Source organism: Mesocricetus auratus, unplaced genomic scaffold, assembly GCF_017639785.1.
Source record: "Mesocricetus auratus isolate SY011 unplaced genomic scaffold, BCM_Maur_2.0 Super-Scaffold_100008, whole genome shotgun sequence".
Lineage (NCBI taxonomy): Eukaryota > Metazoa > Chordata > Mammalia > Rodentia > Cricetidae > Mesocricetus > Mesocricetus auratus.
The window spans coordinates 72,274,379-72,326,151 of record NW_024429192.1 but is presented as its reverse complement, the minus strand read 5'-3'; the positions used below and the strand labels follow the sequence as shown (position 1 = coordinate 72,326,151).

Sequence of the window (51,773 nt, the reverse complement as noted above, 5' to 3'; positions counted from 1 at the left end):
AGGCTCCCTGACCTGTTGTGCTCAGCAGGGCTGTCTGGTCGCTGAGGGTGACATACGTGTCCTGGGACTACCAAACAGGAAATGAAAACTCCCTTACTACACTGGACAGTAGAGGCAGCCTTAAATGCAAGTTAGGTGGTTGCGCACATCTTTAATCCCAGCTCTTGGGAGGCAGAGGCAGGTGGATCTCTGTGAGTTCAAGACCAGCCTGGTCTGCAGAAAAGACATTGTGTTGACAGCAACTTCAGGACAGCCAGAGCTGTTACACAGAGAAACCTTGTCTCAAAAGACAAACAACAAAACAAGGTTGGCTTTAGGTGACACCATGAAAGAAACCCTGCAAATTAGTCTGCCGTGGGAGCTTTTTGGTTTTACAACAATTGTTTGTTTACCCCTAGAACTGTGCTGACAAGTATACACCATCAGACCACAGCTCCTCAGGGAACCCTCCCTGATTGGCAGGTTTCAGGGAAAGGAAACCACCCTGGGTTGTGGGTACTGGTGGGGTGGGCATGGCGGGGAGAGTGTCTGAATGCAAGAAGCAGGGTCCTGGTTCAATCAATCTGAGCAAGGTCTGAGGCCATTTATAACCAGGCAAGGTAACAGCAACTCAAGTTCAGGACGATGGCTCAAAGATGACAACAAAGGTAGGCACTCGCCCTTGTTAGGCTCTGGGCCAACGACATATCTGCAACATTTCTTTTGTCCTGAAGCTCCTGTCAACACAATTAATGTCTTTTCTGCAGACCATTATACCAAAGCTTTTAGCTTTTATTTTTGTCAAAGGAGTCTCGGTGTTAGCTATACCAACCAGTTTAGCTCAAACCTGTGCTTCTCCAGCAAGGAACATGTAGGGATGTATTATTTATGATTTATTAAAGCTTGACTAAAGATTCAGCAAGCAAAGTCAGTCACAAGTCATAGAAGGCAGGCACATACCTTTAATCCCAGCAGCCACAAGTTAGGAGGTGGCAGTACACACCTTTAATCCTAGGACTCAGGATTAAGAGATAGACAGATCTCTGTGAGTCCAAGGCCAACCAGATCTACACAAGAGGGAATCAAGTCTAAAAGAGAATTATAGCTCACACCTTTAATCCCAGCATTAGGGAAGTACATAAGACAGAAGCAAGGTCTCAGAGAGGCATTCATTCTCCAGCCACGCTGAGGAGAGGCAGTGGTTTCAGGCTTGGCGAGAGCTCCTGCGTGGATCAACACTTTCAGCCTGAGGTAGAGGTGAGAGCTAGTGACCAGCTTTTTTTGCTTTTCTGATATTCAGCTTGAAGTTTGAAACCCGAAATCTCAGTCTCTGGGTCCTTTCATTTATTTGTGTTATAGGAACATTCAAGCTGTGGGGGTAGAGCCAGGAGGTCCCAGATCTCCCATCCACGTCCTCTCTCCCAGTCCTCCTAAGGTCTTTTCCAGAAGCCTGTTCTGAGCAGTCTGCAGGTGGATGCAAACAGCCTCATCACATCAGCCTGTATCACCCTTTTCAGAGACAAGACATCACTAGTGGGCTTTAGCAATCTCAGTGATGGGTTGCTGGCTCCCTCTTGGATACTGACTGTTCTCAAAGGGATAAGAAGTAATGATGTATAGTTGTAGGTCCATGGTACCTTCTACAGCGCTGGGAGGGTGCTGCACTTGATGAAACAGAATTTCTTGTGTCAATGGGCACTGTAGTCGCAAGGTAACAAAAATGGGATCTGAACACCGGGGGAGAAACCACTGGCCCTGACACCATGACTCACAAGGAGGGGTAGCCTGAGATTTTTGTTTGCCTCACCTACCACAGGCTGCCCTGCACCTTATAGCTTCCAGAGCAGAAGAGGTGATGCCAGGAACACAGCTGCTCCAAAGACAGTTTAGACTTAGAACATGTCTCACCGCTTACCCTAATTGTTCCCAGTTGACAGGTTAGCAAGGATAATGAGATTGGACACTACTGATGATGAAAGGTGAGGCGGCCAGGAGTTTAGAGTGCAGTTCCACACAAAAGGGACAATTTCATGGAAAAACAAAGGGACATATTAAAGGCCCATGTGGTTGAAACCTCAGTGTAGAATTTTAAAGATGGAATTGATAGTATGGGTTTAAAGCCCAAGTCCAAACTAAATACACAACTGAGCTGCCTTCCTGTAGTCTATTCAAGATGCAATTGGGCCAAATAGCAAAGCCACAGCCTTGTGCTAGGTATCCAACTCAACAAGACATGAGGCCTTATTAAGGTCCAAGATTTTGACTGGAGAGGATAGGTTCTGAGTGTCCTTTTTGTCCTATAGCATGCATATACTACTGGGACACATTCCAGCAATTTCTATGCAGCTTCCTGGTCCACTACCTCTGGGTGGCTTTCCCAAGGTATCACCTCTCCCTGTGCTGGATGATCTTTTCTGGTCATCAGGGCTGGGGGAGGGAGGAAGTCCTGGTGGGGCCATGTGGAGAGACTGCTCCATGAACTAGTTGTCTTACGGCTTCCTCGTGAGTCTACCGGCCCTGTGTGACTGTGACTCTACTGCAGAGGGAGGGAGGGATCCTGTGAGGAATGCTGTTGGCTGCCTCTCAACCAAGCACTCTACAGGGCTGTCTTGGGCAGTTGTCTTGCTAAGCTCCTGCAACCACATGGCAAGGCATGGCCCTCAGAGGGCAGTCAGTTTCTATCACAACTAAAACAGGAACCTATGCCGGGTGGGTGGAGAAGGGAACATAGGAAGGGGTTGCAGCCAGAAAAGTGGCTTACAGTTCCATCCAGCTACCAGAGTGGTCTGGCTTACAGAATATTTTCTAGACTTGGCATTTGACCAGCTTCAGTGGGGTACTGGCTGCCTGTCTGAGGCAGTACAAACTGGTAATGAGAACAGGAGTCAAAACAGACCCATTTTACCACAGTCACATACAGGCTCTTGGAGTTTCTGAGTGGCAGCCCTAAAGCCATGGGTTAAGGATCAGGAAACTGGGCTTCAGGCAGCGAGCAAGGGATTGAGAGCCAGGCTGAGCACTTCACCTTGCTCTGTCTGCACCACCTGGCTCTTCAAGACTCCTTTGGGCTGCTGCTGTCCATCTTCCTGCTAACCTTAGACTGCCTACAGCTGGTGTTGTACCCAGCTACACCACTGTACATGTACACACTTGGTATGAGCCACAGACTGTCCCCATGGTCCCGGATGTGGTGGTTTTATTGCTGGCACTGCCATGGTGCAGGCAGAGCAGGCAGGCTACATGTAAACATGCACAGGATGGAAGGGTAAAGGGGAATCCTCACAGGTTCCCACAGATACAGAGCTCCCCCACCCAACCAATCTTCACCAGCAAAAGGCCCCAGGCTTTCTGCTCAAGAGAATACAAAATAAAAAGTGTTTTAATGGTTTCAGTGGCTCAAAGACAACCACCATGATGTGTTTACAGCAAACTGGAGCTGGAGTGGGGAAGACGGGTTGTCATACAAAGTAAGCAGCCAGGGCTGACATCTTGTCTTTTGGGCGCCTGGAGTTGGGCTTTCCAGGAGGCCTCCGGCCCCGGGCACGCCCACGACCCTGCCTCCTTCCAGGACCACCTCTGTGCATGGGGTGGCAGGAGGCTGCATGTTTCAGCTCCACCAGCTCCTGGAAGACGGGATCACAGAAGATGCAGCCTGTGTGCTGTGTCTCGTTGCCAGGAAGGGGAGACTTGGCTTTGTTGAAGTCTACATCAAGCAAGGCAGCCTCACAGGTGTTGCAGGTGTCGGCAGACACCCGTACTCGGTGGGCATTTTCAAAGCAGTGTGCCACCACGTTGCATGTATTGCAGGCCACCTTCCACTTGGGACCCGAGGTGGGGTCCAGAACCAGGACTCCGTTCTCGCACTCCACGCACTGGCCAATGCCCAGCATGCTCAGTGAGTGCTGGCAGGTAGGGTGTGTGCACTCATTACAGCCCATGCCTGAAGGGAGAGGAGGCCAGTGACTTAACCCTGCCCTGATCCCTTAGCTCTGGTGCTTTCAGTGCCAGACTGCGGGGTACTCGCTCTTAACCTGCTTTTGGGGCATCTTGCTCATACTGGCCTGGATTCTAACTGTTACCAGTCCAGCCTCTGCTTATCTAAACATGCTCAGTCCTCAGTGCTCTAAGGGTTCCAGCTGACCCTCATTTTGCTTCTGAAGCTTATTAACGGCTACTCTAGGTTGCCCTCAGATCACCTGGTACTGAGTGTTGCTCTGTAAGCCACTCTGAGGCAGGAAGAGAGCTTCATTATCTTGGCAGTATGAATGCAGACCAAGCCCCTGAGGATTCCGTATAAATGCATGGGTAACAAAGGTGCTGGCTGCCAGTCTGAGATAGGGGATGGTACCACCCGAGAGTGGCTAAGTGTGCTGGGCACTGAGTCCCTCTGGTGGCATGCTCTCCTTAGTCTGGACACACATTCTTTTTTTTCCAGCAAAGAGCACAAAGGAAGACAACAGTAGTGTCTGAGAGTCTAGGGGGCTTTGTTTGTCAGGTTTCATTGTCCCCTGCCCAGATCCTAAGTGAATAAACCTCTTGTTCAATTGTGACCCAGGCATACCCAGACCCCAGCAGTGGCCCAAGTATTTCCGGGGGTTCCTGACTCAGTACTAGTAGGTATAGGTAGGGAAGGACAGGTAAGGGACTCTATTGGAGTCTGGTATGATGCTGGGAACAGTCATGTGACACACTTACCTTTCTTCATGTCTCGGAAGGGTGGGTGGTTATAGCAGTAGGGACATAGTGGGTAGCTCTTGCCCCGGGAGCCTGAGGACCACAGGACCAGTTCAAAGTCATCCAATGGGCACCGCAGCTCTTTGTAGAGCTTGATGGTGCCATTCTGGGGGAGGGTGTAGGTCTCGTCACAGTGGGAGCAGTGTAGGCGGCTTGGCTTGGCCTGTGGGATGGGAACAATGAGAAGGGGTACGAGGGCTGCTTGGTGTGCCTTTTGCCCAAAGTCCTCCCCTTCACAACACGAACAGGTAATGCAGAATACCTAACAAATACACAGAATGTACAATTCAGCAGCAGGCAAGGACCTCTCAACCATTGGTATGAGGCCCAGTTACCCCACCTCCCCTTTCCTCCCTCCCTCTCAAAGGCAGGGATTCTAAAGCCCCAGCAAGGGGCTGGTGGATGGTTCATCAGGTAAAGGTACTTGATGTGAAGCTGAATTTAATCCCTAGAACATTTGATGGAAGGAGAGAACTGACTCCTACAAGTTTTTCTCTGACTTTCACGTGTTGTGGAAAGTGCGCGTGTGTACGCACGCACACACCCACACCCACACACAGAGTAAATGCAAAGACCCGAACTCTTAACAATATTCACGAGAGCAAGAGTAATGATGGCGGGAGGTGGTGGTGCACACCTTTAGTCCCAGCACTTGGAAGACATAGGCAGGTGGATCTCTGTGAGTCTGAGGCCAGCCTGATCTACAGATTGAGTTCCAGGGTGGCCAACATCACACAAAGAAACCCTGTCTCAGGAAAAAAAGAGAGAATTGGTGGCAAGAGTGAATGGATGGGCACCGTGTGTGTAGCCTGGTGGTTTGTTTATGTTGTTACCAGTGCGGATTCAGATCTTTTAATCATTCTGTGTGACAACTATGACAACGAACATAATTTTTTGCAGGACTAATGACAAAGCAAAGGCTTAAGGTGACGTCTGTGCAGGAATACTGTGGCCAGAAGTGGCTACAGTCCTTGGGCTCCACATACCTGGATATACTTCATAAATCGATGGCACTTCCCACAACGTGAGAGAGGCTTGCCCGTGGCAGCCAGGGGTGAAAAGGATACCTCCATCAACTCGTCCATGCCTGAGAACAAGCAGAGCCCAGGAGTCATGTCTCTCCTGTCTTTGGTGGCTTGGAGGGACTGTGTGAGCTGGGTGGGGCTGGGTGGAACAGAGAGGCCAGCATACATGTCAAGCCCAATTGTGGCTGTCAATGATAGACCACGGAGCTGTAGCCCTGTTCATTAGCTTTGTATGTCCCCAATGTGGATGCTGATCAACCTGGACAATAGCTGATGAGGAGGCATCACTGCAGTGACCTGTAGAAGCTCAGAGCCTGGATCTGGGAGTGGGCCTCAGGTGGCTCTGACCTATTGGAATGGCTGCTGATGAGGGGCAGGGAAGAGGCAGGTCTTACCAGCAATAGAATCAACAAAGTAGTGGAATTTTCTCTTGAAGATATCCAGGGTGTGACCCAGGACCTGGTGGTAGTCAGCTTTGCCCTGAGCAATCAGGTTCAACTGCTTTTCTACTGCGCTGCGGATGGTAGGGAGTACCAGCTCTGCATCTATAAACCAGTGGGTAGATGCAGTTGTGAGCATTGGCACCCAGGACCCTGCCACCCCACTGGGCAGGCAAGAACTGCTGTCTTGCTTGACCTAGTCTCCCTAGGTTCCCCCTGGATGCTTGTCTACAGAGTTGGAAGCATCAAGGGCAGCTCCTATCGCCATCAAACTTTCCCTGATTTCCCATCAGAAAAGTTGTGCAGAATGGCCAGATGTGTGTTGTATTCCTCCATCTTCCAAAGAACTGGGGGCACGCTTTAGTGAGCAACTGGTGGGTATCTTAGTGAAGACTCAGGACCCAGGTCTGCTTTGTGGAAGAACCCTCTGTTGGACCCATCATAATCTGTTCATTCATCAAATTCCTGAGTCCCCACAGCATCTTTGTAGTGGGGACTGGGAAAAAGCATTGAGGAGCACAGGGCTGCTGTAGGAGGTGGCAGAGCTACTGCATGGGAAGGAGCCGGGAAGCCCAGCAGGTCACAGGTGATGGGTAGATAGACTCACCAATCTTGTAGTAACCATGCACCAGGACGATGCCAAGGTTGGTGGGTTTGAGCCTGCGGCCACTCTCCACAGTAACATAGTTGCGCTGGCAGATGTTGTTGATGTGCACAGGGATGCTGGCATCAGTCCCTGGAAGGCACAGTATGGCTCTGGGTATCCCCCGGCCACCCAGAAGATGCTCTGGGCGATGCACTCTAGTCTCATCCACCTGTCGGAGGAACCCTGTTTTCTGGCCCTCCCAGACACCCATGGAAGGAGTATCATGTCATAAACTGAAGCTTATTTTGCTCACTGGGTCCAGACTGCTGTTTCCTGTATGACTTCCAGAAGCTATGATGCAGAAAGGTTCCCAAGACAGAGAAAGGGCTGTCTCTGCACTGTGTGGGCACACCTGTGAACCCAAGGACAGTCTTCATTGGTGTTTATTTTAGTTTTATAATTCGAAGACAGAGGCCCAGAGAGTATAAAGGACTATGTTAAGGTCAGAGAGCATTTCCTGAAACTATTACATGCAACTTGACCTTTTCTACCTGGACTGTGACACATACGTTCTCCAGATGTCAGGGCCCAGCTTCTCCCAGACAGAGCTCATGAAGCTACTGCTGAACCAGGTGGCTTTATCCATCTCCTCTCTCCTCTTCTCCCCTTCCTTAGGGCCCTTCACAACACCCAAGGCATGTTTCCCACTCCAGGGGTGCAGCTTCTTTCACCTTGCCCAAGCTTCTTGGCAGAGAAGTGGAAGATAAGGTATTCTGCTGTTCTGCTGCTCAGAGGATGTGAAAAGGGAACTGAACACTGACTGCACACTTGCTAGTGCTGGCAGAGGAGCGTGTATCTTTCCAAGGGTACTCTGAGCAAGTTTACAGGGAACATATTGGCATTGGGGTCGAGGAGCTTTCAGAGGTTCCACGGCTCATGGCCAAGGGTAGGAATTGGCCCTGATCAAGGCAGTTCGCACATGCAAGAGTTCCTGAATGGCTGCTATAGTCAGAGCTTTTTTTTTTTTTTTTAAAGACAGAGTCTCACTCCACAGCCCAGGCTGGCCTTGAACTTGTGGCAATCTTTCTTCCTCAGCTTCCTAAATACTAGGATTACAGATATGAGTCATTACGTCCAGGTAGGTAAGCCTTTTTATACTGCCCATGGACCTTGTTCAACAGCACTGCCTTCACTCACTTTCCTGTTCAGAAGGTCACATAAGAACGCTGTTCACTGTCCCGAACTGAAGTGTATGTTGGTCTCTGGGTCCGTAGCAGTCTCACGTGTGCTACTAATAAGTCATGACTGTGAGAAAGGCTCTGAGCACTTGGCTAGCCCATCATTGGGAACTCGCTGCAGGCTGAGGTTACTGTCAGGACTCACTTTAGGCACCCTGGCCCTGGGGAGAAGCAGAGCAGACCAGAATGCTAAGGTAAGCCTGTCCAGTTAGCTGTGTGTTTTGGGGAGGCTGCTAATCTGTCCCAGGAATCCTTCAGAATTCTGGGCTAACCTTGAGTCTGGTGGGCACTTGTCAGTGTATACTGACCAGTGTATACTGGTCCCTTGGCGCACAAGGCTGTATCACAGTCTTCATATGGAAGGCCAGGTGGAGATGTAGGACCTTGTAAACAGCTTTACAGTGAGTTAGCCTGGAGCCATGGGTCATATACTGGGCTATCTGTTACCACATGCTGAGCCAGGTAGGCGCACAGGGATCACGGGCAGGCTTGCTAGCATCACCTCTTGGCTCAGGCCCTGGGAATGGAAACCCTAGATCTGGGTACCTACCGATGCCGTGCTTCTCCATGAGTGTGATGAGCTCAGCCTCAGTCAGATAGTCTGGTGGACTCGTCTGCTTCTCTAGCATCTTCACCTCGCCCACAGCGAAGGTGTCACCCTTCTGGCATGTGGGTAGACTCTCTTCCAGGGGCACGCTCTGCCAAGGCATGATCTCTGTGAAGCCTAGAGAGATACCACTGCCATTTGAGGTCCCCACCTGGGCCTCCCACCCAGGGATCTCATGCGTCTGTGGAGATGAGAAGAAAGGGACCCCACGGCCTGCCATTTTACCTGGGGAGATGACTGTCTTTCCTGAGCATGTAAAGTGTTCAGGCCCGATCCTGAAGGAGATAGTGCTCTGGAGATACTTGCAGTCATGGCTCACTGTGGCAATGAAGTGTCTGGTAATGTACTCATATAGTCGCCATGCATCACCCCCTGTAAAGAAAGGCTCAGCGTTACCAGGTGCCCTGGACTAACAACAGGGCCTTGGCAAGGGTACCAAGGATGTGCGTATGTTTATGATGCCCGGGATTGAGTAGAGGGCCAGAAGCACATGCCAGGCAAATGCCATACCATTAAACCCCATCCTTAGTCTCAAAGCCTGAGAGGAGGAAAACACAGCAAGGGAAGCTGCCTGGTGACCCTGCCAGTGTCTCCAGTAGACTGCTCTTTCGGCATAGCTGTATGTGGTACTCTTGCTTCTCGCTCAGATCTGCAGCAGCTCCTGGTTCCATTGGCCCTGTTCTCCCTTCTCTACAGGCATTCTTCTGGAACATGGTCATCAGAAGAGCCTTACAGCCTTAGTCTAGGTAGGAGGTACAGTTCACCTTTGAGCTCTGCTACTTTGCCTCATTCCCCAACACCAAGGCTGTCTGTATACTGGCCTCTCCCCAACCAGCTGTGATCACTTCACTTCTGTCTTAGGTGCTTGGTGATTGAGTGCTTCACTAAGCCAGCGACAGGCTGAAAGCAGCCATACTGATAAAAGGCCTGGCCCTGCCCATTGGTGCCATGTAGCAGCTTGCCCTCCACACCCTGGAAGCTTGCAGAGTGTGAACATGTGGGGAAGAGGAGTATCCAATACCTAATTCAGCCTCTGTAGCTGACTTCATAGGTGTGATGGGAGGATGGTCACCAGCATCATGGCCTTTCCGTGGGCGGTTGATGCCTTCTGCTAACAACTGCTTTACCTGAGGGAGGGGAGGCAAAGCAGAGACAAGTCAGGCTGGTCTTGGGTTTGGCCAAAGCATGTCCAGGAGGCCATAGCTGATAGGCTGTGCAAGGTAAGACAAACTCCACTCACCGAGTCTGCCCAGTAAGGGTGGTTGGCCTGCTGTCGCAGAGAACCCTTCAGGTCAAAGTTCTCAGGATAGTGGGTGGTTTCTGTCCGTGGGTAGCTGATGTAGCCCTGTGTGTATAACCTCTCAGCTATCTGCATGGCATGCTGTGGTCCCATACCTGTCAAAAAACAGGGAGGCTCAGGGCTCTGGAAGGTGGCCAGGAGCTCACCCACGGGCTTGGGCGTTTTCCTTCCCCCCAGAAATAGGCCAGCACCTCCTAAGAGGGCAAAAGATGGCTCTCAGTGGGTATCACCAGGGCTCAGAGGTAAAGGCTGGGTGGGCACTGGGCCAGCCTGTCCAAAACTGAGGTCCTGAATCTGGAAAGGTGGATGCAATGGTACCACTTTACAGTGCTCATAGTGGTACTGATGGCAGTCTGAACTCTGGCCTCAGAGCTGGAACTAGGCCTTTGAGTAGCTGATCTTGCTAACTACTCAGTTCTATGGCCCTAGGCTTCTGCATTCTAAGAGGGCTTGTCCTGTTGCTTTCTAACCTGGAAGCTGGCACTTGGCTATTGATCATTTGATGGCATTGTACCAAGGACCAGCTCTGTGAGGATAGACCACCAGTTTCTCAGCCTAACCCTTGTTATAGCTACAGAAGCAGTGCTTAGAGGAGTCCTATTCTAGGACTTACAGAGAATGGACACTCATATGAAACTCAAGATCCCCACCCCCACAGCTTCAAACATCACAGCACGAGAGGTTTTTGGTGTGGGTTAAGATACTGGCTTTGCCCTATGCTGGTCTAAAGATGTCTTTGGGAGGCCTTAGAGAAATGCTTCTACATACCCAGGGCTGAGCTGGCCACACGCAGCATCTCCACAGTGTTCAGAGCAAGTGGTCTCTGCTTGGCCTTTTCTTTCCTGCTTGTAGCCTCCACCTGAGGTTAGGACAGATGGAGGGACATTTGGCAACATGAAGAGGCCAGAACAACTGAAACGTGTGGACAAAGTCTGAACTAGTTCATCTGGTCTTCGGGCTTCTGGGATTCACTTTCCCCAACAGCCTGATAATTGAACTGAGTATTTAGGTAAGGAAAGCAAGGAGGAATAGAAGGGGGAAGAAACAGACATCCTGTTTTTCTTAAGGAAGAAGAAAATGTGGAGGGATGGGGAAGGACTATAGATGTAAATCCCATAGTAGTCAACACAGGCCAAGCCTCAGGGTAGCCTGTGGGCTGTGTTAGGGAAATGGCTGCTGCTGTTTGTGAGTGCTGCCAAGTGGGCCACTTGCAAAACCGTCCTGTTTTTTGAAACAGGGTTTCTCTGTATTGTTTTGGAGGCTGTCCTGGAACACGCTCTGTAGATTAGGCTGGCTTTGAACTCACAGAGATCCGCCTGCCTCTACCTCCCGAGTGCTGGGATTAAAGGCGTGTGCCACCAACGCCAGCTATCTTCCTGTTTTTTTAAGGGAAGCTACAAATCATAATTTCTATGTCAAATCTCACACTTGCTCAACAGTAATCATTCTGAAATTATCTATGGGCCATACTTGTCTGGTGAGCTACCACTTCCCACTCTGGGTAGCATACTCAGAAAAGCAGACTCTTTGTTTTGCCTACTGCAAAAATAATCCAAACAAACCAGCTATTCTCCTGCCTTTACCAACCTCCCATAGACTGGATTCCAGACAACAGACATGGGTGCTGACACTGAGGGTATCTGTGTATGTGGTACTGGAGGTTAGAGTTCCTGGGGGTGGGTTGTGACAGCATTACAATATGAAACAGCTTCCTTCACATGTGATTCAGCAGAGCCTGAGTAAAATGGTATCAGGGCGAGGCTTGGAAAAAAGCAACTAGAATGTGAGTAAAAGAGGCCTGGAAGAGGCTGAGCGATGGTTAGCTGTGACAGCTGTAGGGCCTGGTTCTATACTGTGCCATCAGCCTTCACTGAGCCTCACCATCTTCCTAAGTACCAAGAAGCAGAGCCCTCGCCCCAAGTAAGAAACACCACCATGGAAGTGTGCAAGTTGACTGAATATGAGCTCTTAAACCTATATCCTTCTAGCTGTGTAACCTCAGGCAAGTTCACCAATGTATACAAAGGTCTGTCTGTATCTGGTAGCTTTGGCTACTGTGGAAAAGAAACATCTGTGTGAAATGGAGTTCCGCCAGAGGAGACCTTGCACCTGAGAATGTTGGAGGAGAGGGGAAATTGCCTGGTGGTGGGTGTCTCAGACGTGGACAGCACCTGAGGCAGTGTTTCACAGCTGCGGCACTAGCAGAAGTATGTCAAGAATGGATGTGTGAGTAACCATGCATCTGTCCAAGAAGCATCTGCATTTCACAAAAGAACAGATGTGACAGATGTGGACAGAGAAAGAATACCTGAGCTTCTTTCTCTAGCTTTGTCATGTTTAAAAACATCTGCGCAATCTCCCGGTCAAAAACTCTGACACGGTCCCAGTCCAAAAGGAGAGACTCCTCTTTATTGGTGTGAACCTGTAGGAAGACAAAAGGAAGGCTGGTTTGTCTACAGACATAACTGTTGCGCTGTGGATCCAAAGCTGATGCCCACTCTCCTCACCCACTGAGCATCAGACAGTCCTGCGGAACTAAGCTGTGCTTCTCACTCTATCCCTGCCTCCCTGAAGTACCGTCCCATCCCCACACAGACCCCAGCCCTGGAGACAACCCGAGGAGCACTGCACTACTCTGTTGAAAGCCCTGTCCTCATCCTGTGCTTGGACACTGACTGAATGGCTGACCTATCTTATACCTCCAGAGGGAAATTACTCCTACTTGTCCAAATTTCATGTGTTCAGGTTCAGCCCGGCCCACTGCCCCCTGAAAGCTGGTGCCTCTTCTTCCAGGGCACCAGGAATGATAATTGTTTGGTACCGTAACCCAACCCACGCGTGTGCTCTGAGCCTAGGACCAATGAAGCGCTGATGCTGACTGGTAAAACGCTCAGAGTCTGCACCCCAAACCTACAACAACACAACAGGAATACAAAAGGGACGAGAACCTTGGCCTGGAGAACCCAGTAGGTCTCTGGCTTGAAGGACTGGATTTTATCGTGTCTTTCCACACAGAATCCCAGGGTAGGAGTCTGACATGGTCCAAAGGAGATGAGAGAACTGTCTAAATCTCCATATTTTCCCTGGAAATACTTTGTTTGGAACCTAGAGGGTTGGGGAAGAGAGAAAAATGGCGATCAATAATTCATTCCAGACAAATCTCATGCAAATCTAACTTGAGGGGTACGTGTAGAAAGGGCACGTAAGGAAGACCCTCCTCACTCAGAAGACAGCAAAAGTGACAGAGCCGGAAGTCATCAAACACCAACAGGATGTTCATGCTGTACACACAGGATCGAGTGGGGTAGAGTACACACCAATCATCTGCTTATGAAGCTGTGGCCTCTGTGATATGCATCTGATAAACATGTAATTTTCTTGAGGTTTTAAAAAAAGGCATCTGGCAGCTTATGCGGGCTCTGAGGGCTGCAGGAAAGGCAGTATCCTGGCTAAAGGCACAGTATGTGCACGTGGCAGGAACCAGCACCTGGTGAACGCGCAGCCGATGCGCAGGTCTAGCTCCTGGCGGGCATCCACTGAGAGTGCCTCATTGTGGTCTGGCTCACTCAGGCGGGTCATGGCATTGCAGATGTCCGTGTCAGTGATGGAACTGAACCTGGCCCGGAACACAATCTTCTCACCACTGTGGGCATTATTCATGACAGGCAGAACGGCATCAAGGACCTGGAGGAAGAACACTGGCTGTGGTTAATTCCCACATCCCTGCCTCTCACTCTTTCCCCCCACTGTTGGGCTGGCCCCCTTCCAGGGTTAACTTTCCCCCATCCATATTAGGCCCTCCTATATCCCTTCGTCCTTCTAGACATTTCGGCCTCCGCACAAATCCCTTGCCACCTGGCTGTCTCTCTGGTTGTACACATTTCCAGATAAGACATCTCCCCTCAGCCCAGTTCCTTTCTTAGTGTTGCCTCACAGCTGCTACCCTTTCACTTCTCGTGCTTTTAACCAGACCAACTAGTGAGTGCCAGTGCCAAGCACACTCAGGACCTCGTGGCCCCAAATCCCTTCCCTTTCCTGGGAGTAGAGAGTGCTTGGATGGATAGGCAGACTTTTTACATGACTGGAGAAAAGACAGAGAAGGAAAAGAAGGCCACTTCAGGCTGTGTGTGTGTGTGTGTGTGTGTGTGTGTGTGTGTGTGTAAGGGGGGGGAGGGAAGGAGGAAGGGAGGAAGAGAGACAGACCGAGAGACAGAGAGAGAGAGCACTACGTACTTGGGTTTACAACCATGTGTAACTCCAGTTCTGGGGAATCAGATACTCTTTTCGTACAGCAACTGAAGGTCTGCAACAGGCATGGAGCTAGCCAAACACTGAAAAATCTGAAACTTGTAACCACCCAGAATGGGGCTTAAAAAAAATAAAGATAATGATGATGAAATTAATAATGAATTATTATTGGTGTGTGCATATGCTGTAGTCTAAGTGTAGAGGTCAGAGGACAACTTTCATGTGTTGGCTTTCTCCCACTATGTGGGGTTCTGGGAATTGAACTCAGGTTGTCAGAGTTGGTGGCAAGCACCTTCACCTGATGAGCCATCTTGTTGGCCTTAGTTAATACGTTAAAACAATTTTAAGAAGACTTATTCCACTTTATGAGTGCTTTGCCTATGCGTATGTGCCCCACATGTATGCTTGGTGCCCTGAGAGGTCAAAAAGGGCATCAGATGCCCTGGAACTGGGAGTTACAGATGGTTGTAAACCTGGGTCCTTTGTAAGAGCAACAAATGCTCTTAAGCGCTGAGCCATCTCTCCAGCCCTAGGACTATGCATTTTAAAGTAGCTATGGGTTTTCTGAAATAGAGGGAGTGGGAGAAGACTTTGAAGAGCCACTCTATTCCTACGGTAGCCTCAGGAAGAGTGTAACAAACTCAAGTTAGGAAAGGTGGGAAAAGGTCTAAAGGGGACCAGAGCGGGCCCCACACTCACTCACCTCAAAGCAAATATTCTCGCCTTCCTTGTCACAGTCCAGCCACAGCACAATGTAGTCACAGCCTTTGCCCTCCACCTGCCACAAAGCACATTGTCAATCAGGTCTGTGACAGTCCCCTCTGGGGACAGGAGATGGAACCAGGTACTCTGCTTCCAGTCAGAGGACTGAACCTGGGCTGAGCAAGAGGCTGTCTTAGAACCCAGAAAAGATTTTGGTTAAGAACTATCATATCATTAGATCAAAAAATTATAATTACAATATGATCTGTCCTTCTGCATGTGGTGTGGTGTGTGTACACGGTTGTGCAGGTGTGTAAGCCTGCTGGCAGAAGCCAGAGGACATTGTGGGGTTCTTTGCTCTATCATTCTGTCTTATCCCCTTATGTCAAGGTTTCCCACTGGCCCTGGAGGTGTGTGGCTGGCTAGCAAGCCCCAGCGATCCTCCTGTCTCTGCCCTCCAAGCATTCACCATGGGTGCTGGGATTCAAACTCAGGTCCTCATGTTTGAGAAGCAGGTGCTCTTACCTACTGAGCCATCTCTCCAGCCCCCATGACAGGTACTTAAAAATAGTTTTACTTTTATTATGTGGTCACAAAATACCCTATGTGCTCCATAATTTTCAGAGGGAAATAAAAGATTAAAGTGGTTTTACTGAAGGCTTTATTTTTAATATTTTTCAAGCACATATATAATAAACTTCAATTATACTCAACCCCATTATTTTTTCTTGTCCTCATCCTTTTTCATTACCCCCTTTCTCTCCTACAATATGACCTGAAGGCCCCGACCTAAACAAAGAGCTGAAATGAAACACTTAAACATTAGCAGTGGTTATTTTGGGTCATGTGGCCATATTTTTTTCCTTTTTTAAACTTATCTTTATTTTCCAGTTTTTTAATATGTACACGTTTATTTACTTATTTTTAAAAGATTTATTTATTATGTGTACAGTGTTCTGCTGGTGTGTATTCCTGCACACCAGAAGAGGGCACCAGATCTCATTGTAGATGGTTGTGAACCACCAACCGGGTATTGAACTCGAGACCTCTGGAAGAGCAGCTAGCGTTCTTCTGAGCCATCTCTCCAGCCTGTACATATTTATTTTAAAATTGGGAAAGCCCCTTAATTGAGCCACTATAAAAGCAGATGTCTGATGACTGGGACAGGGAACCAGGCATGGAAGTGCCAGGTGGGCCAGCAGAGAGTACTCATAGAAAGGGTAAAGATGGGCCCAGGGCTGCCAGCAAGAGCCTCAGTATCCAAGATGTGGATGAGGGCACACATACGGTGCAACAGGAACAATGGTACAACAAGACAGCTGCTGCCACCTATGACATGGGAATCTGGGAGGGGTGACTTGGTGAGCTCACACCCCTCACATACCTGCAGGAACTTGACCATGTTCAGCTTGGGGTTAGCTTCCTTTTTCTCTGTTGGAGCTTGGCTGAATAGCTCTGCAGGATCCACCTTATCCCATTTGTTGTACTTTCCTGTAAACCATACCCATGAAGACACTGAATCACACTTCACAGTTCACGAAGGCTCAGCTTCTGCAGTTGTCACAACCCTATGAATACGGCAGGGCGCATCATGCAGAGACGGGTATGGGTAGCTTACCCAGTTGCTAACCACTTCATGACCTGTTGGAAACAGGCTCTAACTGGACCCTGGTCATGCTGTACAGTGCTCCTTTCAATAGGACGGGCAGGAGGAGAGTGGTTATCTTACCCAGAAAATCCAGGGTCATCACATGACCACAGACAGATGTCATCTTGAAGTGGACAGGTTGGCCAGCAAAGGTTCCTGTGTACTTGTGCACTGAACATGCCCCATTCAGCCCTTTGTGTGAGGACATGTTCCCTGGGGAGGCAGAGCACACAGAAAACCGTGAGGCTGAGCTGTAGATGCTGTGGGTCCCTGAGCCAACAATCTGACTCTCAGAGGACAAGAGTCAGCCCACTTCAGTTAACTAGGTACTAGGTGACTTACGCTGCTCAAGGACAAAGGCATCTATGAAAATCTAACAGTGGCTCACACCAGAGTCACATATTGGCTGGGAACTCGAGGCAGAGACTCTTGGATTCTCACTGCATTTCTGTTTTCTCTTTTCAATTTGAATTCTACCTTCATTTATTTAGATCTTAAGGTTATCAGAAACCTCCTAATTATCATATCCTACAATATGTTCCCTCAGCTGAACATTCCTGGTACTTGGAGATAAGATGATGCCTTCTGTACCCCTCTGGAACTTTGGATGTATTCTCAGCTTAACTAGGGGCTCTTCCTTTTCCAACTGTTGGCAAAAAGGAGGTCAAGGTGCATATCTGCCATTGCTGGGTACTCACCCAGCACCCCAGTGCTCTTCCTATTTAGAGGGAAACACCCCCTATGTGATGCCTCAGCGGCAGAGAGGATCCTGGTGGGCAAATCTTTCTCTGCTTTCCTGGCTCTTAGGTTCCTGGCCACTTGTGAGCGATATGAGATATAGAGGATGTAACCATAACTACATCAAGGGTCCAGTAGGCAGCAGTGAGTATCTAGTGGTGCAAAAGCCAAGACTTAGCCTCACTACCTCCTTCCAGGATTGTTTCTTGTGCTTATGCCCAATGCCCCTCACTGGTCTAGCATGCTGACAAACACTGACCTTCTACTTTATTGTTTTTTCTGGAGGTGTCAGCCCTGGTACTCCCTCCACAAGTGGACACAGCATGTCATAGCAGATTTGCTACTGAGGTGTTTCTTAAAAACCTGTCGCTCCTGCCTGAACCTACCATGTGGTGGAGGCACACTTTTGGGAAAAGAAATGCCTTAAAAAGCACGAGTGATTGTGCTTGCAGATTAAAGCAGTCAAGCATCCTAGCATTTTTTTCTCTTACCTCGGGAGAGGATTTTGGCGATGGACTGTGCCAGAGACGGCTTTTCTGCTACCATGAGCACGGTCTTCATTCCTGCTCCAGGCTCTCAGGGCCCACAGACTGTGAAAAAGCTTAGAGACGACTCCTCTGCAGCTCCACACAACTGTCAGAGCTGACTCCTGAAGGAAGAAAAGACAGTGCATTTATCTCAACTCCTCCAGTGCTCAGGGCAGGGAGAGGGTGTGAGCTAGAGGAAGGGTCAAGTGTTGTGGGATGCTTTCTTCCAGGCAGGGTCTAAATGCAGCCAGTAGCTGCTGAGGGAAGCAAAACACTTTCTTCAATGGTGTAGCCACTGGTGATGTGTGCAGGACCCTGTAAATAACCTAGTGAAACTCACTGGGTCATCCACAAGGGGAACATGAAAGTAGAGGGCATCAAGTTGGGAAGAAGGGAATCACAGAGAACGGGGCAGAAAGGGCCATCAGTCATGAATGTAATGAAAATAATTCATGATGAAAATGTCATGATGAAATCCATTAGAAGGTATCATTCACATCTGGTAATGACTGGATTGGCAAGATGGCTAAGTGGATAGAACTTTTCTTTCTTACGTTGGTGCTGGAGATGATACCCAATATGCTAAGGAAGTACTTCACCACTTAGCTGTACTCCAGTCCTAATGAAATCAAATAAATGAAAGCTGGGGACAAGAAAAAGAAAACCCGGGAATACTGGAGAACATCTGGCCTACAACCAACTGCTTAGGCTAAAAAAAGCTGGAGTATGAGTTTGCTGCTAAACTCATACCTAGAAAGATGCTGGAACTATGGACATAGATTCATAGGTTAGGGCAGGGTATGGATGCCAAGCTGTGAACTCCTATCTTAAATGGCAGAGGAATTACTGGTTTCTAGGTCAAGGGAGGCACTTCATCTACCTAGGGATACATGTTGCCCAATGCAGACGGCTAGGCCAGGTCAGGCCCTATGTAGCCTATCATATGGCCTGAGACCCACTAATTGCAGAGTGCAGTCCCCATCAGAACACAGCAAGCTCTTCATATCCAGCCTTACATCTACCTTATTACCCACATCATTTTGCAAGCCACACTCAACAATCAAATTGTAATTTTACCCAATTAAAAAAAACATATTTGGACTAGCAGAGAGGACAGGATTTCCCAAGGAAAGGGAAATAGAGTACATTGTTAGCGAGAGATGAAGAGGAAACTAGAATAGAAGGATTAAATAGGGAAGGGGACAGAAAGATAAAGGAAGGAAAATGAGGAAGGACAACTAATACTAAAAGCCATTTGGGAAACCATATGTAAACTTACTCCTGTTGAATCTTCCTAAAACATAATCATATATGAAAGGAATCTAAATGGTGGAGACAATACTCCAACTAGACATCTTATGCCACCAAGTAAAACCTCCAGTGCCAGGAAATGAGTTACATCTTCTGAGTGGGCCAAAGGGGCTCCCTGGAAGCCCCCAAACTTATCAGGCTGTTGTCAAGGCTATTAAGAGAACACTTAAATATGCCACCAAACATAGAGAAGTTGAGCTGAAGCCCCTACTGACTAGCATTCACGGTATTGCAAAGTACTCTGCATGCTACCAGAGGAAAAAGGTAATTATCAATATCGCTCAGCTACAATCTCTGTGACCTACAACAGAAACTTGCAAGTTATATTGGTACAATAGTGGCGCAAATGTTATGGCTGTAACCAACAACTTCCTGATTGGATTTAAGGCCCATTCCATGAGATGGAACCCATAACCCGACTGTGCTAAAATAGTCAAGAACCTGCTATCAGATAGTTCAGGGGCCCAGGGCAAAATCAAATACTATTGTTCTGCTATAGGACATTCTTCTATATCCAGATTCGGTGCCTTGCTCAGTAGATGAGAACCAACATAGAGACTCACAGTAGGACAATGTGCAGAGAGTGAGACACTTAGATCTAAATGGGATGTCTTTATGAAACCCCTCTCCTCAGGGCTCAGGGAGTCATGTGGAAGAGGCAGAAAGATTTTAAGAGTCAGAGGATTGAAGGGTCCAAGTAAAGTGCTTCTCAGACACAACAGGACTGATGCACACATGGACTCACAGGGACTGTGGCAGCATGCACAAAGTTTAAACCCTAACCCTGACCTCTGCCTACAAGGGCGGCACACTTGCAAACATAAAAACGTTTCTTTTTTTCTGTTTTCTTATAGCTGCTCATATATTTTGCTCACAGTTGCGGTCAAGTGCACTGTTTTCTTATTTTTCGGAACAGTTAAAGAAAATTAGAATTTTGCTGGAGAGATGATTCAACAGTGCGTACTACTCCTGCAAAGGACTAGAGTGTGGCTCCCAGCACCCACTGGGTGGCTCCAGTTTCAGGGGATCTGGTGCTGCCTTTTGGCCTCTATGGGCACTATACTTACATGCACTACCCCCCCCATGTGTACACATTTGCTGCACAATTAATAAGAGACCCAGAAACAGATACTGGGGTTCAAGCTTCAAGCTGAAGACCAGAGAAGCAAAGCAGCCAAGCCAGTAGATCTTACCTCTACCCAGCTGAAATGGCAATCCTGTCTTCACAACTCCTCAGAAGCAAAAGACTCTCAGTTCCTGTCTCTTCCTCCTTATAGTCCGTTCTCCACCCAGCCATATCACTCCAGTTTCCACTTTGTTAGGGCTGGGATTAAAGGTGTGTGATCCCAAGTGCTGGGATCAAAAGCATGAGCTCTGTTTCTCTTTTAGTGTAGCGCTAGGTGGCCTTGAACTCAAGAGAGATCCATCTGCCTTTGTCTCCTGAGTCCTGGGATTAAAGGTGTGTATCATCACTGCCTGGCTTCTATGACCAACTAGCATGACTGCTATCTTGATCGACAGTGGCTTTAATAAATCATAAACAACGTATCACCACACACATACTCGTTTACAAAAGGAAGATGCATCTACATACAGCTCAGAAGCAGTTGCTGGGGAGGGTGTAAGCGTCTGGGAGTGGAGTGGCTCCAACTTGTCACATCCCTTCTGTATTGAAAAATTTTGTGCCATGGATGGATATGACTGATCAAAGAGAACGACGACAACAGACTTTAGAATACCGAGGGCTACAGAGAGCACTGTTCAGAAACAATGAAGATGCCAATGAAAACATCACTAAAGCAGTTTCTGTTTCTACTAATGAGGTTTCTGTTACTCCTTATGATTCATGGAAGTAGCTGAAGTCAAAGTTAGCATGGGCCGTCATAGTCATTGCGGTAGGGCCATAAAGACATAAAACTTACCCCAAATAAAAATTTGCATGTTTTCACCAAATAAACAATCTCAGAGGAAAAAGAGCCAAGCTCTTCAAAAATGTACTTGCTCTGACTCCCTGACCCATTTCCCCATGAAAACCATACTCGCACACCACAGGTCCGTCTCTTCATGGATCATGTCAAGGTTACTATCTTTGGCACTGAAAACACAATGACTGTTTGTTGGAGCAATGAACAAATGTGTGGAACAGCCATGCCTCTGATACCCATTCCGGGCAAGTTTTGGCTTAACCACAGCCAAGGCCCAAAGTGAAATTTAAAGAGACATAAGGACTTCCTCTCTCTCATACAGAAATGCCAGAGGCCAGAAAGGAAAAGTGGAAGCAGGAAGAGGCTGTTCTATGTAGGATTTTGAGTTTCCTGTCTCTTCCAAAGAAAGCACCAGGTACTGGAAGTCCTGCCATTGTTGCTGGGATGGGACATTGCATTATATTGCTGTATAGTGGGAATGTGGGTCATACTGGAGCTGCAGTGGCAGGATGTGGATTTGCCCTGGCCATTTGCTCCAGAGCCTGTACTCTAAGATTTTAAACCTGCTGCCTCTGAGAAAGTCTCTGCTGTACTGCCCTGCAGCACTTACTACCAAGCCTGATGTGGGTTCTACCAGGCTCTTGTATTACAGCTCCTAGAGCATAAGCTACGGGAGAGCAGAGGCTTTCCTTTGCTCACTCTAATGGGAAGTAGTGGTCAGTGAGCAAACACCACTGATGATGTTTGAATACATGAGAAAACTTTACCTGTAACACAAATAAAATGCTTACAGATTCTTAAAATAATAATAAACAAAAATACCCTCCCAAAAAAACCCAAAATAAAAACCAAAGCCAAAACTACTTTAGGCAGGTCATGGTAGGAAGCAGAGGCAGACATATCTCTTAGTGAGTTTGAGGCCAGCCTAGACTATATATTGAGTTCCAGGACAGCTAGGGCTGCAAAGTGAGGCCTCATCACATAAAACAGCACAGGAGCACCTGACTTTAACTATAGAGTACTGCAAACACTTCTGCTCCTACATGCACTTCTCCCATGGTTTCCAGGCTCTGGGAACTCTGTATCTCTACCTCTCATCTGCAATCAGAGATTCTAGGTTACCGAACAGACTGCCAAGTCCCTTCAGACACAAACATTCTGCCTCAGCAGGGATTATGTCATTTATACAGGGAAAGGAATATAACTGGAATTATCCCATCCATCCATCCATCCATCCATCCATCCATCCATCCATCCATCCATCCAGGAAAGGAATTTAAGTTTTCTTACTTTTAGTCCAGAACACTTTCCTTTCCCCAGACCAAATTCTACCTTTTAAAAAAGATCTCTGCAGATGTAATTATGATGAATCTCAAGTCCTCCTTATTCTCTATTAAGGCACATCTTCCATTTTAAAATGAAATCAATGAGAAAACCTGAATTTGATGGCTTATAAGCATCTCTATATACCACAGTCACACCCTGGAATTAGTATTCACTTAAGTTTTTGCTGTGTGTGTGTGTGTGTGTGTGTGTGTGTGTGTGTGTATGTGCAAAGAGTTTGGGCATTGAGACAGAGCCCTGTGTAGCCAAAGCTGGCCTCAAATTCACTATGTAGCCAAGGATGGCTTTGAATTATTGACCTTCTTGCCTTTAACTCCCAAGAGCTGGAGTTGAGCGTATACCAAAATGTCTAGCTAAGATTTTTCTACAGGATCACGTAAATATATAAAGTAGACTCTGTAACATAAACCTGCATGATACACCACGTTTGATCTTGCTTGCCAAGGCTCTGAGACTACAGTTTGCCCTCTTCTGGAGTAAGTAAGTGCTATTTAATTTAGGTGTTGACTGCAAAGAGAGAATAGCAAGACAGTCTGTTTATACCTTGCTAAATCTCACTGGCAATGCCACCATCACTGTGTCCTTTGGGAGACATTGTAGATATGGGCATTTCCTTCTGGGTGTCTTTACGTAGTAGATTTAACTTGAAGAGGAAGCCCGAAAGGGGTCAGCAAAGCATCCAAAGTCTCCAGTGATTCTTAAGCACCTACAGCCCCAGGAAAAGAGGCATACCTCTTAAACCCCTTCTCTGTATCGAGCATGCCACAGCTCTATCTACCAACATCTGTGTAAAATAGGAGTTAAATAAAAAAATTAAAACATTTATTTTATGTGTGTGTACATGTATGGGTGCACACATGCCGCAGGTCACAAGTAGAGGTCAGAGGACAACTTGTGGGACTCAAAGCTTTTTTTTTTTTTTTCACCACGTGGGTTGCAGGGGATTGAAATCCGGCTGTCAAGTTTGGTGGCAAGGGTGCTGAGCCATCTCACTAGCAGAAGTTTTGCAAGCCAGAGTAAATTGTAGTTGGTAACAATTCAGACTAGTGACAAGGAACCTTGGCAAACTTTTTTTTTTGGCTTCTCCAGCTATCAAACCCTGACTGTTCAGGTTTCTCACGTCCGACAAACAAACATGTGAAGAGGAGTCACCGTCTTCCCTTTCACCCATGCATAAGTTGCTGGCCCTCGATTCTAGTTCACGGGTTCACCCAAATTTCCTCCAAGTCAGAGAACGGCCGCGGTCTCAAGAAGGAGCAAGCTCCGGGAGGCAAGCGAGTGGAACCCTCGGCTGCGAACGCCGAGTGCGGGCCTCGGCGGCAGCACGGCTTTCCGGAGCCTGTTTCCCTCCCGTGAATCGGGGAAACACCTCACCTCGGGGCCGCGGGGAGCTCGGTGGGGAAGCCACAGTCGCCCGCTAAGTGCCCGGAACCCCACCGCGGGGGCGGGGCGGGGCGGCGCGGGGAGAAAGCGGCGCGGGGCAGGAACCCTCCCCCGCTCTCCCACCCCGGTCTGCGCTCCCCTTTTATTCCGGAAATGCAAGAGGAAAGCCAGCGTCTTCCGCTTCCTCGGGCAGCCAGCAGCCCACCGCTCACCCGCTGTGTCGCTGCCACTCTCGCTCCGGCCGGGCTCTCCCGGTGGCCACTCGCGAATCCACTTCCGGCTCTGTCCGCTTGTGGCGTCTCCTCTTCTGCTCTCCGATGTCGACATTTCGGTGTCTGCGAGTTCCGAGGCTGCTGAGTTCCGGGTGCCCAGCCGTCTGCGTCCGGTTTGGTGCAGCTGGAGTTCCCCAAGCCTCCACTGTGTCCCTTCTCCCTGCATCCTGCATCCTGGAGGGGGAGTCTCGCAAAAATCATCCAGAGAAAACGATGATGATTGTCATTATGATTATGAAAACAGATGCTATTAATACTTAAAATTACAGACAGCAGGCTTCTTTCAGAGTTAGAAACATTTGAGAGTCAAGGATGGTGACTCACAGCAGGATTCCAGCAATCAGGAGGCTGAAGGGGAGAGTCAGAGGCCAATCACAGCTACACAGTGAGTTTCATTCCAGCCTGGACTACAGGGTATACAAACCAAACCAAGCCAAACCTCATTTAAAATTTTGTAGACAGTACCATTTGTGTTAATATATCTGGAAGACGATGCACAAAAATGTTTTTTAGAGTGTTAGGATCACAAAAGTTTTAAAATAGTTTTCATGACTTTATTAACATTTTGTTTTTAATAGACCAGTGTAGTGACACATAACCTTTAATCCCATAATTTGAGAGGCAGAGGCAGGCAGGTTTGTGTGAGTTCAAGGCCAGCCTGGGCAATACAGGGAAACCCTGTCAAAAAACAAAAACAAAACAAACAAGAACAACAATCCTCCCGGTTTTAAAACATCACTCTATTACTATGACTGGGCCCTGACAGTTCCAAAAAGCTAGCTCGGGTTGGGTACTCATCCTCAATATATCAGTTAAAGAGACAACTAAGATGACTGCAAGATGGCTCAGCTGTAAAGACACTGACTGCCATGCTGGCCATGTGCACATGAAATAAAAATAAAGATGTAAGTAATAATAAAAATCATAGAAAGGAGGTGTATTCAATGTGCCCACATGTGGTAAGGAACCACTAAAGAGATCTGGTGATTCTCCCCACAAGTTTCTGGGGTCCTGACATGAGGCTTAGGCTTAAGTAGAGAGCAAAAGGTACACTTAATACACAACCATTGTAAGTGTTTGGGGGGATTGGATAGGACAGATATTCTGGCACTTGGAAGTCACAGAATACTGTTACGGCTTCGATGGAAAGATATCTGGAGTTTGGGAGCTAAGGAATACCACAGGTCACAGTAATCATGGCAGCTTACAGCCCAGTTTCAGTGAAGGCTTCCCCAGTGTGTCAGCTCTGCTCCAGCTGGAGAGGGTTTCCCTGCCGAAGTTGTTACAGACTTCAGTGCCCCGAGAGTGGAGAGCAGAGTTTAACAACTGCACTCTGCCAGGGGAAGGTTTCCCCAGCAAAAATGTATGAGCTCTGCTCCGCTGTATGAGTTCTTGAATAAGGTCTCACCTAAACCTCATTGAAGAGATTTATTGGTAGGGAAGAATCCAGGAGAGGGGCTGCCTCTGCCAGGGTGGAGGTAGGACAGCCAGTAAGCCGGAACAGCCGGAAGCTGAACAGGCACAGGGCTTATATAGGGATTCTTAGGGGGTGCAGTTTTTCCAGGGAGATTTCCAGGGTGGGGACTGGTCAGATTTCAATCGCTGAGTTTAGGATGGTTAGATCTCCTGCTCAGGGATTGGTTAGTTTTCTGCACAAGGGTCAGATTTGGCTCTGCTTTCAGGGACAAAGTGTGTTTCTTTGACACTGGTTTCAGGGCCAGGGTGCATTTCTTTGGTTCTGGTTGCAGGGCCAAAGTGTGTTTCTTTGCCTTTGCTCAGGGTGTGGCCCTTTGACTGGCCCTTTTTCCCTACAGTCATGGTCAAGGTTGTTAAGTTCAAACCCAGAACAAATGGCTGAGGTGCCTATTTAACATATCAAAGCAGCCCTGGCCCCGGGGCTCTCTCAGCATCCCTACCTACTGGCATACTCCTGCCCTCTATTCTGAACTCTGTAGGCCAGGCTGCTCTTCCCACAGAGGCTCTTCCCTATATAATCTAGACATTTTGGTTACTTGCCCCCTTGTACTTTTGGCCTCCTGGCTGCTGTACCTGGTTCCTCTCTTCCCTCTCCCTTCCCTCCTCCTCATGGCCCAGCTCAGTCTGGTCATGTCCACTCTGGACTTTACTAGATGTCCCTGCCTCTGGCTATGCTCTCCCTTTTTTCTAAGATAGACATTTTCCTCCACCATACCTAGGAGCAAACATGTCCTTTCTCTTCCTTTTTATTTATTATTTATTTAATTCGAAGGCGTGGTCTTGCCCAAAATCTACCCATCATTGTCCCATAGTGATCTGATAAGTTGTCAGTATTGAATGAAATCTCTTCCTCAGAGACAAGTGCCTTCAGTGGCTGGCTCCAAGTCTTCAGCCTTTCCCCTCTTCCATAATGAGATTCCTGGGAGAATTTTAATTCTTGGGGACAATAGTTTAATAGCACAGGTGTCTGTCTTTAAATTATCATTGTAACATCCTGGCAGGAGTGAAGATATTCAAAAGAACAGCCCCTCCCTTTATCGATGCCATTATGATCTCTGTTGCTTCTTTTTTGAAGTCTCATTACCTGACTTTGTTTAAGGAGGGAAAGAAAGACCCAGTTGGAGGCTCTTCAGAGCTTAGAAGGGGTCAGAGCACCCCACTCCTGAGGTCCCCCGTTTCTTGCTGTGTGAAGAGATGCTTTTACAGGCCTGAGGATGCATCCTCTCTCTCTCGCCCCAGTTCACCAGGCATTTAAACGTGAACAAGAAATTTGTTTCCGCAGGGCTCAGCTTCTCAGGGGAGAGTTGAGGTCACTCCCCCTCAGGGAGATGAGCCCACCAGCCAGCTCCTGGCTCTGGTCCACGACTTTCTAGCAGGTGCTTCCTCCTTGCACGCTTCCACGGACAAAGACCAAAGGCTACCATCAGACCATTCTGGTAAGTGACGCTGCAGAGCCCAGAAAGCCTGGTAGGGTGGTGAACGGGAACCAGGGGTACAATGACCCTCTTCTCAAAGCAGGGAGGAGAGTGTTTCCCAGCTGGCAAGGGCCTCAGGAGCTGCAGCAGGTCTCAAGCCATGGCCTGGACTTCTGTCCTGCTCATGCTGCTGGCCCACCTCACAGGTAAGGAAACTCTTGGGGCCCAGAGCCTCCTTGCCCCTCCTCTTGCCTTGCTCTGCCCTGATGATGGGCTCGCTTCTGTCTTCTTCCCAGGTTGTGGCCCCCAGCCCATCCTGCATCAGCCACCATCTGCGTCTTCCTGGCTTGGAACCACCATCCGCCTCTCCTGCGCCCTGGGCAGCAACCATAACATCAACATTTACAGCATTTACTGGTACCAGCAGAGGCCAGGCCACCCTCCCAGATTCCTGCTGAGACATTTCTCACGTTCAGACAAGCACCAGGGGCCCAACATACCCCCTCGCTTCTCCGGATCCAAAGACACGGCCCGGAACCTGGGGTACCTGAGCATCTCTGAACTGCAGCCCGAGGACGAGGCTGTGTATTTCTGCGCCATGGGGCCCCGGAGCCAGGAAAAGGAGAACTGGATGGAGAGGGAGAGAGGGGGAGAAAAGTAGCTTACAGATTTGGGATCCCGGGCTCTGGAGACATTCAGACCCTGAACTCAAGGGCAGTTTGCTTTGCTCGGCTAGGCTGGCTCAGGAAGGAGGGTGGAGCACTGGGGCTTTGCAGAGCCAAGAAGATGGAGCCGTTCCGCTTTTCCTTGTCTTGCAGTGGTGCCGTGAGCCCCACAGGAGGCTGGATTATAGAATTAAAGCTGTTTTTCTGGGTTTGGCTTGGCTGGCTTGTGATCTCAGAACCAATGTAAGAACTGGCTAGTCCCTAGAACCTGACTAGACAGCCTTAGCTTGGCCCGGTACCACGAACAGCATACTCATGATCACAGGCAAGTGGATGACAGAAACGTCTTGGGGGTGGGGTGAAGACCTCCTTGCAAGGACAAGGTCTTCTATTGTCACCTTCATAGTCTAGAGTAAAGAAGCTTAGGAAACTATCATGGACCTCACTTTGGGGGAGAGCAGGTGCCAAGTGACGGGTCCAGAACAGGTTCCCCTCCTTGGTACTAGTGATGTTTTGGGATGGGGTTGCTTTGTCATGGGGCTGCCTGTGTGTTGTGGGTATCGAAACCTTCTCTGGCCTCTGCTACCAGATGGAGTACACAACACCCTTTCCCCCCACTGTAACTGATGACAACCCAGATGGATCCAGATAGCAGCAAAAGTCCCTGGGGTGAGAGATGCATTTCCCTTCTATGCAGGGGAGTGATAGGCCAGCAAGCATTTAAAAAACATATACACACAAGAAATAATTATTTTTATTATTTATTTATTTAGTAGTGTTTCTGAGAGAGGGTTACTCTGTGTACCCCTGGCTGTCCTGAAACTCACATGTAGAACAGGCTGGTTTTGAACTCACAGAGATCCGACTGCCTCTGCCTCCCAAGTGTTGGGATTAAATGTCCGGTGAAACAATTCTTTATTACTGGAGCTGGTTAGTAAGTTAATTGTCATCCCATAAAAATCAAAGGACAAAAGTATTAAAAATTGTGGTTACATAATGTTAATGAACACATTACCAGAGTAGTTGTAAATTGTGACTTCAGTTGTGAAGTGGGAGAGGTAAAATGCAGAGCATTCTTGCAAATGTTTTACAATAGACTGCTAAAACGGTGAGTTATCATGTGTGAGTCTGTCTGTAACCAAAGATGAACTGGTATAGAAGTTACACACCTACACACACACACACACACACAGGGTGGGATGTCCAGACAGTGCAAGACAATGATATTTATTAGTGACATGATTATTGTTGGGTCTGGGGGTACAAATAATGGGGGAACAGACAACCTGAAACAGAAGCAAACTTTGTTACAAACAAACAAACAAGCAAAAAATCACACTGTAGGGCCCAAAAGCTTTTCAGCTCTAGCTGAGATCAGTCAGAGATCAGCTTCTCACACTGTGGCAATGGGGGCTGATTTTGGGCCTCTTACAGTAAAATCAAGCACCAGATGTGGGTTAAAGAGCTTTTATAGCCTTGAGTTCTGGCATAAAGTCACAGTTTTTAGTTTTACAACTTTGGTTATAGCATGTTGACTTAGAATGTTTGTGAAAGCCTGTGGCTGACACAGCTGCTTTTCCCTGTCCCTGAAAGAATGCAAGGTAAAGAGAAGAGTCACTTAGGAGGACAGTTAAAATTAAGGGAGTACAACACAGAGGGTCCCATAGAGGCAATACTTAGAAAATAATCTTTGCCTACCTGCCTAGCTGGGAAGCTGGGAGGCGGGAGACCATTGTTAAAAGTTTACCTCTGTACAGTGGCTGCCAGGCTGTCTTCTCTTAAGGTTGTTAAAGGTTAACAGGGGCTGCCAGCTTCTTTTTTTTTTTTCAAAATGTGTTTGGGCTTACAATTTTATATTTCTATATTCCTGGATCCTTCATTTCTGTATTCCTATTTCTGGACCCTTCATTATCTTTTTTCTTTTAATGAAAATAGATTTTTTCATATAATATATTGTGATTACAGTGTCCCTTTCCCCAATTCTTCCCACCTCCCCTCCCATTGGATCCACACCTTTTCTGTTTCTTTTTAGAATACAAAAAGGTATCTGATGAATAATAATAAAAAATAAAAGATAAAAATGAACAAATTGGAATAGGACAAACCAACCAAACAAACAAAAGCCAAAGAGAGAGCATAAGGAACACACTGATGCAGAGACACACATGTTGGAACAGTCAGGAATCCCATAAAAACCCAAAGCTGGAAGCCAAAATGTACACACAAAGGACCTGAAGGACACACACACACACACACACACACACACACACACACACACACACACTCTGCACTTACACACAGGCACACACACATGCTCTGATTTTAAGAGACAACCCTCGCCCCCAAAGATGCTATTGGGTTTGTTTTGTGCTGACATCTGCCGCTGGGTATGGGGCTTCTTTTTAAAAGTGGTTTGTTTCCCCAGTGAGCCTCCCTTGAAGAAAACAAATACTTCATTTGAAATGGCTATCAATTGGAGATAGCTTCTGGGTTAGGGAAGGAATGTGTCCTTTCTCCTTTCTGGTCTAGGACCCATGCAGGGTATGCATGCTGTTACAGTCTCTGTGAGTTCATATGTGCACCAGCTCTGCTGTGTCTAGCAGGCCTTGATTCCCTGGTATCCTCCAACTCCTCTGGTTCTTTCATTCTTTTTTTTTTTTTTTTTTTTTGCCTCCTTTTCTGAAGGGTTCCCTGAGCCCTGCAGGGAAGGATTTGATGGAGACATCCCATTAGGGCTGAGTGTTCCAAAGTATCCTTACTCTCTGCATGTTGTCTGGCTGTGGGTGTCTAGTTGTTCCCGCCTGCTGCAGAAGGAAGCTTCTCTGATGATGGCTATGGGTATGGAAGAACGTCATTAGGAGTCATTTTCTTGCTACATTCCTTTGGCCGGACAGTAGCATTTGGTTTTCTCCTAGGTTGATGGCCTGCCTAGTCTGATATTCTTGACCACCCGAGCAATGTTGGGTGTGTGTTCCACCTGCAAATGGGCCTTACATCAGATATTGGTTGGTGCTCCCACAGCTTTGTGTCCCCAGTGCACCAGCGTATCTTGCAGGCAGGTGACTTTTGTAGATTGAAAGGTTCGCAGTTAGGTTGGGGTTTAACTCTCACCTTTGGTGGCATGCAGAGTACCTTCCAGTACACTATTCAGTAGGGGTGAAGGCTCCAGGTAGACACCATATCACCTTCTCTGTGTTTAATGAGTAGTGTAGGTGTTGCCTCTGTCAGTAGGGCCTTGCCATCATCTATTTGTGGGAATAATTTCTCTCTTTGCATTATATGTATGCCTAAGAGATCAGATTCAGGTCCCAAGACTTGGCAGCAAACGCCTTTACCCACTGAGCTGAACTGTCTTGACTGCCTAGCACCGACTGACTTGTAAGAAAAGCATAGTTTAGGCTTGTCTGTCGTGGGTGTGTGTGGGGACACCAGACCTTGTTCAGAAACCCACCCCTGCATCAGCCTGGGAGCAGGCAGATGCGTGAGACAATGTTTACTGAAAACATGTTTACTGAAAACAATTCAGTGCCATAAAGCTCCTGATAAGGGCTCTGATAGGGCTTGCTCACTGAAACACCATGACTTTGATCCCCCCCCATGGCTAGCTGCTTCTTCCTGCTCCCTGCTGTCCCCCCCCCCCATTCTGGTGCCAGAGATTTAACCACCAGCCAGGAGGTGAGAGGTCGGTGAGAGCTGTGAGAGGTGTGGGAGAGTTCGATTGGAGATTTATGCATGTATGGATGGCAGAAGTTTTTTTCTAAAGGGAAAGTTTCTTGGGAAATTCTCCTAAGCCGATTTGGGGAACATAAAGTTTTCTTAATGCAAACCGACTGGTCCCTGTGTCATCAATCCTCGCCACATTCTCGGATACAGGCTGCTCAGCAGGTGCGGCAGGTGTGGCCTACTCTTCCTGTGTGTGCGGTGTCAGCTCTTTCCTTTCATCCGAGTTGTTTCTCACCCAACCGCCACTGGGCTTCCAAATCTCCGTCTGCTGTCGCCTTGGCTTTCCCTGTGTCCTTGCTGTCCTCCGTCCACATTTGCCTTTGCTCTATCTGACTGCTTCCTGTGTGCTAAGGCTCGGGGGCAAGACACATCCACAGTCCCGGACTTTCCAGTGGCCACACTCAAATAAAGTGGCTGTGCCTGCTGGCATGAATCTGTGGACCCTGCTGCTTGGTAGCTTGAGGCAGAAGATGCCCTGAGTTTTTAGCCCAGGGGGATTTTTAGCCTGGGAAACAAAGTGAGACTTCCCATCTCTAAAAATAGTTTTCAAAAAATAATAAAAAGCAAGAATAGGTGAAATGATTTCTAATGATATTTTTTATTTAACACATGTCCTAAATACAATCATTTAATGAGCTACCAATGTAACGGGCACGCATGAGCACTGTTTTTCCTTCGGTACTCCATCTTTGAAACCCAATGTGTACTTTACAGCTGTGTTTTATCTCAGCTCACACCCACAACAGCTGCACGGGGTATGGAAAGAGCACAGCTTGAAGGGACCCTGTTCAGACCCCTCATCACGCAGCCTTTGGATGCTGGTCAGGTCCTGTGCTGAAAGCCCCGTGCCCCGTCCTTTCCCCCTGCACTGTCATTTCTGCTGTGTTCCGCTAACTGCCACTCATCACGTGCCTGGTTTGCTTGGTCGCCTCCAAACCTCACTCGAGCTGTTAACACTGGGAGGATTTCCTGCTCCTGGACTGCGTCTTCCTCTGCACTGATGCAAGGCTCCACAGACATCTCACCTCCCCCAGGGCTACCGTTTCCTGGTCGCTCTGCAGTTGCTACCTCCCTCCAGTGGGCAGACAGACTGTTTTCCTAATTACGGTTAGCACCTGCCTCGCAGCTCTGGTTTTACTTAGCAAGACTCTGTGAATTCCCAGCTGGCTGGAACCTCTCTGTGTGTGACAAACACTCTAGGTGATAAGACAGGCGGGTGAGTGATGAATGTACGAGCCAGTGAATTCTTGGCTACTTTCCTTAGGATCTCACTGGGACTCCACAGTGGCTGAGGTCACTGTGATCCTCTGAGCTGGGGAGAAGCAGCCCAGATTCGTATTTACATTCGTGATGGCCACGCTCCCTGTCTGTACATCTGTCTCTCTGCTGTTTCCCTCTGACACATTACCGTCCTCTGACGACTGAGTACTGTAACCAAGAGGGGCCTGGAAAAGGAAAGGTTGAAGGAGGCGAATGTACATCAGGAATGTGGGAACCGTCTGAGCCTGGGACAGAGAGCTAGTGGACCCACTACCCAGTGCTGCAAAGACAGGGATCAAGACGACTCCCGAAGGGCATATGGAACCAGGCTGTGGGGGTCTAAGGATGGTGACCTATGCACACACCTTCCAAAATTCAACAGGAAAACAGAACCAAATGAATTGTACATGTTGCCAGTGACTCAAACATTCTGACCTGAGAAAGATACCAAGAACCTGGGGGGGGGGGATCTGAGGAACTTCTGGGGGTCTTACAGGGTGGCACTCAGGTTGTCCAATTCCATGGACAATCCATGGACAAGTCATTGTGTTTATTTTGCTTTATTTATTTATTGGTTTTTCGAGATAGGGTTTCTCTGTGGCTTTGGAGGCTGTCCTGGAACTAGCTCTTGTAGACCAGGCTGGTCTCGAACTCACAGAGATCTGCCTGCCTCCCAAAAGAGTGTTGGGATTGAAGGCGTGCGCCACCACCGCCAGGCTCGCTTTGCTCTTTATTTTACCTACAGCTCCTACTTTTCTTACTTAGCCTGCAGTTATGCTGGGCTGTGCTCTCCACTTTGTTTCTCTACTGTTACTAAGAAATAGGTAGTGGCCTGTGCATGCTAACAAGATCCTTGACCAAACTTCAGCTGAGTTTGTCTGGACCGTCTTCTCAACTAGACTTTAACCTTGGCTCATAAAGACTACCAAACACTGACCTAGTTCCTAACATCGGGAGGCCCCATGTCTAAGAGGACCCAAGTTCCTCTTGAAGTGTCTTCTGAAAACTGCAGAATGAATATACTCAGGCAAGGCCCCTGCTACAAGTCTCTACTGGAGAACCGGAGCCTAACTTCAAAAAGGCGCAGTTAGCTCTCTTAGAGTGGGAATGGTAAGAACTGCAGATTTCTTCCTATAGACCAGGAGTTAGTAAGATGACTGCATACAAATATGCCATTCCACACGAGGGAGATGAGCATCCATGGAGTCATATACTATGGATGCCAAAGGACAACTCTTCTCTTTCCCATTTTGTGATTTGTTTTTCACTTCAACAATGATTTATTTATTTTTATTATTCATGTGTATGCCACATGAATGATGGTGCTTGTGGAGGCCAGAAGAGGACTCGATGTGTGCTAAGAACCAAACTGCCAACCCCTGGTAGCAAGTGCTTATGATCACTGAGCCATCTCTCTAATCTCACTTTTTTCCCATAGTTAAAAATTTACGTTTTAGAAGCTGGGAGGTGGTGGCAGGCAGATCTCTGTGGAGTCAAGACCACCCTGGTCTGGAGAGTGAGTTTCAGGACAGCCAGGCTACACAGAGAAGCCCTGTCTCAACACCCCCCTCCAATATTTTTTAGTGCAGCATACAATGTGATGGGTTTCATTCTGGCATTTTCATACACTTGTGTCATTATACTTTATTATCGCTCATTCTGCTCCCCCCTCCCCCTCCCTGTGCTTCCTGTCTCCTCATTGGCTGGTTTCCTGTCTTCCCCCCAGATAACCTTCCCTTTTCTACTTTCATGTCATCTGTATTCCATTATCTTGTCTGTCCCTGTAAGACCCTTCTCTATTCTTGATCCCCTTTCTAGTGTCATGACCTATAAGCACAAATACAATATAATTTAGATCCAGGGTCTGTGTGGGAGAGAAATTGTGCTATTTGTCCTTCTGCGTCTGGATTTTATTGCTAGCATAATGATTTTTAGTTCCATCCAATTTTCTGCAAATGTCATGATTTCATTTTTCTTTACAACTTCATAAAATTCCATTGTGTGTTCATGCCATATTTTCTTTATTCTTTTCTTTTTTCTTTTTTTTTTAATTGGGAGACTTTAGTGACTGCTTCTATTTCCTTAGGGGTAATAAGCCTATTTAAATTATTTATCTGGTCTTGTTTCAATTTTGGTATGTGGTACCTATACAGAAAGTGTCTATTTCTTTTAAAATTTCCAATTTTGTGGAGTACAGGTTTTTGAAGTATGACCTATTGATTTTCTGAATTTCCTTAGTGTCTGTTGTTATGTCTCCCTTTTCATTTCTGATTCTGTTAATTTGGATATTCTCTCTCTGCCTTTTGGTTATTTTGGCTAAAGATTTGTCTATCTTGTTGATTTTCTCAAAGAATCAACTCTTGGTATCATTGATTCTTTGCATGGTTTTCTTTGTTTCTACTTTACTGATTTCAGCTCTCAGTTTGACTGTTTCCTGTGGTCTACTTCTCATGGACGAGTTTGCTTCTTTTTTGTTCTAGAGCTTTCAAGTGTTCTGTTAATTTATTAGTGTGGGATTTCAACAACTTCTTATGTAGACATTTAGTGCTATGAACTTTCCTTTTAGTATTGCTTTCATTGTGTCCCGTAAGTTTGGATGGAATGTTCTATAGATGTCTGTTAAGCCAATTTGAGTCATTACATCTATTAGTTCCTTTATTTCTCTGTTAAGTTTCTGTCTGACAGACATGTCCAGTGGTGAGAATGGGCTGTTGAAGTCTCCCAGTATTAGTGTGTGGGGCTTAATGTGTGATTTAAGCTTTGGTAATGCTTCTTTTACAAATGAGGGTTCCCTTGTATTTGGGGCATTAGATGTTCAGATTTGAGACTTCATCTTGATGTATTTTTTTCTGTGATGAACATGAAATGCCCTTCTTCATTTCTTTTGATTACCTTTATTTTGAAGTCTATTTTGTTAGATATTAGGATACAAAAACAGGATCCATCCTTCTGTTGCATACAAGAAACACACCTCAATTTCAAAGGCAGACATTACCTCAGAGTAAAGGGTTGGGAAAAGATTTTCCAATCAAATGTACCTAATAAACAAGCTTTTACGTGTTACTTGGCATTTTTCCTTTGCAGCTCTTAATATTCTTTCTTTAGTTTGTATGTTTAGTGTTTTGATCATTATGTGTCAGGGAGGTTTTTTTTTTTTTTTTTTTTGGGTCCAGTCTATTTGGTGTTCTGTAAGCTTCTTGTACTTTCATAAGCATGTCCTTCTTTAAGCTGGGAAAGTTTTCTTCTATGATTTTGTTAAATATATTTTTTTGTGCCTTTGAGCCGAACTTCTCTTTTTCTGTCCCTATTATTCTTAGGTTTATTCTTTTCATGGTGTCCCAGATTTCCTGGATGTTTTGTGTTAAGAATTTATTGGATTTAACATTTTCTTTGACAAATGGATCTATTTCTTCTGTTGTATCTTCAAATTCTGTGATTCTCTCTTCCATCTCTTTTATTCTATTGTTTATGATTACATCTGTAGTTCCTGATCAATTACTCTCAGTTTGTGGTTTTTTTTTTTAATTGCCTCTGTTTCAGTCTTTAAGTCCGTAACTGTTCCCTTCACCTGTTTGCTTTTTCCTGGTTTTCTTTAAGGGATTTACTGACTTCTTCCAATTTTTTTGTTTTTTCCTCTATTTCTTTACAGGAATTTTTCATTTCCTCTTTATGGTCCTGAATCATCTTCAAAAAGTTATTTTTAAGGTCTTTTTTCTTCTGTTTCATTTTCGTTGGGATGTTTCAGTCTTGCTATTGTAGAACTACTGGTTTCTGGTGGTGCCGTATTGCTCCTTATTCCTCTTTATGATCCTGAATCATCTTCAAAAAGTTATTTTTAAGGTCTTTTTCCTCTGTGTCATTTTCGTTGGGATGTTTCAGTCTTGCTATTGTAGAACTACTGGTTTCTGGTGGTGCCGTATTGCTCCTTATGTAGTTGAATGTATTCTTACACCGTAGTCTACCCCTCTCTTCCGCCAATTGGTATAGGTGGTGCCTGTGCTTCAGGGGGTCTCTCTTCCTCCAATTGGTGCAGTGGGGCCCTGTGGCTCCGTTGATGGCTCTTCCAGGTGCAGGCAGGGCAGAGCCTCTGGTGGTTGCTACTGCAGGTGCTGGCGGTACCAAGATGCAGGTGCTCACTGCTCTAGGTGCAGGAGGGACTGATGCAGCAGGGTATGGCACTGGATGCTGATCCCAAGTGAAGTAATTTCTCAGCTCAGCAGTACATGTCAAGGGAGAGCAACCCCTCTAAGAATCTTGAGAAAGACAGACACAGGAGGATGCAGTGAAGTGAGATCAATCAAGCTTTAGGCTTTGCCACTGTATGAACCAGAGACTCTGGCATGAACAGCACCCCCACTCTCCTGACTCTTGCAGTTTGTTCTTTACAGGCCACTCCAGGTAATTCTTCCACTGTCAGCTAGCTGTCAAGCACTGCCTGGCTGGGGCACAGGTGCTCTTTCCCAGAGAAACTTGTTAAGAGCTTCTGGAAGCCAATGCTGCCGATGCTCCCAGCTCACTCAGCGCTCCAGCTCACTTGGAGCTTGTGATGACTTCTTAGTTATCAACGTGATGACGTCTGGAATTAACTACAAACCCAAGCGGCTAGGCACACCTCGAAGGGATTTTTCTTGATTGTATCAGTTGAAGCGGGAAGGCAAACCTTAAATCTCGATCATAAGAGGTCAGAAGACCCACCCTAAACCTAGGCCACACATGGGCCCGTATAAAGCACGTGGAAGAAGGAAGCTTTTGCTTTTTGCCTGTTTGCCTTCACTTTCCACGACAAGCCCTTCTATCCTGCTACAGAAGCACTCCTTCCCTGGTATTAGAGCGTACTTGTTCAGGATTCGGACGCATGCGCAAGAACAACTGAGAAATCCAGCCTCATGGAACGAACAACTGTTGGGTTCTTGGGAGATGAGGATGGATGGACTAGCAGGGTCACAGTCTGTAAGTCCCCCTAACAAAGCTCATTTATATGTAATTTCATCTAATCAGTTCTCTTCCTTTAGAGAACCCTGATTGATATGGGGAGTTTCTTTTCTGGCCCTGTCTTTTTGGTGTTTTCTGTATCTGTTTGTGTATGTTTCCCCTTAATTTGGGGGAGTTTTTCTTCTGTAGTCCTGTTGAAGATCTGATCTATGCCATTGACTTTTTATTCTTCTCTTTCATCTATGTCTATAAGCTGAAGATTTGGCCTTTTTGTGGTATCTTATAATTCCCATATGTTTCTTTCATGTATTTAAAATATTTTTCATATTCTTTATGTGGTTTAATTTCTCTACTTTATCTTTTTTTTTTTTTTTTGGTTTTTCGAGACAGGGTTTCTCTATGGCTTTGGAGGCTGTCCTGGAACTAGCTCTTGTAGACCAGGCTGGCCTCGAACTCACAGAGATCCGCCTGCCTCTGCCTCCCGAGTGCTGGGATTAAAGGCGTACGCCACCAACGCCCGGCTCTCTACTTTATCTTAAAATTCAGATATTCTATCTTCAATCCCACTTATAAGGCTGTCCCCTGAGTTTTCTGATTGAGTTATTGAGATTTCAATTCCACCTTTATTTCTGCTTGAGATATCAATATCTCTACCTTTTGTTTAAATAAGCTTTTATTTCTTGGGTTATCTTCATCATTTTACTCACCTATGAATTTGTCTTTTCTTGGACATACCTTAGGTGCTTTAAGTGCATTGAAGGTTTTTTTAATGTCTTCTTTAATCTCCTTGGATTCTTTGTTCAAGTTTACAATTGTTCTTCTTCATTTCTGTGTGCTGAGGGTTATCTAAGCAATTCTCATTGGAGAACATTTCTATAGGATTAGTGGGTGGGTTTGAAAAGGGAGAGAACATACTATCTTGATATTTCATATTGTTTTTCTGTGATATGACCTGGGCATGTGGACTCCTTTTCTTGTTTGATGTGGGTTCTAGCTTCAGGCTGGGCCAGTGCAGGAGCTGCTGTGGGGGCAGAGTTAGGCTCGGGAGTGGAGATAGTGCAGCATACTTGGTTTGGGTAGACTCATTAGGAAAAGCCAGTGTGTATGCTATGCCTCCTGCATTGAGAAGTTCTAAGCAGTTATGTTCCAAGTCAAAGAGTATTACTGGGAGTAGGGTAGTGGCCAGCAATCAGCTGGCTGAGGACTCTTTTGTTCTGTGTGGATAGGGCTTGTGGTTGGGCAAGGCCTTACAAACGTTATCATCCCAGGTAACCCCGGCGCCAGAACCTTTGGTCCTAGCAGTTTTAAATCCCGGTGCAGATCTCAGACATTCAAACCCTTGGCCCTACAAACCTAACACCCTTGTAGTACTGACTTTGAGACTTTGCCCCTTGAATGTTACAGACCTTGGGTATTAGGACCCTTGGCCTCACAAATATTACGATCTCTATGCAGTCCTCTGGTAGTGTTCCACTAAAGTATTCCACAGGTGAACGCCACAACTACTTGATCACCTTCCAGTAGATTCCACCTCTGGTTTGCATGTGTGTCTGTGTATACATATCAATATGTGTGTGGCTGTATGTATGTGTGTTGTGTATGGAGGTCGGAAGTTGATTGCTGAAGCAGGTTTTTTCACTTGAAGCCAGACTTAGGCAACTCAGATGGTCTAGCTAGCCAGCTTTCTCCAGGAATCCCCACTTTCCACCTTCAGAGTGCTGGGAGTAGAGATGAACATATATGTGGTTCTGGGGGTTCACACTCAGGACCTCTCTCTTGTGTGACAAGCACGTTAGCCTCTGAGTCATCTCCCCAGCCCCTAGACACCACCTTTTAAAGGTACCACCATCTTCAGTATTGTCACACTAAGGACAAGGCTTTGAGCATGTGAACTTTTAGAGGGCAAGCTACATCCACACCATAGAGAGTGGGTGTCAGGGAGAGGTATGTGCTCACACATGACACTCGTGTGCATCCTAGTGGCTTCTGATGTAGATGTTTTGAAGAGCATTCTCTAGAGAAACAAAATGGTGTGTGCGCGTGCATGTGCAGAGAGATTTAGATTGTCAGGAATTGATTTCCATAACTTGAAGATGGAAAGTTCAGGCTGTTAGGCTGGAAGCCTAGGGAGGAGTTGCTGTTAATGTTCAAAAGCCATCAGTCAGCCAAGTTTCCTCTTGTTCAGTGAGCTAGATGAAGCCATCCAAATCATAAAAGGAAATCTGTATTATCTGAAGCCATGATTTAAATATTAATTTCACCAAAACTATCCATGAGACATCAAGATTAACGTTTGACTAAGTCCCTGGGCTCTTGTGGCTCAGCCAAGTAGATACAGAGACTTCATCATCACATTGATCTCCATGCTTGCCAGTGACTGCTACATTATCATTCTCCATTGATCTCCATGCTTGCCAGTGACTGCTACATTATCATTCTCCATTGATCTCCATGCTTGCCAGTGACTGCTACATTATCATTCTCCATTGATTTCCATGCTTGCCAGTGACTGCTACATTATCATTCTCCATTGATCTTCATGCTTGCCAGTGACTACATTATCACTCTCATGTCCAGTGAAGCCTTGGAATCTCTGGGCTTTGGAGTATGATTTACACCCTCTAAAATGAATCGGAGAAGCCACTGCAGAGAGGGTCTCAGGGACCATGGAGCAGGCCAGGGATTTGAAAGTTGGGAAACTTTTAGAACATCCAGTGTAATCTGGAAAAAGCAGTCTGTAGCTGTTCAAAGGTCAGTCTGTGTGGGTGGGTATGCAATGGCCATAGGCAGCCTCTCTGTGGCCTTGAGTGGAGAGGTGGGCAGGAGCCAGAGGAAAGGGGTCTTTTCTTGTACCAAAGCAGGGCTGAAGTATCCAGATATAAGACAGTCCTCTACAAAAGAGAGAAAAGAGTCAGGCATCTTGAATATTGAGTGAGGGTGCGGACTGATGGCTATATCTGGATAACGGAAGGAAGCTGTAGTTTATGGCTGCTTCTTGCCCAGAAGACATGGTAGCATCAGGCCTCAGAGAACAGAATGGAATGTCTGGAGATCTGGCATTGCTCCAAGGGGGAATTATGGGTTCTGAGTCCTGGGATGTGGAGTTTCTGTGGTGGAACCATTTGGTCAATGTTTCTTGGATGTTTCCTTTAATCTCTTAAGATATAAGGAGCCCAAAGTAGGAAAAAGGCCATGTGCTTCAAGTGAGGAAAAGCTAGACTGTACCAGGAGTCCCCTTCACTTCACATCTGTTAGGGAACTCACACTCTTGTCTGGTACCCTGTCTTTGTCTTGATGGATCATGAGCACTCCAAGATGTGGTGCTTGCCCCTCAGGGTTCCCTGTCAGTTTTTGAGGGACTTGGATTCCAAGCAAAACCTCATGAGTTCATGGAGTATGGTTCTCATGATCTCTGTGGGACAAGCAAAACACCTGCTTGCTACAGAATCCCACGATATATGCATGGTCAAGTGAATGCCCCCACAGCTGGAGAAGAAGCTCACTGGCTTTGGGTGAAGACTGAACAGATAAATTCTGAAGTTCTACCCTGCCACATGAAGTCACTAGGTCACCGAAAACGGTGATGTGGATAGGCTTTACATGATATAATTATACAGAAAAACAAAAAAGAGTTTGTTATTTCATAATGCATATATAGGCTGTAGCCAATGAGCATGTAATATACTCCTATACAATTTTCATTTGCTTTCTCTGTTTTGCGTTGCTTTTTTTGCAACAGGATCTTGTTATATGTCCAGGATGGCCTTGAACGCACCATCTTCCAGTTTCAGCTTCCCCAGTGCTGGAATTGTAGATAGGTGCTACCATGAGTGGTTAATGTTTTTTAGTTATATGTTAACAGATATGAGGTGTTATCTATAAAGATTTGGGGTGTCTGGGCTTGTGATATGAGACCTACAGGTGCTGAACATGATGCATTAAACACCATTTTAATTACTATATCATGATTCTTGGGGCAGACCAGTGGATTTTTGCTGAACTCAAACTTCTGCTTTCAGGGTACCTGTGACCCTGCAGTAGCTACAACCACACCTCACATCCTGGCGTTAAGCCTTCAGAGACTCTCTTTCCATTGGCAGGTGTTCAGCTGCTCTCTATGGCCCCTCTAAACCCTGGGGACCTGCTCCACAGACCAGGGGCCTTGGGGACCTGGCTATCAGTCAGGCAGAGCCACCCAGAGCTCCAGGGACAGGATTAGACAGGCAGGTGTGAGCTTATAACCCAACCACAACAGGGTATTTTGCAGATGTCCCTCTGGGAGAGAACTCCACAGATGACAACCATGGGCACTAGAGGGTGCCTGCTGCTGGTGGCTACACAGATCCATTTGCATTGGAATAGCTTCTGGACACCAGAGGAGGAGCAAGCCTTTTGCCAGGAAACCTACACTGCAAGTGGGGCCAGAGTTGACCTTGAACCTGAGGGACAATGAAGTGCAGAACAGGACAGGCACTGGGCACCATCCCCAGGCAGCACAAACTTCTCCTTCTGTTGCTGCTGTTGGGCCTAGTGGATGGTGTCCAGCATGTACTTTCCTCCAGTTCAACACGAAGGAGTAGAGCCATGGGCCCAGGAGCTTCAGTGGGAAGCAGCAGAACTAGTCTGTGGACTCTGCCAGGCAGGTAAGGGACTTGTTTGTGGGGGAATGTTTGCTTGTGGGTCCATGGACTGGAGACTGGGATGGGTGGCTGGGAAAGAAGGGGGCTGTTGAGGCCAGAGGTGTGAGAAAGAAGGATCTGTCTGAGAGGAGGGCTCTGGACAAATGATGGTTAAACTCGGTTTAAACCCTGCTCATGCTAGGCCAGTTTTCTACCAACGAACCACTTCCTTAGCCCATCCCTCCCACCTCTTTTTTTGAGAAAAGGTCTTGCTAGGTTTCCTAGGTAGGATTTGAATTTGCCATTCTCCTTCTTAAACTCCCTGGAGTGGTTGGAATTAAGACAATGGTCCCAGGTCATTTTAGTGTGCCATGGTCTTAATTCATTTAGAATTAATTGTGTGTGTTCATCCTGGTCAAGTAGTTGCAGTTCTAGATATTTATTCTTAGGTAATTATCAAAACCTCCATTAAATATTATGGAAAGGTCTTGGAGTTAGGGGAATGGAAACAGGCCATGGCAATAGCTCAGGCAAGAGGACTTTGCCGCTCAAACATGATTCTCAGCAAGCACTCAAACTTTGAGAGGTAGGGCCATGCTGCTAATTCTAGCACAGGGAAGTTAGGGTGAGCCCTGGGGCTCACTGGCCAGCTAGTCTAGCTGAATCAGTGGTCTCTAGGTTCTGTACAAGATCCTGTCTCAGAAAATAAGTTGTCTGCTCAGGGCTGCTGCACCATGGCTGTGTTCTGTAGGGGGAAGTGCTGCATAGGTTTCATTCAGCCTGATTCACTGGATATTCATCAGGTGGGTGGATGAATAGCAAGTTATTTTCTCTTTTTAAAAATTAGGAGTCTCAGTGTATATAACCTTTGAACTTGTCCTCTTTTGCATTTTGTCCAAGTTGTTTTTATAAATATTTTATTCTTTTATTGCTGAGCCAGATCCCACATTTTAAAAAATAATTTAACTTTATTTTATGTGCATTGGTGTGAAGTTATCAGATCCCCTGGAACTGGAATTACAGACACTTGTGGGTGCTAGGAATTGAACTTGGGTCCTCTAGAAAAGCAGCCAGTGCTCTTAACTGCTCAGCCAGCTTTCCAGCTCCCCGCTTTTTTATGTTTTTTAAATTTAGATTAGAAACAAACTTATTTTACATATCAATCCCAGTTCCCTCTCCCTTCCATACTCCCATGCCCCCCACTGACCCATCATTCCATCTCCTTTCTGCTCCCCAGGGAGGGTGAGGCCTTCCATGGGGGATCATCAAAGTCTAGCATATCATTTGGGGCAGGACCTAGGCCCTCCCCAATTTGTCTAGGCTGAAAGAGTATCCCTCTGTAGGGAATAGGCTCCCAAAGTGACAATGGTAACTCTTATTTATTTATTTTTTTCTGAGACAGGGTTTCTCTGTGCTTTGGAGGCTGTCCTGGAACTAGCTCTTGTAGACCAGGCTGGTCTTGAACTCACAGAGATCTGCTTGCCTCTGCCTCATGAGTGCTGGGATTAAAGGCATGTGCTACCACCGCCCAGCCTATGGTAACTCTTTAAAAACATCTTATTTATTCTTTGCACCTTTTACATCATGCATCTTGGTCCCATTCATGTCCCTGTCCCTTTGTATCTGCCCTCTGCCCTTGCTATCTCCCTCTAAAATAAAACAAAATAAAATCTGAGAGAAAATAATGAGAGAGAGAGAGAGAGAGAGAGAGAGAGAGAGAGAGAGAGAGAGAGGAGAAAGATAAAAAAGAAAGAAAAATCACATCAAAGAAGCTGTAGTATTTATTGCAAAGAGTCACTGGTCTGGTTCGAGGCCTCTGGTTTCTGCTACACCATCAATACTGGGCCCTCTCACTTGGATATCCTGTTGTTTCTCTGTGTCATGGTGCAGCTTTGGATCTGCAGGATGTGCCCCTTCTTGTGTCCAGCAGATCACAGATGGGTGGATGTTGGGGTGGGCCAGTTCATAAGCCTGGCTCTGGGCCTGGGTAGATGTAGGGTTGATCAGCCTGCCCATCCTCATGACCAGGTGGGCTCTCCTGCATTGCCCCAGCCAGTTCTCCCTTTGCAACAATGAGCAAGGAAGGGGCTGAGCTGGTTCTCCTGCTTTCATGCCCTCAGGCTCAGCTCACTCCCATCTTTATCATCAGGACCAGCTCTACAGTGTTGCTCAGGCGAGATGCAGGGGCATTCTCCTGAGTGCTGCATTTGGTGAGGGGCAGGGACAGCTCTTCTGTTCTTGTAACCTCAGGGCCAGGTCTCCCAACTGCCACAGGTGGTAAGGGACAAGGTGGGGGAGGGTGTCTCTCTCCTGCCCCCACCATCATATGGCAGATGAGGGGTGGGACAGCTATTCCCCTCTCACACCCTCAGGGCCGGCTCACCTGTGCCACCACCAACAAGGTCAGCTCTATTGTGCTGCCTAGGAGAGGGCCTGCTTTCTTGAGTGCCACAGCTGGTAAGGGGGAGGGTCAGCTCCTTCATCTGCTGTAGTTGGTGAGGGGTTAGGAGGGACATCTCTCCCCTGCCCACACTGCATGGCAACTCTTACAAAGGATAAACCTTTAACTGGGGTGGCTTACACTTTCAGAGGTTCAGCCCGTCATCATCATGGTTCCATATGGGGGCAGACATGTGGTCTTTCTCAATGGGCAGGGCTTGAGAATATATGAGACCTCAAAGTCCACCTCCACAGTGACACATCCTCCAACAAAACCACACCCATTCCAACAAGGCCGCACCTCCAACTAGTGATATTCCCTTTCGTGGCCATTTTCTTTCACACTAGCACAGTGAGGACAGGGTTTATTTGGCTTACACTCCCATATTGCTGCTCATAATTGAGGGAAGTCAGGACAGGAACTCAAACAGGGCAAGATCCTGGAGGCAGGAGCCGATGCAGAGGCCATGGAGGGGTGGTATTAACAGGTTTGATCCCTATGGCTTTCTCAGTCTGCTTTCTTATGGAACCCAGGCTCACCAACTGAGGATGGCACCCCTCACAATGGGCCGGTCCCTCCGACATCAATCATGAATTAAGAAAATGCCTTACAGCTAGATCTTATGGAGGCCTTTTCTTAATGGAGGTTCCCTCCTTTCAGATAACTCTAGTTTGTTTGCCAAGTTGATGTCAAACTAGTTAGCACAGACGGATGCACACATGACTCAATAGGGAAAGTAGCTTGGAAGATCAGAGAAAGCCTGGTGATAGAAATGAAAGCCTTGGAATTTCCACAATAGAGTGTGCTTGGGTCCTGGGAGGAAGCCAGTTTGGATAGATCACAAAGAACTGGTGTGGAAGAGATTCAGACAGGCACTGCAAAAGGCACACACCTGGCTTCAACCTAGATGAAAAGCTAAATCAATTAATAATCACACACACACACACACACACACACACACACACACACGCACGCACGCACGCACGCACGCACGCACGCACGCACGCACCTACCTACCTTCCTGGTTCCACCACACCCATCAGAGAAGATACACTACCACCCAGGAATTTTCTGAGAATCTTCGGGCTTGGTGTTGCTATCAACACTGAAATTTGTAGTTGGAAGTGGCAGATGGACTTGTGGGATACTGACTGACTGTCTGCATTCGGCCAACGTCATAGTTCATTTACCGTAGTCCTGTATCTGTCTCACCCAACAGGTTTCTGCTCCAGGCCATCTCACCGGGAACAGGCCCCAGATGCTGGCCCCATAGGTTTCCTTCTAAGCCCCAGTCATTTTATGTCTTTGGTGGTGGGACCCAGCTCACAGTACTAGGTAAGTGGCTCTCATGAGTTCATGGTCCAACTGTCTCAGAAAAGTCTGTTTTCCCTGTAGGGCTTCCTCCTATCTTCCTTCCCTAGCCTCAGAGGAAGGGCCCCAATAGCTTCAGCTACTCTTGTGAGGCAGATGCCCAATGGGACTCAAGGGCTTAAAGACCACAAGACCCCCGTACCTGAACTGAGGCCCAGATGTGCATTCAGACTGAGAAGGCCACACAGTAGGGACACATATGGCTGGTGCCAGGAATACAGCCTTCAAGGCTCAGGTCACTCCAGGTAGAAAACCATGGAGGCTGAGAGAGGAATCAGGCTCAGCTAGGTTGCAATTCTCTAATCTTCTGCTGGTTCATGAGGTCATGGGGACACTGAAAAGGCTTAGAGTGACAAGGTGACCAGAACCTGGTTCTCCCAGGATGGTTACTAGGAAAAAAATGTAGACTGTCTATTGTTGCTTCTCTCTCTCAGGCTTGGGGCCTGGTGGCTAACTTGGCTAGATGTTTCACTTGTCCATCTTCCTTAGATGTCCTTAGACACAGACGAGGAATGAAGGAGCAAATGTGCCAAGTGAAATCAAGAGTCACCAGAGACTTCTGGGGTGGCCCTGGGGTTGCTATAATCATAGTCTGGGAGATGGAGACCCAGGAACATAGCCAACACAGGGCCTTATGATCAGATAACCACTGTGGACAAATTGTTGGGTCCTTGGTAGAGTTCCCAGGGTTTTCCTGGATGGAATCTAGTCCTTGGTGAGATAACTAAATGGAGTCTGAACCACAGGTCCCAGAGCCCCTAACCAGAAGGCACACCTCAAGATCAGCTCCCCAGGACCAACCTTCTAGAATAAATGAGTGTTTCCATTCACAGCAGAGGCTGTGAGCATTGGAGAAGTAACGGAGGGAAGGGAGCTGGACTCTAGCTACTGGGGAGATGGGAGCACAGTCAGCCTTGGGCACAGAGGGGCAACTGAGGTTGCAAGGAGCTGAGTCTGGGTCATGTCACCTAATGAAGAGCCAGGCTGTCTGCTCTCTAGGGGACTTGAGGGGATAGAGAGGAAGCAGATCCCAGGATGGTTCACTCTGATGATGTCACGAGTGGTCCCAAAGCTCCTGTTAAGACAAGGGTGTTTCCCTGTCACTTGGGCTCTCCTGTGACATCTCTCATCCCCTTCTCTATCTGCACAGGTCAGCCCAAGTCTGACCCCTTGGTCACCCTGTTCCTGCCTTCCCTAAATGATCTGCAGGCCAACAAGGCCACTCTGGTATGTCTGGTGAGCGAATTCTACCCAGGTACTTTGGTGGTGAACTGGAAGGTAGATGGAATCCCTGTCACGAAGGGTGTAGAGACGACCCAACCCTCCAAGCAGACCAACAACAAATACATGACCAGCAGCTACCTGACACTGATGCCTCACCAGTGGACGCCTCACAGCAGATACAGCTGCCAGGTCACTCATGAAGGGAACACTGTGGAGAAGAGCGTGTCACCTGCTGAGTGTTCTTAGACCGAGATCCCCAGTGAAGCCACAGGGGCCTGAATCTGAAGTGCCAGAAATGTCTTTTTTTTCTTTTTCTTTCTTTCTTTCTTTCTTTTTTTTTTTTTTTTTGCCACTCACCATCCCACTCCCTCTCCTGTGCCTAATACTCAATAAATATTTTGTCGCCCACAGAGTCTATTCTGTCTCATTGGTTTCCATGTCATATGCCACTTGCATGCCCAGGACCTTCAGAGCTAGGGAGTCCTGGGACCTTGTGGGAAACTAACCCAGGGGAGGGCTTACAATCTGTGCATTATCTGGGAAATAGTGTTTTTTGCTAAAATCCCTTCCTAGGGGAGTCATAAGCAACAACTACCCCTTCTCCTAAGGCCCCAATGGTAAACCAAGGCATGATTCCACCAGTTCACTCTGGGGAACCAGCGGGTTTCTTTGTGCCCTTACAGAGCACAGGTGAGATTATTTGCAGGGGTGTGGGTGCCCCTCCCTCCTGACAGGCTGTACCTGAAAAACCTTACCCAGATGTGGGACACCAGACCTTGAGCAGAAACCCATTTCCCCTTCGGCCTGGGAGCAGGCAGCTGTGAGATAATGTTTACTGAAAACAATTCAGTGCTATAAAGCTCTTTATAGGGCTCAGATAAGGGCTCGCTCACTGAAACACCATGACTTTGACACCCCCTACGGCTAGATGCTTCTTCCTGTCCCCCCTGCTGTGTCTCCCTGATTCTGGGGCCGGAGATTAAACCACCAGCCAGGAGGGTGAGAAGTCTGGAAAGAATTGTATGTAGATGGATGGCAGAAGTCCTTAAAAAAGGGAAGTGTTTTTTCTTGGAGAGACTTCTCTTCTCCTAAGCGGACTTGGGGAGTCTCCTCCTAAGCTGACTGGAGAAACATAAAGTTTTCTTAAAGCAACCGACTGGTCTCTGTGTCATCTATCCGACCACCTAGCTACATTCTCGGATGCAGGCTACACAGCAGGTGCGACACCCAGAAGGGATGAGTGTTCTTGTATAGCCCTCACCAATTAAGGTTGTGTTCAACAGGTTGTAGGTGAGAATCTCACCGCCTTTCCACCCTCCATTTGGGGGTGTAAACAAGCCCAACTGGGTTAACTGGGATGATTTTTTTTTTTGTAGCTGGTGCAGCTGAATGTCCGATGGCAGTTAGTTGCTTGTGTTGGAGAACAGTCACTCACAAACAAGTGTGGTCATGAGGGTTTTGGTCCATGTGCCCCCTCCTTCGCCTTCCTACTCCTCTGGTATAGTCCCTTCCTTACTGCCCGCCTCCTTCCAGGAAGAACTATGGCTTCCTGAGACACTTTTATCTCTACTCTGGTTTGAGGGATTAAGGCTTAGAGACTTTAGGAAGGGGCCCAGGTCACATCTGAGTCAAGATAAGAGCTGGGATTGGAATGTAATGAAGACAACTTGTTTAAATGGAGCCCGTCTGCCCTGTTTGTGGCTGGTCCTACTGGTTGCAGGTTGCTTTATTATTCCACCCTTTCCTCACCAGTCTCAGTTCTGATTTAGGTCAAAGCTCAGATTAACTTTAGCCTGAGGTTACTGGGGTAGCCAGCAGTTGTGTGACTTCCTGGGGGAGAGGTCACAAGAAACCCTTCCCATCTGAGTGGCAGTCTCAAGAGAGCTGCATTCCTGGAGCTCCCTTTGTGACTCCCAGGCACATTGGCTGGTTGGAAAGTCTCCTTTTCCCAGCGGTACAGTTTATAAGACCACGGGAATCTTGTAAGCCTTGGAAGTTTTCAGAACTGCAGACTGATGAACTGGGTTACTACCTGAGGCTTGTAAATTTTGTTTACTTCCTGCCTCTTTGGAAAAAAAAAGGTTCATTTATTTTTATTTTACGTGTGTGACTGTTTTGCCTGTGTGTGTGAAATGTGCACCACATGTGTGCCTGGTGTCCCAGGAGTCCAGAAGGGTCAGTAGATCTCCTGGAACCACATTACAGATGGTAGTATATGTAGATGCTAGGAACTGAGTGGTGGTCCTCTCCAAGAGCAAAATGTGCTCTTAAACACTGGGCCATCTCTCTCTCCAGCCCCTGCTTTGTAAGTCTTAAGAAGATCCCCTCTAGCATACAGTGTTTCAATTTAGATGAAATGTCTACACATTAGTTGTAGGCAGGGCCATTGGCACTGGGGAAAGTGGCAGGTTCCAATCCCCTCCTTTTTACCGCCCTATTTCATTCTCTGCTATAGCTTAAGACACACTGCGCATTTTGGCTTTGTTGACCAGCTCCTGCATCCAGGGACTTTGTGCTTTCTCAGATGGTTGACTTTTGAGGGTCCCTCACCAGCTTCTCCTTTGGCTCCTTTAGCTGGTATTTCCTGGCATCTGCCTTCCACAACTTGCTTTCCCAGGTGGTGAACTAGCTCATCCATGCATGTTGTTAGATTCTGTTTTAGTTAGGGCTTCTATTGCTGTGATAAAAAATTATGACTGAGGACAGGGTTTATTTCAGCTTACGGTGTGCAATCCATCATTTAGAGAAATCGGGGCATTGACTCAAGGCAGGAAGTAATGCAGAGGACAAGGCTACTTACTGCCTTTCTCATTATGTCTTACTCAGCCTCCTTTCTTATAGCACCCAGGACCACCTGCCCGGTGGTGGCATCATCCATTCGACACCAATCATCAATCAAGAAAATGCAGCATAGGCTTGTCCACAGACCAATCTGGTGGGGTCATTTTCTCAGTTGAGGTATCCCATTTCCAAATGACTCTAGCTGTGTCAAGCTGACATGAAACTAGCAAGTATAATAGAGCCCTTGTCAACTTGACACACAACTATATCACTGTCAAACCATAACCTTTTTGTTGTCCCTAAGATTTCATATTAATATCAATAACACAATATAAAATATTCCAATTTTAAGGGTCCCACAGTTCTTTAAAAAATCTCAACACTTTAAAAGTTCAGTCTCATTAAAATATCCAGTCTCTCTGAAATTCCAAATATCTATAAAATTCCAAAGCCTCCTGTGAAATAAAAACAAACAAGTCAAATATTTTCTTACTCTGAGAGGGATGAACCAGGTACTGTCACAATCAGATCAAAGCAAAACCAAAGCTAAACATGGTGAAGCTCAACAGCAGGCCTTCGGGAGTTTAAGTTTCAAAGGACTGCAGCCTCCCCTCCTTCCACTCCTCCAGTCCCCTGTCCCCCACACCTCAGATCCACTGCTCCTCTGTTTCCCTTCAGAAAGGAGCAGGCCTCCCACAGACATCAATTGAACACAGCATAACAAGATGCAGTAAGACTAGTCACAATCCTTATATCAAAATGGACAAGACAGCCCAGTAGGAGGAAAAGGGTCCTAAGAACAGGCAAAAGAGTCAGAGACACCCCCCACTCCCACTGTTAGGAGTCCCACAAAAACCCCAAACTAAACAACTATAATATATATGTAGAGGACCTAGTGCAGACCAATGCAGCCTCTGTGATTGCTGCTTCAGTCTCTGTGAGCCCCTATGGGCCCTGTTTAGTTGATTCTGTGTGCTGTGTTAGCCTGTTGTCCTTGACCCCTCTGGATCCTATAATGCTTCCTCCCCGTCTTTCATTGGGTTCCTTGAGTTCTGACTTATGTTTGGCTGTGAGTTATTGCCTCTCCTCCCATAAGCTGCCAGAAGAAGCCTTTGTGATGATAGCTGGGCTAGGCACAGATCTATAAGTATAGCAGAATATCATGAGAAATCATTCCATTGCCTTTTTTTGTTTTGTTCTACCCTAGGTCTCTGAGCAACCCAGCTTCTGGTTCCAGGCCATCTAGGCAGTGTTTAGCATGGGCTCTCTCATGGCTTGGGCCTCAAGTTGGACAAGTCATTGGGTGGCCACTACCACCATTGCCCAGCACATCTTGTGGGCAGGATAGATTGTAGGTTGAGGCTTTTGTGACTAGGTTGGTGTCCCAGTCCCACCACTGGAAGTTGCCTGGTTATAGAAGATGGACATTTAGGCTCCCAAACCCTCATTACCAGGAGTCCTTGCTAGGGTCATCCTCATAGAATCTTGGGAGTTTCTACTGCAGCAGGTTTCCACGCTGCTCCCCAAGTGCCCCCTGATTTCAGTCATGTTTCCCCATACTCTCTCTCTCTCTCCATCCCTCCCTCACCTACTTAATCCCTCTCATCCCTATCTGCTTCTAGTTCACCTGCAAAATCTATCCTATTTCCTCTTCTCAGGGAGATCTATGCATTCCCCCAGAGCCCTCTTTGTTACTGAGCTTATCTGGGTTTGTGGATTGTAGTGTTATTATCTGTTACCTAACAGCTAATATTCACTTATGAGTGAGTACATATCATGTTTGTCTTTCCGGGTCTGAGTTACTTAATTCAGGATGGTTTTTTTTTCTTGTTCCATCCATTTGCCTTCAAATTTCATGAT

The 51,773-nt window shown here is 47.1% G+C and overlaps 3 protein-coding genes across 7 annotated transcripts; 2 read left to right on the top strand and 1 right to left on the bottom strand.

Annotated features, from left to right (window-relative positions):
• Positions 1-3,340: 3,340 nt before the first annotated feature.
• Positions 3,341-24,061, bottom strand: Top3b (DNA topoisomerase III beta). Of its 4 annotated transcripts, none has more exons than XM_005077572.4 (18): positions 23,948-24,061; positions 17,737-17,894; positions 16,589-16,720; positions 16,244-16,350; positions 14,861-14,935; positions 13,397-13,593; positions 12,858-13,014; positions 12,218-12,331; positions 10,678-10,768; positions 9,850-10,004; positions 9,631-9,736; positions 8,835-8,981; positions 8,553-8,726; positions 6,786-6,914; positions 6,134-6,283; positions 5,700-5,800; positions 4,675-4,876; positions 3,341-3,919 (listed from the first exon to the last, which is right to left on the bottom strand). In XM_005077572.4, the coding sequence occupies exons 2-18, from the start codon at positions 17,804-17,806 to the stop codon at positions 3,438-3,440; spliced, it is 2,589 nt and encodes an 862-aa protein (XP_005077629.1). In that variant the 5' UTR covers positions 17,807-17,894; positions 23,948-24,061; the 3' UTR covers positions 3,341-3,437. The 4 variants fall into 4 exon arrangements, with proteins under 4 accessions (XP_005077629.1, XP_012974189.1, XP_040607063.1 ...); XM_013118735.3 differs by lacking the exon at positions 23,948-24,061 and adding an exon at positions 23,727-23,866; XM_040751129.1 differs by lacking the exon at positions 23,948-24,061 and adding an exon at positions 20,277-20,389.
• Positions 24,062-24,176: 115 nt separating this feature from the next.
• On the top strand, positions 24,177-27,774 carry LOC101837613 (immunoglobulin omega chain). Of its 2 annotated transcripts, XM_021231504.2 has the most exons (4): positions 24,177-24,392; positions 26,766-26,919; positions 26,999-27,104; positions 27,195-27,774. In XM_021231504.2, the coding sequence occupies exons 3-4, from the start codon at positions 27,059-27,061 to the stop codon at positions 27,557-27,559; spliced, it is 411 nt and encodes a 136-aa protein (XP_021087163.1). In that variant the 5' UTR covers positions 24,177-24,392; positions 26,766-26,919; positions 26,999-27,058; the 3' UTR covers positions 27,560-27,774. The 2 variants fall into 2 exon arrangements, with proteins under 2 accessions (XP_021087163.1, XP_012974151.3); XM_013118697.3 differs by lacking the exons at positions 24,177-24,392; positions 26,766-26,919 and having other exon boundaries at positions 26,954-27,104.
• Positions 27,775-41,793: 14,019 nt separating this feature from the next.
• Positions 41,794-47,495, top strand: LOC101827070 (immunoglobulin lambda-like polypeptide 1). Its single transcript, XM_005077573.3, has 3 exons — positions 41,794-42,121; positions 45,757-45,872; positions 47,059-47,495. Exons 1-3 carry the CDS (start codon positions 41,928-41,930, stop codon positions 47,376-47,378), a joined length of 630 nt encoding a protein of 209 aa, XP_005077630.1. The 5' UTR covers positions 41,794-41,927; the 3' UTR covers positions 47,379-47,495.
• The last annotated feature ends 4,278 nt before the right edge of the window (positions 47,496-51,773 follow it).

Excerpts from the sequence above, each read along its gene's own strand:
- Top3b (XM_005077572.4), bottom strand. The coding sequence starts at position 17,806 with ATGAAGACCGTGCTCATGGTAGCAGAAAAGCCGTCTCTGGCACAGTCC. Across the intron at positions 13,015-13,396 it reads ATCGGCTGCGCGTTCACCAG|GTTCCAAACAAAGTATTTCC; the intron begins GTGCTGGTTCCT and ends CCAACCCTCTAG. Across the intron at positions 12,332-12,857 it reads ACTGGGTTCTCCAGGCCAAG|GTTCACACCAATAAAGAGGA; the intron begins GTTCTCGTCCCT and ends GTCTTCCTACAG.
- LOC101837613 (XM_013118697.3), top strand. The coding sequence starts at position 26,981 with ATGACCCTCTTCTCAAAGCAGGGAGGAGAGTGTTTCCCAGCTGGCAAG. Across the intron at positions 27,105-27,194 it reads GCTGCTGGCCCACCTCACAG|GTTGTGGCCCCCAGCCCATC; the intron begins GTAAGGAAACTC and ends TCTTCTTCCCAG.
- LOC101827070 (XM_005077573.3), top strand. The coding sequence starts at position 41,928 with ATGAAGTGCAGAACAGGACAGGCACTGGGCACCATCCCCAGGCAGCAC. Across the intron at positions 42,122-45,756 it reads CTGTGGACTCTGCCAGGCAG|GTTTCTGCTCCAGGCCATCT; the intron begins GTAAGGGACTTG and ends CTCACCCAACAG. Across the intron at positions 45,873-47,058 it reads GACCCAGCTCACAGTACTAG|GTCAGCCCAAGTCTGACCCC; the intron begins GTAAGTGGCTCT and ends CTATCTGCACAG.